This window comes from Pristis pectinata, chromosome 6 (assembly GCF_009764475.1).
Source record: "Pristis pectinata isolate sPriPec2 chromosome 6, sPriPec2.1.pri, whole genome shotgun sequence".
NCBI classification, from domain to species: domain Eukaryota; kingdom Metazoa; phylum Chordata; class Chondrichthyes; order Rhinopristiformes; family Pristidae; genus Pristis; species Pristis pectinata.
In genome coordinates, this window is record NC_067410.1 from 22558969 (window position 1) to 22631057 (window position 72089).

The 72089-nt window shown below is 40.1% G+C and overlaps 1 protein-coding gene across 1 annotated transcript; it reads right to left on the reverse strand.

The window, feature by feature from the left end:
* Positions 1-23953: 23953 nt before the first annotated feature.
* On the reverse strand, positions 23954-40869 carry LOC127571701 (uncharacterized). Its single transcript, XM_052018317.1, has 4 exons — positions 40476-40869; positions 30384-30531; positions 28100-28261; positions 23954-24988 (listed from the first exon to the last, which is right to left on the reverse strand). Exons 1-4 carry the CDS (start codon positions 40558-40560, stop codon positions 24772-24774), a joined length of 612 nt encoding a protein of 203 aa, XP_051874277.1. The 5' UTR covers positions 40561-40869; the 3' UTR covers positions 23954-24771.
* Between the last annotated feature and the right edge of the window lie 31220 nt (positions 40870-72089).

Here is a 72089-nt window from a genome sequence, read left to right on the forward strand (position 1 = left end):
AAGAAGGGTCTCGAGCTGAAATGTCGGCTATTCATTTCCCTTCATAGATACTGCCTGACCTGCTGAGTTTCTCCAGCATTTTGTGTGTTGCTTCATACAGTGAAACATTCAGCTTCAACAGTGTTGTTAAAATGATAGAATCAGACTGCTTGTGCATTTTACATCTCATTAATTGTCACTTTCATCAAAAATTGTGCAGGCATATAACAGTCTGTTTTACACCCATGTTAAAGCTAAATGACTCCCCAAGTATTTTATGTGTGAATATGACAAACAAAACCTGATAGCCTTTAGACCGATTGATTATTGGTATTGATCAATACTGCGGAGACAGAGATCTACAAAGAAAATAAGATACAAGGAATGCATGTAAATGGAAGTAGGAATCTTTTTTAAAGGCAAGAATGTTTCTGGCTCCATCCGTTTGCATTCATTCTTAAACAGATTAAAGCTTGTTCTATGTGAGAATCCTTTTGTGAAAACTGTACTGCATTAGTCCAGCTCATGCACTCTGAGCCAATGACTCTGGGAATCAGCTCTGAAAGCTTACGAAAGTTAATCCAATCTGTACTTAGATTTCCCTAAATCTTATTTCTTGTGTTGAGAATTTGTGATTTGCAGGCATGGAAGGAACTGTTCTTAGAGACATTGCTTCAACAAGGGATCAATCTTGATTCAAAATACCTTGGCTTAAAATTTATTTCAGTGAAATTTAGATATTTATTTATTAGTCACATTTACATCGAAACACACAGTGAAATGCGTCTTTTTGCATTTCTGAGAATGTGCTGGGGCAGCCCGCAAGTGTCACCAATCTTCCAACACCAACATAGCATGCCCACAACTTCCTAACCTGTACGTCTTTGGAATGTGGGAGCACACCAGAGCACCCGGAGGAAACCCATGCAGACATGGGGAGAACATACAAACTCCTTGCAGACAGCAGCAGAATTGAACCCAGGTCGCTGGCACTGTAATAGTGTTACACCAACCGCTATACTACCATGCCACGTTGCTGCTTGAGAAACCTACAGTTTGTCCTTGTGCCATTACATGGGTTATACTTGCCTGCACCTCATGTAAGGACTTGTGCACCAATCCATTAGTGCACATTAAGTGTGAGTAACTCCACCCAGATTCTGAAACTAATCAACCTCTTAGTGAGGAGTTGACCACGGAATCCAAGCACTAGTGGAAGCTTGGTGAGCAGTGGCAATAATGATGGTAGTACAAAGACAAAATCATGTACCGTTTCACTGACACCAAGCATGAGATAGGATTGAGCAGGTTGACACTGGAGGGAGGTTCTGAACATTGGAGAAGAAAGGAAACCATAAATGGACAACATAAAATGGCAGTGGGAGGTAATGACAAGAGGAATATATTCCTACAGTGAAGTTCCACAAACCTGGTCCCAGTGCTCATGAGTATGGTCAAGGTTAGTGAAATCAGCAAGAAATCCCATTGGCCAACAATTGCAATATGGTTTTAATGTTGCTATGTCTAATCCAATCCTCATGCACATGGTCCACACCTTGTACACACTGCTAGTTCCTAGGAGTGAACATCACCAATAGCCTGTCCTGGTCCAAACACATAGATGCCATAACCAAGAAAGCTCACTAGCACTTCTACTTCCTCAGGAGTTTAAAGGAATTTGGTATGTCCCCTTTGACACTCACCAACTTTTATCGATGCACCATAGAAAGCATCCAGTCTGGATGCATCACGGGTTGGTATGGACACTGCTCTGCCCAGGACCGCAAGAAACTGCAGAGAGTTGTGGACACAGCTCAGCACATCATGGAAACCAGCCTCTCCTCCATGGACTCTTGTCTATACTTCTTGCTGCCTCAGTAAAGCAGCCAGCATAATCAAAGACCCCACCCACCCAAGACATTCTCTCTTCTCCCTCTCCCATCAGGCAGAAGATACAAAAGCCTGCAGGCACGTACCACCAAGCTCAAGGACAGCTTCTATCCTGCTGTTATAAGACTTGTCACGAACCAGCAACAAAAGAAACACACTGAGCATGATTCAGTGTTAAAAACTATTTTATTAATCACTACTTATGATAATACGTAAAATAAAAGTAAAAATGTTAGTATGTTAGAATTCAAAAATGTTAAACCTCGAACGTTAACCCCAAAAACTAAACTCTTCGTGTGTGTGTGTGGCAAAGTCCAAAACTCCCAGTTCCGGAATGGTTCTTAAAGTTCAGTTCGGCAAGCCATAAGGTGAAACATGAGCAAGGGCTTCTTCAACAACCACCGTTGTCAGAAGATAAGACGTAGATGTAGAAAAACAGAGAGAGAGTACATACGAAATCCAAATGTTTCACGATGGAACCCAAACGACACTCCAGTGTTTACTCGGTAGTGACTTCCTCACCCCGAAAAGCATCCAAATCGTGGTCGTCCACACACACAAATACCTGTTTCCTTCTACAGGTCAGCAACAAAGTGAACTCCACCAGATTACTTCCAACTTCCATACATGGATTTCAGTGGCAGACACAGTTATTGTTTCTCATCCATCGATAGAGAAAACTAGCAGGCTGGTGTCTCTCTCCCTTCTTTCTCTCTCTCTCCTTCTTCTTCTAACTTCTTCAACAACGTCATTACGTCCTTTATCTTCTATTGACGTAAGCACGCCCCACACACACATACACACACACTCTCTATCTTAAAGGGACTTTCACTGAGTCCGTAACAGACTATTGAACGGTTCCCTAGTACAATAAAATGGACTCTTGATCTCACAATCTATCTCGTGATGACCTTGCACCTTATTGTCTACCTGCACTGCACTTTCTCTTTAGCTGTGACACTTTACTCTGCATTCTGTATTGCTTTACCTTGTACTACCTCAATGCACTGTGTAATGAATTAATCTATATGAACGGTATACAAGTATTTCGCTATACATCGATACAAGCAACAATAATAAACCAGTTCCAATTCCAATTCCAATGGCAGCCATATCATATACACTTAGTTTAACCACACTCACTAAAACTCTTTCCTTTCCTTTTACCATAAGGTTGATTGCAACCACAAACTGTAGGAGCAGACAGGAGGGTCTGGTATAAAGAGATGCAGGTGATCATTGTCTAAGCCACCAAATGCCATTTGAAAATGAAGGTTCAGGGATCATTGAGGATGATGCTATGCTCATATCTAATCCTCCTTTTCTTCACATCCCACTCTGCCCCCAGTGCACAATCTCTCTTCTGTTTCATAATTCATTTGCAGCCCTCTAAACTAACCCTTCCCTTAATGACCAAACTCCAGCCTTTTGGATTTATTCTCATAACTTTTGTTACCCTGATGAAAGGTCATACATTCAGCCTTTACTTAGATCCCAAGTTGCAACAGCCTTTAGAGAAACAAAGGACTGCAGATGCTGGAATCTAGATGAAAAACACAATGATGCTGGAGGAACTCAGCAGGCCGGGCAGCATCCGTGGAGAAAAGCAGGCGGTCAACGTTTCGGGTCAGGACCTTTCTTCAGGACTGAAGATAGGAAAAGGAGAAGCCCAATATATAGGAGGGAAAAGCAGAGCAGTGACAGGTGGACAAAAAAGGGGAGGCAGGGTGAGCACAGAATGGTGATAGGTAGAGATAGTGATAGGCAGGTGTGGGGGAGGAGGGGGGAGCAGATCCACCAGGGGGTGCGTAAAATGTAAGAAGGGAGGAAAAAAAAGCAGAATCTCTTGTGCTTCCAGAAATTTCTCTTGATTTGACCAATTGGATTGCAAGATGTCAGGGCCACTGCTAGTCACTTCAAAAGACAATGACTTTGGAAGCTTGGAATGCAGTGCTCCAAATGAAGTAGGGGCAGAAAACCTAGGCCCCATCACTCTGCCTCTCTGCTGTTTCTGGAGACATAAGAGACGGCAGATGCCGGAATCTCTATTGTTACTCTTTCCCTGGATTTAAATACTAATGTTAAGTATTTAATCACTTGTTGATGGGCCTACATTGTGACCATTAACACCTATTCTTGCCATAGTCTCACCTGTGAGCTCAGATTGAATGTCTGGCCCAGTTAGTTTTATGGATTTGGAGTTTATACGAGTCCAAGGTCAGTTTGACTAACCTTCCCCCTGATTCTCAGCTTCCTGTTGCGGGGAGCTGCTTGCCAACAGATAGTATTCAATCACACTGCTAACTTATAGATGTTTGAAAAGCTTTGTAAAGTCAGGGCTGAGTCACTAACTTCAGGGTAACCCCTTTTCCACTTGTTCTTATGGCTACCATATTTTAGTGGCTGGATTGGTTATTGTTTCTGGATAATGGTGACCCCCCCCCCCCCCCCCCCCTCTGCTCACCTTGCCAGAATGCTGATGATGGATAACATGGCTATGGTAATGCCATTGAATATTAACGGTAGATTCTCTATGGTTGGAGATGCCATTGATTGGCACTTGTGTGTCATAAATGTCACTTGCTATTTATTTAATCAAACCATTCCTGAACATTGTTTATTCCTTGCTGCATGGAAGATTTCATTTCCTGAGGATCTGGGAATGGAATTGATTAATGTGGGTGGGTGGGTGAATATCCCCACTTCTGGCCTAATGAGGGAAGGAAGGTAATTGATGAAGCAATTGAAAACATTGACAAAAGTTCTGAGGAATTCCTGCCACAATGTCCTGAAGCTAAGACATTGACCTTTAACAACCATTGTCACCTTCTGTTGTATATGGTATGACCCAACCTATGGAGTCTTTCCCTTTGATGCCCATTGACATCAGTCTTAACAGAGCTCCTTCAACGGCTGGATTGATATCAAGGGCAGTCATTCTTGGCTCACCTTTGAAATTAGTCTCTTTGGCCAGTTTGAACCAAGGCTGTAATAAATCTGAGGTCTGTAGCTGTTTGGTTTTGGTGAAACTCATAGCATCAGTAAGTTGATGCTCAACAGCGCTGTCAACAACACCTTACATCACACAATGGATCACCAATATAATAAAGGAGCAAAAAACAAACTGTCTTGATGCAGGGTCTTAACCTGAAATATCAGCAATTTCTTTCCCCCCCACAGATGCTGCATGACCCACTGAGCTCCTCCAGCAATTGTTTTTTGCTCCATCCAGATTCCAGCATCTGCAGTCTCTTGTGTCACCAGTGTTGTATAATAACTGTACAAATGTGCAATGCTGAATTTGCAAAGGAATAAATGTCTCATGAAAAGTAGATGATTCTTTCAGCACCTTGTTCGTTTGTTCATAAAATATATGTGTTGCAAAAACACTGTAGCTCTGATGAATACTGAAAAATATGTCTTGAATTATCTTGTGGTAAAAACCCAAGGTTTACAACAATTCCCTTAGAGGACTAATTTATTCTTTCAACCATTGAGTTCTGCTGATGTTATTTAGATAAGTTATCTTTATTAGTCACATGTACATTGAAACACGCAGTGAAATGAATCTTTTTGTAGATTGTTCAGGGGGCCAGCCCACAAGTGTCGCCACACTTCCGGTGCCAACATAGCATGCCCACAACTTCCTAACCTGTACGTCTTTGGAATGTGGGAGGAAACCGGGGCACCCGGAGGAAAACCATGCAGACACAGGGAGAACATACAAACTCCTTAAAGACAGCAGCCGGGATTGAACCTGGGTCACTGGCGCCGTAATAGCGTTATGCTCGCAGCAGATTTACCAAATCCTATTGTCTATGGTCTGAATTGAAGCATAAGATTAAAGCAGATGTATTCTGGATTGTTAATTTCTCTGAGTTAAGAAAAGTGCTCATTGTATTGCCTCAGGTATTGTATTGTATTGTATTGCCCCAAGTTATTCTCTCTATGTATATAATGGTCATTCACTATTTAAATTAAAATAGGAATAAAAAGAAACAATGCAAGTCATAGTTTTGCAAATGTAGATTAAAATTCTTATCAAAAAAATAGAATGGTGGAAGTGAAAAGCAATTTTAAGGTTTGGTGCTCATTGCTCAATCTTCTTCAGTGCTGGGCCTGTTTCTTTACTGGAACCCTTCCATCAATTTAAGTTCCAATCTGGAGAAAGCATCAGAATTGACATGTTATAATAAAAAAACACACATGCAAATTGAAATGCACAAGCCTCTGCTTCCTTGTCACCAGTTCAATTATATTTATCATTTTTGGTTTACAGTTATGGCATTTGCTGATTCTTTTTCCACTCTTGCACTTTGTCTCCCTTCCATTATATTTCTATTTCATGGCAATTTGAAATTATATATTGCCTTTTTCATTGTAAACTATCCTAAGATACTTTACAGGAGCAATGTAGCACAAAATTTGACAATAAAGCATACAGAGAGACATTAGTAGAGGCAACTACAATGTCGAAAGCAAGGATGAGGGTGTACAACGATTTGCAACCAAGGATGAGAAATTTAGGCTCAGGATGTCAGTGGATTGGGAGCCAATATAGATCAGAGAGTCCAGGGTGATGAGTGAATGGGATTTTCTGGAAGCTGAGATGCAGGCAGCAAAGTCTTGAATGAACTCAAGTTTATGAAGGGTACAAGAGTTGATGAAGACTAAGAAAGCACTGAAATAGCTACATCCAAGGGTACCAATGGCACTGATGAAGTTTTAAGCAATTGATAAGTTGAGGCAAGGCTGGAGGTAGAAGTAGGTATTGGTATTGGTATTGGTTTATTATTGTCACTTGTACCGAGGTACAGTGAAAAACTTGTCTTACAAACCGATCTGACAGGTCAATTCATTACACAGTGCAGTTACATTGAGTCAGTACAGAGTGCACTGATGGAGTACAGGTAAAAAAAACAATAACAGTACAGAGTAAAGTGCCACAGCTACAGAGAAAGTGCAGTGCAATAAGGTGCAAGGTCACAACAAGGTAGATCGTGAGGTCATGAGGTCATAGGTCATAGTCCATCTCATTGTATAAGGGAACTGTTCAATAGTCTTATCACTGTGGGGTAGAAGCTGTCCTTAAGTCTGGTGGTACGTGCCCTCAGGCTCCTGTATCTTCTACCCAATGGAAGAGGAGAGAAGAGAGAATGTCCCGGGTGGGTGGGGTCTTTGATTATGCTGGCTGCTACACCAAGACAGCGAGAGGTAAAGACAGAGTCCAAGGAGGGGAGGCTGATGTCCGTGATGTGCTGGGCTGTGTCCACAACCCTCTACAGCTTCTTGCGGTCTTGGGCAGAGCAGTTGCCATACCAAGCCGTGATACTTCCAGATAGGATGCTTTCTATGGTGCATCAGTAAAAGTTGGTGAGAGTCAAAGGGGACAAACCAAATTTCTTTAGCCTCCTGAGGAAGTAGAGGCGCTGGTGAGCTTTCTTCTTCATGGCATCCACGTGGTTTGTCCAGGACAGGTCGTTGGTGATGTTCACTCCCAGGAACTTGAAGCTGTCAACCCTCTCGACCTCAGCACCATTGATGTAGACAGATGCATGTACACCGCCCCCTTTCCTGAAGTCAATGACCAGCTCTTTAGTTTTGTTGACACTGAGGGAAAGGTTATTGTCATGACACCATTCCACTAAGCTCTCTATCTCCTTCCTGTACTCCGACTCATCACTGTTTGAGATACGGCCTACAACGGTGGTATCATCTGCAAACTTGTAGATGGAGTTAGAGCAGAATCTGGCCACACAGTCATGAGTGTATAGGGAGTAGGGTAGAAGGCTGAGGACGCAGCCTTGAGGTGCACCAGTGTTGAGAATAATCGTGCCGGAGGAATTACTGCCTGTCCTCACTGATTGCGGTGTGTTTGTTAGAAAGTCAAGGATCCAGTTACAGAGGGAGATGTTGAGTCTTAGGTCTCGGAGTTTGGTGACAAGCTTGCTTGGTATTATTAGCAGTTTGCGACTAAGTTGACAGAGGCCTGGAAGCTCATCCTGGGGCTAATTAGAAAACAAACCATCTGGTTTAGTCTCAGGGAGTAGGATGGCTGGGGAAGATTGTCCTTACACCCATGACTTGAGCAGACTGCAAGCATCTGAGGAAGCCATTGTGGTGGGAGAAGTGAGTGGAGGAGTTGGTGATGGAAAATTGAGTCTAAGGCATGACCGAGAGGTGGGGCAGAGTGATGCATTGGGGATTGGTTCAAAAGAGAAGTCCGAGACTGTGGAGATTGGGGGCTGTGATATCTCAGAAAATAATAACAGAGACATAGGCGTGGATGGCGGGTTGAAAACTACTGTAATTGCAGATTCTTTTCAATTCAGGCAGTTCAATTTTTCCATGCCTTATTGCTGACCTTGCATCTCCGCAAAAAAGTTACTATTGTATTGATAAAAGTTACATAAATTCATATTTTGTTTACAGCATTATTATTTAAGGCATGTAGTGAAGGGTCAAGATCGTTAGCACAAATTGTCCTCATTCTCCCATTAATCAATTTTCCAGCTTTTTGAAATAAACGTTGCTATTAGCAATTAATCAGAACATCCATATTTGGAAACTGTTACTGTCAGAAGAAAATTGCAATTTGTAGATGACATGATATGCTCTGAAGAAATTCATCTGCTTAAAGTAGGTTACGGATCCTTATCGTGCATCTTACCACTCATAACATTCCTTCTAAATTTTCTTATTGAGAAAGTAGTTAATTAAGTCAAGACTTCTCAAGTACTTCATAATATAAAATCAAGTTCTTATGTGAGGAACTAGTATGTCCCCTCTACAACAGTAACATCTCACAAGTAGGGTGATACATTTTCTGATCAAATGATTTTTTTACTGGTTCAGGTTGGTTGGCCTTCTTTGAACTTTAACATCACCAGAATAAAAGAATCAGACTCTTGGGATATTAGATTAATAAGACCTCCTTCTGTGCTGTAACTTTTCAGTGATTTTGTGAGCCTGCGATACTTGTAGCTCGAGCAATGCAGGGCTCCCTCAGTATGCCACTATTTATCAAGATTACCAACTCAATAATTTCATGAACACACCACTTTCAGACACTTTCCTTGTTAGGCAACCAATACTCAAGATTGGTAAGTATTGGCAGACCATTCAAATGTTGAAATGCCGTGGCTAAACGCAATCCAGATAATGTGCAAAAATTGATTCCAATGTCCTGGGAGTCCTGCATGCTCTCTTTCACTCCATCAGTTAAATCACCTGGTGATATCTAATCCAGTTCTCCCTCAATGCTGCAATTATAATTTTAAGATTGTGCTCTTTAATTCTATGAGGTGTCTACTGTGGCTCAGTATGTCTGAGTCAGAAGCTTGTGGATGAGTGTTAAACTTGTGTACAAAAACCAATGCAGCCAGTCTAATGTTATATTTAGGGAGTGCTGCACTGTTGCTGATATTACCTTTCAGATGAGATGTTAACGAAAGACTTCGCTGCTCCTTTATCTCAATGCAAAATATCCAATGACATTATTATGAAGAAAAATAGTAGAATTATCCCACTGTGCCTCAGTCAACATTACTGAAACCGATGGTCATAGTGTTGACTGCAAGAGTTTGATGCACATGGATTAGTTGCCTGATTACTACATAATATCATTCAAGCTGGCTGGAAAAGTAATAGGAGCTTGAAGCAGAAGCATTCTGAGTTAATAATTACACCATCCTAGTGAAGAATACTATTTATCCAGTTTTCTCAAATAGCCATTCAAAAACCCATCAAATTATTCTTGTATAAACAATGAACATTCACTATTTAAACCAAATTATTAAAATTTCAGAAATAAAAATGGAAATATCATTGATCACTTTTGTGAGAGTACATGATAATTCTCATTGGACTAGGGCTTTATACAAATAAATAGCAACTGTAAAATATGCTCCCGCAGTGCTGGGCCTTTTCCTTTCCCAGGACCCATCCATCAAAGTATGGGTTGTTTCTGGAGAAAGCAGTAGATTTTACACGTTATAAAAGAATCACTCTTGGGATTGGAGCTGTACTTTTTGTACCAAGCCAGTGTTTCCTTGTCACTCCTGCCTGTCACTAATTAATGTCTATTTTCTATTACACGTAGTATAGTATTAAATATTGGCAGCTTGTTCTTTTTACTCCAGGTCCTTGTTTCCTTTCTGTTATATTTCTAGATCAGAAATATAATCAGTAATGTCGAAGAGGTTGGGTGAATCCACCCCCTATAATTCCAACCAAACCTGCCTGAGAAGAAAGAAGTAAGTGGAAGGATTCAAACAATATGGAAGGGAATCAGACCAAATGTCAAAAATGGCAACTTGCTTTGCTTCAGTCTTTCATTGTGCACATGGAATATCTTAAACACTTCTTCCAAAATCAGAAATCATTTTTCTTCTTTGCTCCTGACAACCTATATATCATTGTGGTTAAACAAACAATAATCCATCCTGCAAGATTGTGGCCCAGAAGTCCTTGGATTTCACAGGGTGACTTTGCATTTGAGTAGGGCCCTTGGTGCTCATGGTCCGATATTGCTGACCACCTTTGTCAACCTTCAGTTGTGGACAAAGGTAGGAAAGCTCCAATTTTATTTTGTACTTTTGATCCTGCTATCTCTGCATGTCAGTTTTAAAAAGCAGCTGGATGGTATTATTCATTGCCTATGGTTTGATTTAGTATGGCTTTGTAATCTCTACTTAACCATCCTCTTTAGCCCACTGATTCTGGTCGGTTTTCACAAGCACACCACCTTGTTCCAGCCTATCCAGTTTCTTCTCAATGTTACTCTTCAGTCCAGTCTGAGCTTGCAATAGACCAGCTCTGCATCTGTTTTGATACAAATCTGGGCCTGATGCCCAGAACCTCCAATCACTTTCTCTGAATAAAGTTTTCCAGCATGTTTGGATGGCATTTCCATCAACAGCAAGTTGACATTTAAGTTTGAATGTCAGGTTTCGTATGCTCAACAGTTTTGAATCAAGTGGACTGATTCCAGTCCACTTGACTCTACATAAGGCACCAACACTGCAGGGTAAGTTCTTTAATGAAACAATGCGCTCACTAATTGTCTCACCTTTTTCTGCTTCCTTGTCCCAAACTAATTGCTTTCAGTTACTTCCAGTGGCATCAGGTGAAAGTAATCTTCCAATTTTGCACACCATTTTAAACAAGGGGACCCTTCCTCTTGCATGGTTCAAAAGTATTTGTCAGTGTGCTATGTGTTTTGGTTTAAACTTTGTCAGGAGCATTGCCTTTTTATGTTCATATAATCACATGTTCTGGAGTCTCACAATATCATCTTTTCCTTCAGCCTCTAGGTTATTGTTCATTCATAGAAGATATCCATTCATTCAATACATGAACTGAATGGTTCTCCAGCTTAATAATAAATATGTGGACTCCTTGTAGCCATTTAGGGCAGCTGTATTGTTCCAATCCTATTCAGCAATGTCACAGCTAAGTTGGTAGATCAAATAGTTCAGTGATAGGTCAACACAGCTGCCAATGTCACTGTTTCTTACTGTGTTGTGCAAGCTCATTGGTACATACAAAAAAATCATGAAAAATCAGTTCTTGTGCTACAAGTTCACCACATCATTTTCAACAAAAATGACAAGAAAGACTAACATCTCTGTTGTCATTGTAATGTCTTCATAAATGCACTCAGGCACAGCATATATAGAGTCATAGAGAGACACGGGGTATGGAAACAAGCCCTTTAGTTGACTGAGATTGTCCCAACCATCAAGCACCTATTTACACTAATCCTGCCTTAGCTCATTTTATCCTCTCCACATTCCCATCAACTCCCTCCAGATTTGACCACTGGGGACATTTTTTTTACAAGCTTTGTGGAGTTTGTACATTTTCCCTCTGACCATGGTAAATTGGTTTATTATTGTCACATGTACCGAGATACAGTGAAAAACTTTGTTTTGCATGCCATCCATATAGATCATTTTATCACATCAGTACATCGAGGAGATACAAGGGAAAAGCAATAACAATTAAGAATATAATGTTACAGTTACAAAGAAAGTGCAATGCAGGCAGACAATAAGGTGCAAGGCCATGACAAGGTAGATTGTCAGGTCAAGAGTCCATCTTATTGTACAAGAGGTCCATTCAATAGTCTTATAACAGCAGGACAGAAGCTGTCCTTGAGCCTGGTGAGTACATGCTTTCAGGTTTTTAATAAACCATGCAATTTATTACAGGACCAAAACCAGACCATTTATTTTCTGAGACTCTAAGCCGTGCAGGGGGACAGATTGAAGTAGGCAGCGTGGGCAATCAAGTGTTAAGCTTACCTAATACATTATATTAAGAAAAGTTTAGCTGCCTGCTAAGTCAGATATGACAGTAAGCTGGTGCCAAACTGGGCAGCTGCACTTGACAAGGGAGAATACCCCCACTGTAAAATCCTCTCAGCTTCACTAAACAACAGCAATAAATCAGAAAGCTGGCTTGCTTTGTTGAGGCTTAAGGTCTCTACAGCAATAAATTGGCAGCAATGGAGACAGGACCAGCTGGCTGTCATAAGACACAATGGGTCCACTCTAAGATATCTCCAACTGCACCTAAGGCCTCAGCAGAGGGCAGAAGTGTCAGCCGTTTCTGTAGTAAAAGTAATAATAGAAACTCAGACTAATACACAGAATAGCTGGGAGATGAGATCTGCCCATAGGACGACTGGACCCAGAGGGAGGGTCTGACATGGGTCAGCTGTGAGGGACGGAGCTACCAATCACATGCTATTGTGCACTTGGATTGACTTAAAGGTGATAAGTAAAATGTTAGAGAATAGTGAAATTGCCTCAAAAGAATGTATAAAAATGGATGCATTCTGTCCCACCATTGAAAGAGGGCTCTCAGCTGGGGCTGTGAGGAGACTCTACTCTCCAGTGTACATGGCAAGTAAACTTCTTGTTGGGACCTTGTCAGTCAGTGTTGAGCACGATCACTTAAATCTGTACAACAGCTGTTATCACAAAATGAATGTCTGTGAAACTGCCACATTGTTAAAAAGCAGATGATTCTGAACCACATATTTCTGCCATCTAATCAAAATAAAAATATTAACACACATTGATACACAGAGAACAGCACATTCCATGTTTAAAGATGCATCATTACAGTCAGGAAGCCAGGGCAACTCCCACATTCTTTCCCCCAAGCAGGATTTTTAACATCACCAGAACCAAAGAATCAGATGGTTTGGAGTGAGAGATTAATATCTCATTCAAAGGACAATACAGCAGTACCTCACTGTGTCACTGTTGATCAAGATTATAAAGTCACTCTATTGATTCCAGGAACTCACCATTCTCACGTATTTAATATTCCAAATTAAACCCTGACAATAAGTATAATTGACAGGATCTTCAACTCTGGCACAGCACAACTACACCCAATCTAACAGTTGCCCTGGGGCACATGGTATCAGGGAACTCACACATGATATGTTGCTTGAAGCTGTTTCAAAACAATATATAAAGTTTGAATTAACATTACTTTAAATGTTAACTCCCTTAATCTATTTGAGTTATACATCATTTTTAATCCACAAAAATCATTTAATAAATACAATGCTGCGGTAAGTTAATATAACTTTTGATTGCCCACACTGAGTGCTGCAATTAGGATACCCTGGGGACTCTTTATGACCCAAATTAGAAATTAACCAAAGGTTAGGGAATAAAAAACGTCCTCTCCGTGATTTTCAAGTGGGACCTTATATCAATCTGTGAAGGTCAATGCTACAAAGTTGCACACAATTCAGCATTAAATTTCCACTCATTAGCCAGAGAGAGTAAAACATTACATGGTGCGAAAAATGGAAAAAATAGTAGCAAATACCTTTCTAAAGTTGAGATGAATGCATATTGAGAGAGCAGAACATAATATTATGTGTAGGAATGCAAAGTTAACATGTCCCTGTTAATTTTACTTCCAAACAAACAATAGTCTGAATTTGCAAGGCCACAGACTCACCCTTTATCCTTTCCATATGAAAACTTTATCAAGTCTTTAATGCACTGCCAGTCTCTGACTGCATGACAAATCACAAGAGAATACTATATCACATAATATATTGCAGACATGTTTAAACAGTTGGCTTATTATTTACACATTAGTGAGGTTTATGCATATTCTTGACATTTTATATAATCATTTGATTTAATTCATGATTGCAATTGTCTGATTAGTTTAACAAAACTGCAAACAATAAGTCATCATTGAAAATGAGTAATTCTTGGTTATGTTGGTCCCTTATAAATATTCATGACCATTGAACTTTGGTGGAATATTATGCTCCAACATTCAATTAACCCAAGGTCACAGAACTGCAAGAGGCCATGATTAACAAGTGGGTTTAGAATTGAGGAGAATGTTCCATTGAAATTTTGGTGAACATACATAAGTGGATGTGTGTCAGTTCTGGTGTGTTTGATTCATCCAGTCTCTGATGTTCCTCAGTGTACTTCCACTTGTATTTTTTCACCAAAATTTCAATGGAACATTCTCCACAATTCTAAACCCAATTGTTAATCATGGCCTCTTGAAGTGGCAATGCCAAGTTGTATCAAATATTTACACTTGAAAGTCACAGGGTCTAAAGTTGATAGCTGATGAATATGGGCAGAGGGTTGCCATATAACACAAACTAATCTGGGAAACTGAAGATTGGTGGGAAATGGGGATAGTGGGTTCCATGGTTTTCAGATGAGCATTGGAGGCCTTGGTAGAGGTGGAAAGACGACAGTGGCCAGGAGGCACTCCATTCCACAAACACAGAGGCAGTGACAGCTGACAGCCTTGGATGTCAATAGCAAAAGCGTAGACCTGAGGGCCTGGAAGCAATGATGCCTGAAGTTCAATATCCTCTTACAAGGTCAATGAGTGCGTCTTCAACTGAAGTATCACACCATCTGCACAACCAGCCTCAGTGACTCCTGGTTCATTACAGCACCACTCACCTACCCATTATCAGGACTGATACCAAACATTCACCACATCCTGACACACTTAACGTTATTAAAACCCTATCTACATACCTTGCATTTGAAAGACAGAGTGTTTAATCATATCAATCTAAATTAGGTCTGAGCCTCAGTACTAAAACTTACAGCCCACGTTACCTTCAGTTTCTTGGAGAATGATTCATTCTGCATCAGTTTTTGACTTTTATGTTAAAATTTTCACATAAAATGCGTGGAATGGGCTGCCGGAAACGGTGGTGGAGGCTGAAACGATAGGGTCTTTCAAGAGACTGTTAGATAGGTATATGGAGCTCAGTAAAATAGAGGGCTATGGGTAAGCCTAGTAATTTCTAGGGTAGGGACATGTTCGGCACAGCTTTGTGGGTCGAAGGGCCTGAATTGTGCTGTAATTGTTCTACGTTCTATGTTCTATAAAAGTTAGCATGAATCAAGTGCTATATTACACTCATATTGCAACAGATCCAGTGTTGAAAGAGGCTGGTAAACAAGGAACAAGATTATTTATCCTGAGCATTTAACTGCCATACACAAACTGTCCTATTGTAGATTTCACGTCATTCTTTAAGTTCCTGAAGGTAAACTCTATAAACTTCCTCCTCATCTGCCAGAGATGACCCATTGTGAATTCTATTTCCCCCTTGTCACATCTCAGTCCTCAGAGGTGGCATTTCTTTGCCCCAGTACCATAGAATCATTGTGTTCTATGATGCCATATAACTGTTTGGCCTAAAATTTCTTAAAAAAGATGGTGTGCTAAGGTTAAAAATCAGCTTAACCTGAAACAGAGTTACCTGATGTATTTTTCTGTATGTCTTAATGCCTGCTGGTTGAGATGACTCCTGACTTCTTGGCGGGAATTTCATTTGCACCAACACATTTCTTTGTGCATAAAACTCCTCGTATGATGCCAACAGTAGCTCCCAACACAGATTTTGACTCCTGTGAACTTTTCCATCTCACTGGTCTGAATGTTCAGTCACAGAACAACCAGGTTTTATGAACACCATTTACCCTTATACAGTGTTTTTAAAGGGAAAATACTTAAGCACTGTACTTTTTCCTCACTCAGAGCTATAACCTCCTGCAATCTCAGATTCATAGAGGACAGAGCCACTGTCAGTCTCAGCTTCCTAGCCTCAGGATCATTTGAGGTTTCTGCTGATCTCACAGTTAGCAGCTCACTCCTACGTTATGGAGGTCACCCCAACTCCTAACTTACGTTTACTTTATGTGTTTCTTCTGCATGTTGTGCTTCTAATGTTATGTGCCTGTGATGCTGCTGCAAGTAAGTTTTTCATTGCACCTGTGCCTACATGTACTTGTACATATGGCAATAAACTCGACTTGACTCCATACTAAAAGAGAAAAGACTTCTTCCACTTTCCTTCAACCTACAGGAGCAGATAGAGGGGGGATAGGAATTTTTGTCTGCATGTCTTTACAGAAGCCTCCCTGTGGAATTGCTGCCAGGAGCACCAGGCTCTAGCCTAGGAGAGTCTCAACAGCTCCCATGCACAAGGTAAGCATTCTTCTTTATCAGTCTGTTCCTCTGACCCTGTGGGAGGACTCAGGCCAAAGAACTCACAACAGATCAATAGGGAATATCATGCTGAAGCCAATAATGTCAGTGTGAGCTGCCACTATTTCTCAGTGTCTGCATGGTTCCCCATGATGCAGGGTGCACTGACTGCCCATCAACCCTGCAACCCTTTCAGCTGTTGTGTGGCTGTGCACACCATATCAAGCAGCTATGATTTCTTCATTCTCCAATAATCCACATTATCTCCACTTGATGTATTCAAATAAAACTTCCATCGTTAGCTGTGGATTCAGTAATGGCCACTCCAGTGGGACTTCTGTGCAGTAGAAATTTGCACAGTGACATCAGTCGTGCATGGTTTGTACAGTGCATGCCCAGCAGCCTCTGGGCTCCAACGCATCATGGACATGGAAGTGCCAGATACAATTTTGGACTGATGTCTTTAAACCAGTAAATGGCCCTCCATATTCAATCACTTGGGCACCCCTCCTTTCTTTAACACAATTTCAACCAATCTTAGAGTAGAAACAAATCACCATGATAACATTTCCAGTGACTCACACATTATACTATCTGGAATGACACAAAAACTAAACATTTATTTTACATGAAAGAGATCTAGGGATGTGTGCAAAGTTTGTTGAATGTGTAAGATCAGGTCAAGAAAGTGTTTACAACCGTTTTTGGGATTCTGGATTTTTAAAACAGGGGCATAGAGCACAAGACCACTGAAGTCATAAAGAAACATTATAAAACTCTGGTCCAATTCTGGGTGTCAAACTTTAGAAAAGATGTGAAGGCTGTGGAAAGGATGCAGAAGAGATTTATCTAAATTAATCCAGGCACAGGTAATGGTTGGATAGACTGGAGAAACTCAGGTTCTTGTCTTCTAAAAAGAGGAGATTGTGAGACCAAAGTGACATGAAGAAAGCTATTACACAGCAGGTGGCTATGGAGCAAAAAAAAACTGCTGGAGGAACTCAGTAGATTAAGCAGCATTTAAGATAAGATCTTTATTAGTCACATGTACATCGAAACACACAGTGAAATACATCTTTTGCGTAGTGATTTTGGGGGGCAGCCCGCAAGTGTCGCCACGCTTCCGGCACCAACATAGCATGTCCACAACTTCCTAACCTGTACGTCTTTGGAATGTGGAAGGAAACCGGAGAACCCGGAGGAAACCCACACAGACACAGGGAGAACGTACAAACTCCTTACAGACAGTGGCCAGATTTGAACCCAGGTCGCTGGCACTGTAAAGCATTGTGCTAACCACTATGCTACTGTGCCGTCAAAGGCAAAGGGATAGTCAGTGTTTCAGGTTGTGATCCTGCGTCAGGACTGAGAATGCAGAGGGAAGATAGCCAGTATAAAGAGGTGAAGGGAGGGGTGAGACAGGGGCTGGTAGGTGATAGGTGGAACCAGATGAGGTGGGGGATGGGCAGATGGAGCCAGGGGGTGAAGGGGAGGGGAAGGGGGAGTTAAGAGACAGGGGCTGGAGGATGATGGGTGGAAACAAGTAAGGAAAAATAATAAAAAACACAATGGGCAGATGGGGGACAGGTGGGGGGAGGGGAGTGGAGGGGTAAGTCAGAGACAGAGGCTGCAAGGTGATAAGGAGAACCAGATAAAGGAGGGATGATGGGCAGATGAAACCAATGGGGGAAGGGGGATAGGGAGGGTAGGCCAAGGGAGAAGAAACATAGATGGATAGGTGTGTGGGTGATGGGTAAATGGAGTTGGGAAAGATGAATAAAGAGAGTAAACCTAAGTGGACCAGTAGGAGTGGGAAAGGAGCACTGGGGGTGGGGGTTACCTGAAACGGAAAGTTCAATGTCCACAGCATTGGGTTGTAGGTAACCCAGGTGGAAACTCCGTTCTCCCGTGTCTGCGTGGGTTTCCTCCAGGTGCTCCGGTTTCCTCCCACATTGCAAAGGCGTACAGGTAGGTTAATTTGGGTTTAAAATGGGCGGCGCGGACTCGTTGGGCTGGAAGGGCCTGTTATCATGCTGTAAATAAAATTTAAAAAAAAATGAGGTGCTGTTCTTCAAATTTGTGTTTGGCCTCACCATGACAGTGAAGAAAGCTGAGGACAGACAGGTAAGTGCAGGAATGAGAGGGGGAACTGAAGTGACATGCAACCAGAAGCTCAAGATAGTAATGGCCTGGAAGGTACTTCCAGAGATAGGTATGGAGGCAGATTCAATTGTATTACTTGACAGAGAGATGGATAAGTATCTGAAAGAAAGAATCTTCAGGTCCAGGGGAGAGACAGTGCACTGAGACTAGCTGGATTGCTCTCACCTGGAGTAATTAAGGGCTCCATCCATTCCATTATCATTCTGTGATTCTATATAATGACACGTTTCCTCTCAAACTATGCAAAGCACAAGTATCCAAAAAATACTTTCCCTTTGTGCAGGCTGATGTCCAGTATATCAACTGCTGCAGGACCACATAGGGATAATTTATTTCATCTTCAACTAAGTATTTGGAGATTTTCAGCGAGTCATAACTTTCCTGAATCACTTTAAACTGCACTTTTACATCATTTTAACCTTTGTCTAACATTCCAATCATAACTACCAATTACCAAAGATATTGTCAGAGTGCTTTAAAAAATAAAGTTTATTCTCAGAGATTGTTAGGTTGAATGATTCTACTGTACATATTTGGAAGTTATAACATGTTTATATGTCTTTAATTGCACCCTTTGGTAAGAGAATAGGTTTTCAAATTCTTGTGATGTGATTGCAAAAGCTTTAGAAGAACATAAGAAGTGGTCTGATTTAGTTATTTTAAGGGAAGAGATAACCAGTAGGAGGAAAGCTCTCCCATCGTCTGTCTAAAGAAATGCCAATGAGTTTTCAATAGAATCATCATGAGTAATTGACATGTCCAAAATGACTTTTGCGAGTTAGTTAATTTTAATAATTTTAACAGGCTGAAGTTAACTAATATAAGATCTTTTCCCTCATATTTAAGTAACATTGTGATAATCAAAGAAGTACTTAGCCTGGTCCAGTTAAGATTTTTGCAATCTGTCAGATTTTAAGGTCCACTTATATTCTTAAATCCATCTCAAACATATCTGGTATTAAACGCAGTTATTTTGCTGTTGTTTCAGTCAACCTTAATCTAGAATTATTTCAGTTCTAATGAAACAACCACCAGTTTTGCACCATGATTAGTGAGGGCACAGTAGGTACTATTGTTTCAAATTTCCACTTAGCATTGTAGCAACATTTAGATGTATTTGTCTGCTGAACTGGATAAAGCGAGCTTGGTCCCCAGGCTTGACTGGGACATGTTGGACCACAAGATTACAGATTGTGGTGGAATACCATTCTGCACTCCAGACCTAGTTGTGCCTCTGAACCAAACGTTTCCAATGGTATGACACTGGCATGTATCTGACAGTGTCCACAAAAAAAATCAGAACAAATCCAACCAATGGAAAATATTACCAATGTAACTATTAAGCAGCATTTACTAAATAACCTTCTCTTTGATGGTTAATTTGATACTTGCTTGGACCACTTGGTTCCAGACCTTATCACAGCATCAATTCAAGCATTGACACAGAGCTGAATTCCAGAAAGTGAGCAGCCTTGATATTAGGGAGCCTTGGTTAAACTTAGTCAATGGGCATCAAAAAGAAAACAGTCTGCTGGCTGAAATCATACGTCATACAAAGGAAGATTGAGGTTGTTGGAAGTCAATCATCCCAGTCCCAGACCATCATTGCAGGATTTCCTCAGGGCTGTATCCCAGGGCTAACCATATTTAGCTGCTTAATCAATGTCCTCCCTTCCACCATAAGGTCAGGAATGGGGATATTTACATCTCATTGTACAATGTTCAGTTCCATATGCAACTCCTCAGACAATGGAGCAGTCCATGCCTGCATCCAGCTGGATCTGGACCTTCACACCACAGAAGTGTCAGGCAGTGATAAGGGGAGGATATAATCACGTATCGTTGACATTCAATAGGGTTACCATCACCTACTTCCCCATCATCAACATTGTGCATGGTCATGATGTTGATGGTGGGGAAGCTGGTGAGGTTAAGGCAGCAGCAAAAAATCCTATGGTACAACCACAGGTAAGAGGCTGGATATCCACAGCAAATGACTCACCTCTTGACTGCACCATCCAGAAAGCAAGATTTGGAAGCAAGATGAAATATTCTCCACTTGCCTGGATGACCGCAGTTCCAACAACACCCAAGAAGTTTGATGTCATCCAGGACTCTTTATTGCCACTGCACTAACCACCCTTAACAACCATTATCACCCACCACCAGTGCACCACACATTGGCAAAGTACAACTCCAGAAGAAATGCATCAGTTCAAAGGACTGTAGTAGTTCAAAAAACAGACCACCACCATTTTCTTGGGGGCAAATTGGAATGGGCAATAAATGTTGGCAATCCCCTCATCCCAGAGACAAAACAAGGACAGAAATAAAATTTTCACATCTGAGCCTGATTGAAATTAAAAGCATTGCTGTTTTATATCACTTGAAAAGATCAATAGCAATTTCATAATTTAAAACTGGATGGCTTGTTTCTGTCCATCTTATTCCACAGAAGTACACTGGGACGAACTGAACATTACACTGGTGCAGTTTACTAAGGAATTATTGTTCTGTAACAAAAAAAAAAGACCTCATTATTCATTCTCATAAAATTTACAAAATTTTAATCTTGTGCATCTGTAAAATTAAAAATATTAATAGAAGGTTTAGGTGCAATTTCATTCTTCGCATTTTGTGTAATTTGCAATTGATATTCAGGAAGTGTTATGAAACAAGTCGGTGCAATGTAGCCAAACATCTTATTTATAACATGACAGCATTTTAAATCTTTTTGCCCTGCTGAATTGAGGTAACTTTGAGACTATAATAAGAAAATGCTTTCCCCCATTAAACACTCTTCTGTCACTTAAAAATAATGAATCCCTTGTGTGGGTTGGATGTTATTACAGCTTCTCACTGTTCACTCATTCACATCCAGTCCTGGCTGGTTTATTTGAACACATGAAAGATTAAAATTATTCATCATTTGCAAAATATCTGAACAGATTGAAAAATATAGCTATGCTTTAAAAGATATTACAGTGTTGCAATCTTGTTTGGAAGATACTGAAGTAATTTAAAGGATCCTGTGTCACATTAATTTCAAATAGGTGACCTTATGGATACTTTGTATTCTGTTCAGTAACAATGTGCTGGATAGCTGCAGTGTCATTTACTGGCATTAACCACTCTATCACCATTTACATTTAAGTGTGAAAATCAGTGGTGGAAACGTGTCCAATATGAAGTCAATACAGGCATTAAAGAAAATGTGCAATCTTCACTAAAATAGCCAAGGTACCAAAAGAAGCACTGTGCACTCACAGAAAAGTTCAGAATTGTGTTCATCAAGGTGGAGGCCTAAAAATATCATATTGCAGGTTCTTGTGTACTACCCTGCAGAATGCCATTGGAAAATCAATTGCTGCATGCAATCCATCAATCTTGATATCTGTAATTTTATTTATGTCCAATATGGTGTGAGGCACTAATAAATAAATGTACTTGGCCATGTACAGTGGCATCTAATGTTTGTATGCTACTATACTACATTTATTTGTGCATTCTGCCCTGTGGTTGGTCATTCATGTAGAGGTTATGGAGTTCAACACTGGGAACTGGCTGTGGGTAGGCAAGTAAAATATTTAAAGGTCACTGCAGCCCTCGCTGGGGATCCCCACCAGTTTGCCGTGACCCCCAAACCTTCTCTCCACTATCAGATTTCAAACTCACCCTCTCCAGTACCCTCAATTCCACACCCACCACCCGACTAATACTCCACCTTCCAATGCCCCTTTCTTCTATGACCACCCCATGACTTAGTTTTCATCTTCATGCACTACAATAATAGTGTGGAAGATAAACTTTAAAGTATATTAAATGCACAATAAGAGTACTTTTGCACAAAACACTTTGAATCTTGTACACAACTGGCCTTCCACACACACCATTAATACATTTTTCAGGGAACCAATGAATTTCTTTGGCTGTGAAACAACTTAAAATGTAAATCACTTTCCGCAGGGTGTAAACGATAAATTGTGTTTTGTTTTTCACCATTTTCCAACTTTCAGGCACAAAATTTGAAGATTCTGAAGAAAGTCTTAATAATCATCAAAAGTTTTGAAACAAGAACTTTTTGGTATCACATCACTTGTAGATAACACATCCAAAATGGAAATGGTTCAAGGACTAAACCAATTTCCAAAATTTAAAACAAGACAATGAGATGCAAAATTCCCCTGAATAGCTTTGATGTTCAGAAATTCACAAAAGGAGCAACTTTGTTCTTATTTTAGTCAGGCTAATAAGAAAACCCAAGGAAATTACAGTTAACAGTATCACATTAGCCTTCAGCACAGTTGTAGTGCCATTATTCCAGCCTGCACAGCTTCTACCTTCCCCAGAGTTTACAATGCTGGAGGAATCTAAAGCCCTCCCTCCTGCACCTTCATTACAGCCACCCGTTAATATATGCTTTACTTCTATTCCATAGGGAGTAACCCATATATTACCACCTTTCAATTCCTACTTAATTTTTTTCCCCACCAGCTCCTTAAGATCGGCATACTGGACTTCATCTCTTTTTCTATGTCTTTCATAAAGGTATGGACTATTTGCTCTGCCCGACCACTCTCCCTCTCCAGAATTTTCTGCAGTTGCTAAACAATATCCTTTATCCTAATACTATCCTAACTAAACAGAGTTTCAAATGCAAACAGAGGTTAAAAGTCAATAAAACTAAATTTAGAAGAGTTATACTAAATGGATGTTCCAGTAAGAGAGATGAAACTCAAAAGGAGAAATTTCAGTTCAGAGACTAATAACATTTTTATATGTAATCCAGAGAGTATTTAAAAGTGACCAAAGGAAGCTGACTAATGAACAGGCATTGATCGTGAAGATCAAGCCATAATCTAAATACTTTTACCTTTGAGAGATTCAACCAGATTATTTTTATGCACAAAATTAGGCTTTCCAGAGCTAGGAGCTTGCTTTTCTCCCCCCCACAGATATCATAAAGGTAGGATACTGGGCCGTAAAACGTAGGACTATTGCCCACAATTGACAACGGATTAGTTTTGGTGAAGGAAGGTCTTACGTGGAGGCAGAGATCGGAGATTGGGAAGTGAACTAGCTGTCTTTGAAATGCAAATGGTAACAGGTCAGAAACTCAACTGAAGGTCAAGTAAGACACCAGGGTGCCAAACCACAGGGCAAATGCCAGTGGGGGATGGGAGATGAATAGTAACAAGAGAACAGATGGGTGAAATTGGTCTCATTAATGCTAATCTGGGAAATTTGCAGCTCATCCAAGACCAAATAGATGGAAGATAAAGCTCACCTCAAGACTGTGGATGCTATCATAAAGGGGCAACATGCAGATGGCAGACAAAGAAGTGGAAGAGGCCAAAGACGCATCTTTTCAGGATTCCAAAAGAATACAACTAGTGCTGAATATTGTTATAATAAAGTTTAATCAGGCTTCAAGCGGGTTCAACAATCCAGGCTAGCAATAAATCTTTCAGAGTCTGTACAGATCATTCCAGATGTTAAGGAAATCCCACGGGCAAAATGAAAAGGTATTTAGATACCTTGACAGATGCTGAACATGTGTGAGCTTGATTATGTAGAGCTCCTTTCAAATCTTGATTTTTGGATAACCCTGTACACCAGCTTTTGTACACAGTTAATCCAGTGAGAATTGAACTATTTCACCAAACTGCATCCATCAATAGGATTAAATTACCTGCTTTCACTTCAGTATTTATCTTGACTATAGAGTGGCTGTAGAATAAATCTTGAGGTGAAAAGCAGTGATACGTGACCTTAGAAATCTGTACGTCTAGAAATTGCCGCTGTAGTAATGGCTTGAAATATTAGTTAGGGGTATCTGTTACAGCAGAAATCACAACGACAATGAAAATTATCATTGTTTCTTAAAAATATGACAGGCAGCCTTTAAGACAGGCTCACACATTTCTGGGGGCTGCAGTGGGGTAAACTGCAACTTACATGCTTCATATACTGTACTCTAACAACTTAATTAATGACAGGGCAATATTTTATTCTTTTCATTGATTAGATTTATGAAATGGTAGGTTGTCCATAGTGAACACTTCTTTTAATATAAACATTTTGTCAGTAAAACTTATAATAAAACCACAAGTCTGCAGTTCTGCTAATCATAAGGCACATGTCATCCCCAAGCAGGTTATTTCCTGCAGCATTTTTGCTCAGTCAAATACTATTCCAGCAGGTGCAATGGTGCCAGTGTCAAGTATGGTGTGTCAGAATATAGTGTCCAGATTGGTCTCGAGATTGATGATACTCAAGTGTTTGAACAATGTGCTCATCAGTCACTGAATCCAATAAAATCCGAGAATCAGTCGATCTGGAAACCTCTACATTCCATGGATGAAAAATTACTTGTGGTGCATTTTCTCTGCAAAGCAGTGTGGTTTCCAAGTCCTTTGTAATCTTCCTTTGGCACCTGCATTCAACAAACCAGACATTAACCATGTTCATAGCAATCACAATTATCAAAATATTCAAAAAGGTAGGGAAATAATTGCTTGTTGAAATCTGAAATGACTATTATTTATGGATGAACATAGTGTCAGCAAGCCATTCCACCTTGGGAGACGAAAATAGCCAAAAGTGACTTGCCTTCACTTGACAAAGACACAAATGAGCTTTTCTTCAGGTCCCAGTGGACAGTGATCAGGAATCCTGCTGCATATTTGTCATCTTTAGTCCAGTAGCACTTAAACTAATTGTAGTGCCACAAACATCCTCTCTGCCTGAAAGAATCTAACTCAGTAGGAGCACTGATCAAAGATGGGAACCATACTAGTTATACAGTCCAATACCTCATTGCTTTGTAACAGATGTTCTAGGCTCGCTCAAATGAAATGTTTATAATCCAATCCATTAACATTATTATTGTCCAAGTTGCATCACTACTTCTCCAGCATCAGCTGGGATTTGTTTAAATTTAATGACAGACTTTTCACTCTTGTTCTTTTTGTCATTTAATTTTGCCAGGGCATTGTGAGGCTGCCACAGTGAGAGAACAGATACTCCAATATACAGCTACCATTAGCACATATGGCTCATTCACAGAGCATACAGGCTTGACAGATTCAAACTTTTAATTCAATTCTTACAAACTTGTTAAAAAAAACCTATGATATTAATAGTAGGCAGGAAGTCAGCTGTCCAGTATCTGAGCCAAGTGATGATGCAGAAACAGGTGAAGAATATCGCAACAAGCTAAATCCAGGAAGGAGCTTTGGTGACAAATTGATTGAATATTAAACAGGTAAATAAATAATCCTCCGTACAAGTGGCATATTTACATCTACTAAATGCTTTAACAACCTCAAAAGTGCCAAGGACAAAAGGTTTCCTCTCCTCTGACCAAAAGCATTAATGTGACCATGGAAATAGGTTTCTTGTAGTTCCTACTTGGCTAAGTGCCATAATCTTTGCTGACACACCTGTTAGCATTACTGCATTTAAACTGAATTATAGACTTCATCAGCCAAATTGGAATTCCAGTTTTCACTAAAAATAACCCAGAATGAAAGGAATTAAAAATCTATTTTTCTAAAATATATGGTCTGTCATTCACTAGATTCAATTGACTTATTCCTGGGAAAATGCTCTGATTGTTCCCCATCTGAGGACAATGGCAGAGAAAAGCCCAAGCAGAAGGGGACCTTCAGCAGGCACATGCTCTACATCTGGCTGAAATAGCCTGCCGTGAGCAATTTTAAACATGCTTATGCTGCAACCATCAAGCAGAAATCCATTAAATAATGTGGCAAAGACAAAGTTGCTTGATTTCTCTCACAGTACTCCCTGTAAATATCACACTTTCACAGAATCTTCTGTCTAACAGCTAATAAGACTATCTGAGTCAAACAAGCTGCAGGGTGCGGGGCTTTACGTTCTGGTGCAGAGAGGACATTTCACACTTAACTTCAACATTGTTTAAACTTCTTTTAGTCCTGGTAAGCCAAGAAAGAAATCCAAGAAAGCATTGAACATTGAAAGCATACTTCGTTTTGAATGCGCCTATCAGTTTGAAGCATTATAAGTTACATTGAAATAGAAATTAGTTCTTGAAAATTACTGATTTTTACAGTGCCAATCGTTTAGTATCAATTTCAATAGGAATGATTCAAAATTTTTCAAAATAAGGGAGGAATAAACTCATGGAGGAACTGGTGTGACTGAGAATGCATTATATATTTTTGAGGAATTTAGGAATTCCTCAATTTTTGAGGAATTATATATGCTGAGGAATTTAGCAGCATATCATCAAAAGGATATTGGGGAGATACAACTTTCATTTTGGAGAACAAAGATCCAGACTTCAATGACACAGGATGCTAAATTACACAAGGGTAAGATGCTGTGATAGCCGTCTCTAGATACAGATTACATCACTCAGTATACACAACTAACCTGAATGAGGAGACTCTGTCTTCAGTGCTCCCCTTAAATTCACAACCCTAATTTGCTGATGTTGGGCTGAAGGTTCTCCCAAGGTTTCCTGGGAGAGGGCTGGAGATTCTGGGCTAGGCCACAGGCTTCAGGTGGTGTGGCTGCTAAGACTGGCAGCTGGGTGGGGGGGGGGGGGGGGGGGGGGGTGGGGAAGTAGGGGAGAAGGAAGGAAGGAAGGGCAGCAGTCAGTGGATCCTGAAAAGAGTAATCAGAAGGCAGCGGGAGAGTGAGAGGAGGCCGGGGTGGAGGTAGAGGCCAACAGAATTGAGAGGAGGTGGTGAGTGTCAGGGGAGGATGTTGAGAAGGAGGCAGTTAGAGCAAGGGGGATAGAGAGATTCAAGGATGGGGTACTGAAAGAAGATCGCCTTGGCGAGGTTGCTAGGAACCAGATTAAGGACGTGGATGTGAATAAGGTCATGCATCCATGTGTCTGTATTCCCATGTGTCCAAAGTGAGCGCAGCAAAGCCTCATCTCCCACTGTTTTGGACCTCTTTGTCATTGGACCAAAACCTTGCTCTGTTGTCCATGTGATCGCTGGTGTGCAATGTTCATTCTACACGAAAAGAATTCATGCAGAGGCATCTTCCGCTCCTTAGAACTAGGGTGCAGCAAGTCACCCTCCACCCTGAGGAATTTTGCAATACCTTCTTCCCCAACAACTAAAAATAAAGACTCATAATGCTCTGCGATCCTATGAGTGTTGATCACCCTCCAGTTCTTCACCAGAGCAGCCTTTATTGAGATGAGAGCACTAACACAGATTGTCAACAGTGTGCTTTGCTGTCAGACATCACAACCTCCACACTTGCTTCTTTCTAGAAAGGTCAGTGAAAAGGAGCAAAAATTGATCTACTTTCCCTTCCCACTTGATCAATTATCTCAGCACAAACATAGCATCATACATCCTGCTTTCACACCAGACAATGCTTTTACACTTAAACTGGGAAATGGACCAGTTCCTTTTTTTAAAAAAAAATTATATAGGAAAAGGCCTATATAACCCTTAATACATTAATGTAATAGCATTACGCTGACTGCTATGCTACCGTGTCGCCAAGTTTTAATAATCATAAATTCAAAATATCTTACTTGCAGAATCCTTTGTTCTCCAGTCCACTCTCTCCTATTTCTTCAATTAGTATGTTATCCCTGAGTTTATTGTTGTTATTGTTTCTGCCTTTATACCCATGGTAAAAGTTTCTCGATTCCTCCATTACATTACATTCAATCTGATACCATGTTTGTAATTCTCTGGGGAAAAAAAATATAGTAACTATAAAATATATAGCAGGACATATAGTAGGTCATAAGACAATCAAGCAGAGTCAACATGGTTTTATGTAAAGTAAATCTGACAAATTTGCTAGAGTTGAGGATGTAACAAAACAGGATGGATAAAGGGGAACAAGTAGAGGTAGTGTATTTGTATTTCCAGAAGGCGTTCGATAAGGTGCCACATAAACGATTGCTGTCCAAGATAAGAGAGTATGACGGGGGAAGGAGTGATATATTAGCATTGATATGGCTAACTAACAGGAAAAGGAGATTGGATACAAATGGGTCATTTTATACTGGCAATCTTATACTGCTGTTTCACTGGATCAGTTCTGGGTCCTCAATTATAATCCATATTAATGACTTGGATGAAGGGACTGAATGTTCTGTAACCAAGTTTTTTGATAATACAAAGATAGGTGGATTATCAAGTTTGTGGAGACACGAAGAGCCTGCAAATGTATGGGTATATAGGTTACATGAATGGACAAGAAATTGGCAGATAAAGCACAATGTGGGAAAATCTGAGGTAATACACCTTGAAAGAAAGAATGGAAAAGAAAATGAATTATTTAATCAGAGTGCAAGTATAAAAGTTTGTGGTACAAAGGAATCTTGAGGTCCTAGCACATAACACACAAAAAAGAATGAGCATGCAGGTACAGCAGATAATTAGGAAGTCTCATGGATGTTGGACTTTAACGCAAAGGAGTAGAAAATAGGAAAGTTTTGATGCAACTCAACAGGGCACTGGTGAGTTTTTTTTATTGTAATTTAAAGGAAAGACTGTTAAACTGTTAATGCATTGCACCCACTTATAAACAAGAGGGCATAGAAAGATGATCCCAGATTGATTCCTGAGATGAAAGGATTGACATATTAAAGGTGGTTATGCTGGTCACAAGGTGAATGCTGAAAGGATGCATTTCACCACTGGGGGTATCTAGAACCGAGGGGAATAGTATCAGAAGAAGTGGTTGCCTATTTAAGGCAGAGATAAAGAAATTCTTTTCTCAGAGAGTCAAGATTCTTTGAGAACCTCTGCTCAGTGAACAATGGAGACAGGGCCATTAAGTTCAGTCAAAGCAGTGACTGACAGACATTTAAACTGCAAGGGAGTTAAGGCATATGGGGAGGGAGTGGAAAACCGGTGCTGAGGCCAAGACTAGATCAGCCATAAGCCCCTGAATGATGGAACAGACTTGAGCAGGTGTCTTAGTAAATCATACTAAATTGTACAAGATGATTTTTATTTTAAAAGCAAAATCATACTTTTCTCCTATTTAACATAAAAGTTTTTGACCTTTCCCATATGGCTACCAGTAGATAGGGATCACAACTATACAGGACAGGGCAAATGGAGCCATTGGTACTTTCCTGTTTGTCATTTTTATAGATTATAAATATTTTCCCCCCAAACTTCTGAAAGCTTTTCTCCTCCACCAACACACAATTTCCTGTCATAAAGAACTCAGGAAGTCACAGTCTACCCTGATGTGCAACCACACACTGGAAAGTATGCAAGCAGATTCCGGCCTGATGCAATTTTCACTCCCTCCTGCAAGAGACCATCTGAAGTTTTATGGACACAAGAGACTGCAAAAGTTGTAGTCTGGAGCAAAAAAAAACTGCTGGAGGATGTGAAGTTTTACCTCTTCCTAAAAGGCTTCAGGGGCATCCACTCTGCAGAAGTTGTTGATATGAGCACAAGTCAGTGAACTGCCCCATTTGATTCTTACTATCAAGGATAGGCTTAAATTTCCATCCAAACCAAGGTTCTGAATAAACAGTCCAATGTGCACTGCATTAGATGCAGCGTTGTGAGAAGTAAACATGGGGGGTGGGGTGGGGGGGGAGCAATGTGATGGCAACACTCCTTAGAGGGGGAAATTAGGGGGAAAGATCCTACTGTTTGTAGCTATACATTGAACCCTGTTAAATATTCTGATATGTGAACAGAATCGTGCTTGGCTGCAAGGCCCCCGACTTTTGGCAGACTCATTCATGATAAGTGTCCACTAATTCACAGCTTAGGAGAAAGGAAAATGGTAAAAAAGAACATCCTTGTAACACCGCTCCTCATCAAGGTCTGCCTTACCTCTGTTGCTTCCTCCTTTCCTTCTTCCTCACACATTTGATAAGGCAATTGGTTAAAAAGGCCACGCTCATCAATAAAATTACAGCTGTGCTGATAATGGAAGCAATCACTGCCACTCTAAAACCAAAGTCTCCAAATCTTGAAACAGCTGAAAAAAAGAGCAATATTTCTGCAATTAAAATTCAATAATTTGTATTTTAAAAAGGTAGAAAATGCTATACTGTGTAATATATAAAAAGGACAAAGGACACATAATAAATTTTACGTTGAATATTCCGGAGGAAACTCTAGAATACGAACATTCCAGTACAATAGGAACAGTATACAGGGGAGGAGTAGCAGGCAATTAGGTAGGAATTCAATGAAGCAATAACAGTAATGTGGAGGTTTGAACTGTAGAGATGCTGACGAACTTAATAAAACATTCACAAAGCGGTCTTGCGGTTGAAAGGGCAGTTCAAAGCACACAAATACTTCAGAAGTGAAACTCAACCCAATTTAGCATAAACCTTATAAAAAAAACAAATCATGTGGCGATGCAATAAAGAAACAAAAATCAGGCTCAGTATGATCAATGAACAAACTGGTTTTCTGGTCTCTTCAGAAAATGAACAGGATGTTACAAGGTTGCATTTTATTCTCCAGTGTTTAAATATCAGCCAATTTCGATAGTGTTTAACAAGGCAAGTATCCTGTGTTTATCACAAGTAAAATACTGCATTATATACAAAAGCATCTTAAGCCTGGTATTCTGACATTCCTTCAGCTAATTCATATCATGTCCAAATGATTTGCATAACTTTTCCAGCCAATATGCTGTCCATTAGCACAGTTAGTTATAATAAAACATAATTAAGCAAATCAAGTCCACCATGTTGCCAGGGAAGGATTTAATAAAATAAAAAAATAAAATAAAGACTGATTGCTCTTGATAAGTAATTTTGATGAGAAATACACAGTCAAGCCTTCTCAAAATAATACTTGAAAATATACTCATCTGTCTCCCCTATAATAAAGCTGTCGCTGCATCAACACGAACAAGAGACAATGTAGCATGCATAATCCATTACTTTCAACAGCACGGAAAACAGAGGGCTATTGAACTAACTTCATGCTGCGAGCTCTTCTAAAGCAAGTGCCTGGTGATTTTTTTTAAGTAAAGCAGAGGTAGAAAGAGAACTCAGGACAGTCTAACTGCACAGATGGAGAAAGGAGAGACCAGGACAGATGGAAGGTGCTGTTAGCCTTTATGTGGATGAAATTGAGAATTATACTGGTGTTAGATGAAATACCAGGATGAAGTAGTTGAGCTGAATGGCATTTTTCTGTGCTGTAAATTCTATGTAAAATGGATAAAATGCCTTTGGCTGATATTGCCAAGGTACATCGTACGAAGTTACAGCATAGTATTAAACAGAAACAGAACCTATGCTACCGTCCCATGAGCACAAAACATTCTGATAATGATAAGCAGCTGCATTCGAATTCTGCTAGTCAGTGAAAAGGGAAACATGAGACATGGGGGTAACATGAAAGTGGAACTGAGCTGGAAGATTAGACATGATGTTATTGAATGTTATTGATCTTATTGATCTTTTTGAATGGTAGGCTCAAAGGACAGTACAACCAATTCCTGCTCCTTTTTCTTATGTCATGTGATTTGGATTTTTACTAGTTAGTACTGTGGAGACAATGCTGATTGCTGCTACAAACACAAGTTTCCCAGTGCTGCCAATGGTTTACCAGCAGAATCACACCAAATATACTTTAACAGTACCCGAGGCTGTCTCAAAACATGAATACAGAAGAACTGGCTTTAGACAGCAGGTTTATCATTATCAAACTGGTATTTGACTAGTATTTATGCTTATGGAATGTTTGGGATCACCCAATTTTGATTAAGATAGAACTAAAATATTTTCAGTTGGAACTTCTATTGAGTTCCTTCTGCCATTTTGTCCCCCATGCAAGATTCCAAACATTTTCCCTTGTTGCTTTGTGGAGGAAACTCTCTGTACCACACACCACTCTCAATATACAGGTGTTGTAGAAATGCTTGCAAATCAAAAATATTTAAGTATTCAGAACAGAAAATGCGATTAAATCTCCAAAGCCCAGTTATCATACAACTATGTTTAATCACCTGCATCATTTCATTTAATGATGAAATGATGTATTCATATAGAGTCAGAGTTGTATAGCACAGAAATGGGCCTCCATCTGACCATTTTACCCTTCCACACTAATCCCATCTGCCCACATTTGCTCTGTCTCCTTCTATGCCTTGCCTATTCAAGTGCTTGTCTAAATGCAGTGACTGTTTCTGATTCCACCACTCCTGACAATGAGTTTCCGAAGTCAACCACTGTGTAGAAAAAAAAACTCCCCTCAAATTCCCTTTAAAACTGCTTCTTCTCACCTCAAACCTATGCCCTCTTGTTTTTGATAATCCTACCATGGGAAAAAAGATTCTGACTATCTACCCTATGGTTCTTATAATTTTATTAGGTCACCGCCCTGCCCTACCACCCCACAGCTTCCCTTACTCCAGGGAAGACAAGCCCAGAATATCCAACCTCTCCCCAGAGCTACAATCATCCAATCCAGGCAACATCCTGGTGAACTTCCTCTGCACTCTCTCCAACTCAACCACATCCTTCTTATAGTGTGCTGGCCAGAACTGCACACAATTCTCCAAGTGTGCTCTAACCAGTGTTTGGTAAAGTTGCAACATAACATCCCAGCTTTTATATTCTGTGCCCCAACCTATGAAGTCAAGCATGCGTATATCTTCACCACCCTGTCTACCTTTGTTGCCACCTTCAGTGTGGAATGGACTTGAAACACAAGGTCTCTCTGTTCAACATTCCTTAACTCCCTACCACTTACCCCTATTTGACTTCCCAAAATGCATCATCTTGCACTTGTCAAGAATAAGTTCCACCTGTCAATGCTCTGCCTAACTTTCCATTTGACCTATATAATATGTAGCCTTCGACAACCTTCTTCACTATCCACACCACCACCTATTTCTGGGTCACCCACAAACTTACTAATCATTCCTCCTACATTCACATCCAAGTTGTTAATATAGATCACAAACAACAAGGATCCCAGTACTGGCCACAGACTTCCAATCAGCAAAGCAACCTTCCACCACCACCACCAAGACAATTTTGGATCTAATTAGCCAGCTCACCATAGATCCCATGTGCCTTGGCCTTCTGGACCAGACTACCAGATGGGACCTTGTCAAATGCCTTGCAAAAGTCCACAAAAATGACGTCCACCACCCTGCTTTCATCAATCTTCTTAGTTATCGCCTCAAAAAACTCAATCAAATTAGTGAGGCATTTTTCAAACTTGGCTACTGACCACATATTCTAATTCTATGGGTATTGACACCCAAATATTACAGCGATGTTAACAGCCCTGGCTGTTCACCAGAAGCAGTGATGCTCCATCCCTGAGAGAATAAGATAGGGCCACTTTAACTAATATTAAATAGAATTGCAATTCTTACATTTGCAAGCCTGGCTCTATCCATTCTGGTTCATACTTCCTTTCAGAATTGCATACAAATGTCGCTATGTCCAACCAGCTGGTTTTTGGAGGAACCTTGAAATCTGATCACCGTCTCTACCACTGGCTTAAGCACAAAGAATGTCAAAGTGAGGCAACAGCAAAGCATCAAGTTTGTGATCCAAAGACAGTGGCATAAGCAAAGTAAAAGTATATGTCCAAAAATAACTGAAAATAAATACTTCTTCGAAACTAATAACAAAAATATTCTGAGAAATCAAGAGTTGTTCCAAGAATTATTGTCCATGGACTAAGGACCGGCAGCATTCCATGGAGAGAGAGCTCCACTGATATTCCCGTGGTTCTCTGCAGGCAGTACAATAGACATTTTCTTTGTCATCCTATCATATTGAAGCATTTTTGAACAATACTAACAGATGTTTACAAAGCATTTTCACTGCCTTTCAGGATCTTTTAAATTAAAACCTAAAAATTGATCTTGCAAGCTTTGTAAACTGAATCAATTCAATAATTTGTCTCCTGCTTTGCTCTTGTGTTAAATGTGCAGGGCCTTTATACTACATTATTTTTCCCTGTTATTTAATTATCTGTTGTTTTTCTCTATAACTCTGCAAGGGATCTCAATTATTTTTCATTTTTAGTTCTGTTATGCAGAGATACAACAAAGACATTAACCTTTGTACTTTGTAGAGGCAGCTTGAATGAATGTGTACTACCAAATTTGGTTTTAATTTCAGATTTTCTGCAGTTGAACTTCATAGCTTTTTTATTTCCTTTAATATGATCTACTTGTAGAGGAATAATTAATATACTCTTTGTAAATTTGTTAAAATGTAATGATATATTAATGCATCTTGTAACTGCAACTGGAATTTGAAAGTTCTTCCAACATTTATCCCTCAAGAGAGCTTAAAAAGTAGATGATACTTTGTCATTTGTCAGGTCTTGCTTGCATAATACAGCCTTCTTCCGAATTGGGAAGTGATCTATGGTCAACACTTATTCATACCCATTATGGGGAAGTGTATCAGTGAAGGCTTTTAAATCCTTTTTCATCACTAAGAGAAATTGTGCCCTCTGCTCCATCTCCTATCTCTCCTTTACCACCCCAGCACAAAAACAAGTTCACCGCAAAGTCCCAGAGATGCCACATACCCTTCTATTACTAAACTGATCCTTTTACCTGCATTTTCAAATTTTTCTGTCGTGACTATTCTCTGCTTTTACACAATAAACATCTCCAAGGCTTCTTCCGACACTACTCCACATTAGTCAGGAAGGATGAATAACAAGAATGAGGCTGGCAATTGATTGTCATTTTGCCTTGATTGATCGTTGATTGATCAGTTTGCCTTTCCCTGGTGAAAGTATAATTCATGCATAGCAACCCCATTTCATGGTCTAGCTGAGAGTAGACAAAAGTCAACCCTCACATTATTAAACAACAGAGTGGAGCTCAACCCTGGGCCTTTTAGTTGGAGCTAATTACTGTATTCTTAAATTTTCCCAGTTTCTCTCTCTCTTGGGAACCATTAGCTCACTAGCACCCTAAGAAAAAAGACACAAACCCTCCTCTCTCCCTCCAGAAGGACTTCTCCCACCCACAGTATCAACCTCTGTACTCTTAAGTCTGACATGCCACTTGATTCACAGCACAGCAATGGTTTGCAAATGTTCTCGTGTCACAAACACCCTGTAGGTACTGACACATCTGGGATCTCTTCCTAACCTCAGAATGATAGTGCCTGTCACCAAAGTCAAGCCAGTGTCAACACAAGGAACAATGCTGGAAAGCAAAAGATACAGGAAATAAAAATACACCAGAATTCTCAAGCTCCCACTCCTTATAACAAATGAATCAAAATCCTCAAAAGATGGGAATTTTACAGACTATCCCAAAGACAACATGCAGTTGATGAATCTGATTGTAAACTGTGCAAATTAAAGTATTTGATTCATGGACATGCAAACAAAGGTGGCCTGGCAGGGATCATGAGACCCGTTCTACACGTCCAACATAATTGTGTTTGACAGTACATATACTCTACACCACAAAAACCATGTGATTTGGGAGAGCCAAGTGATCAAAATATTCTAGAAAACCATTCTAACCTAGGATTCCCTTCTGTATTTAACTTCTCCATGAGGCAATCTCTATCCAAACAGAAATAGCCTTTACATGAAGGAATTCTGTGAACTTGTATGTACTGTACAAGATGGCAATAGTGACAGATCCATTGTTTTCAGGGGAAAAGACACCTTCTGACCCCTAAGCTAGATGTGGCGATGTGTACTACTTAAAATTGCATCTCCTTGTCCTTCCTAGCTTATTAATTGCAACACAAACAACTCCCTTTACATTAGTTTGTCCTAAATCTATGCTTCTCCAACGTGTAGACCCCCAACCATCTTAGTCAGAGGACCCAGCATCTATACTTGGCACAAATAAATCTTTGGAAACTGACAATGATTTAAAGTCAAATCAAGACATCCTTGCAGATATCCATGTTGAATTAAATGGATTGTATTTCATTAAAAATGAAGACTTCAACTTTATCAAATGAAATATACACATATAATCACTGAAACATGTTTGGTTTCACTTTTGCCTTGATTACACATTCAGCTTTCTGTACACTCTACGCGCTTCCTGATAAATTATTCTGATCAGTACATTCTCAGATTTTGGTTGGATTATTTGAGAGATTATAGTGAAGCAAAGTAACAAAGCTAATAATATTTGAATATAATGATTTCCATCTTATTCCCTCCAAATGAGTTCACTGGTACGACACAACATGCAAGTGTTTTTCAAGCTGTGCTTTAAGTGGCCTTGATGGTACTCATCCCAGATGGTTCTCCAGGGACCAGATGATCTGAATCATGTACCAGGAAAAAAATCCATTCTGTTGAAAATTTGTAAGGTAATCACAGAGTGTACAGATAAGCAGAAGATATCCATGTTCATTTTTTTGTCTAATTAATGTTCCTACATTGTGCAAGAGACTGCATCCTTAATGAGACTGTCGTAGCACAAAACACTAATCAATTACTACTCCTCCAACCAATTTAAATGTTTTTTGCCTGAATGTTCAAGATTTTGCAGCTGGAATTCTAATGAGTAGCTTTGATTTTCTTTTTGTTAATTTGACCATGAATTACACAGAATTTACAACACAGAAAGAAAAGCCATTCAGTCCAACTATTTTATCCTCCCACCCCACTTCATCTGAGTTTATTGGAGTAAATCTCAATTCCTTCCTTCCTCATGGACTTAGCTGGTTTCTCTTTAAAGATATTTTTTTTATCAGCCTTCAGCTCTGACCAGCAGAATTACGTGCATTTTCTCCCATCTCTTCATAATGTGCCAATTCATCCTGTGGCAAGGTCCCTTTAACACTTCAGTCAACAAGTGAGATTATGTTGAAAAGCTGGCTGGCCACTCATGCACTGGTGATTTATTTTACTGTTAGACAAGCCTCAGACCTTCTGACTTATTTTCCACCCATTTCCTGGCCTATAGCTGATAAAATTGAACTATTCCCAACTAAGTATACTGACTCAACAGGGACCTGGGAGAGAGCCCTGGGAGATTCAAGATTTAATAAGAAATGGCACACCACAAAATATATACCACCAGTTTACAGACTGCCACAACTTCCATAACGTTTCAAGAAATCTACTATTGCATTTCTGAGAAATCTGATCTCTGTGGTGTCCTGATTAAGCAATCAAATAAACACAAGGTTAGGATAAATTCAACATTTCAACACTTTTATTGGGAAGCTGGAGTAATTTTGCTAACCACGATAAGGCTGTGGATTCAATTCTCAGATCCATTATTCCCTCAAAAGCTGCCCTTCTTTTCAACAGCTTAATTGACTGCACCTATAATTTTCTGGGGATATGCATTTAATATTCACCTCAAAGTCCCATTACATGACCTTTGCCCTGCCTCAAAGGCATCCACAATGGAGTCAGCAACCAGATAGGACCTAGGGCCACTAAACATCCAGAGCTGGGAACGTTTATTACAGAAATATGTGTCATCAAGGCTACAGACAAGAAATAGCTCAGAAGAGATACATTTGTAACTCCCTAACTGACAACAAAATGGTAGTTCTTTGAAGTGAGAGATGTCACAGTTAGAGGGGTGAATTGTCACTCGGCACGCCTGGATTTTGCAGTTAACTGTAGTCTTGCATTAATCGTACGTCCACATCAATCTACTGACAATTCAATTTACCAGCACTAAAAATGTCACTTAAGTCAGTTCACCTGAATACTGGCACCAGTATGCAAGGTGAATTTACCCAGTGTAGAGTGTACAAAAGGAAGAATTACTCACTGCAGAGACCACCAGAAACTCATACCAGTGACCAAAAGAAAGTGAGCACCTACTCAACTATACAGTTTATAAACATGTGTTGTCTCAATTCAGGAACATTGCCAACACCAATAAGCATAAAACAATATATTGGGTTCTGATGCTGTTAATAGCTCAACTATATAGGGACCTTCAAAATAATTAATCTCTCCATTTTCTATAAATCCCAGACATTAATTTGATATCCAGCCAATCAACTGCCAGTCTTCAACAGAGAGTGCTGTGACAACACCAATATCATCAATATTTTTGTTATACTACCCAAGAATCCCTGAACACCATGTTCATTAGTTCTCCTTTTCAAACTAATAAACACCAAATGGAATTGTCACAGGAACACCATGCTTTCTTATGGGGTCAACAACTAAATTAATCAAAAGCCATTTGATTACCATCACACAGAACAAGGGTGTCAAGTAATCCTTAATCTAATGTCTGCAATAACAGTACACTCTATGTGGTTGGCAGTGCTTTCTGTGGATAAATAACTGCATAAGTAATTCTCACTGACTAAATAAAGAAAGGGAAAATACCCAATATTTTACGGTATTTTCTACCTTTCTTAAATGGTATAAAATAGACTTTGAAAGTCAAATTCTGACAACCTATCTTGGGTTTAAAGCAAGTTTTATAGCTATAAGGATAGGCAATTGGACTTTTGAAATATGAAGAATCACCTTAGACAGTTCCAAAAGAGTCATGCACAACTTAACCCAACAATGTTTTCCTTCATTATTAATGATTCCATTAAAGAATACCAAAATGGAAAATACCAGTTCTGCCGGCACATACCTATCTGAAACATCTATATTAAACATGAACTTTTTTTCATAGCAAACGCCAAGTGGCAGGAAATTGTGTGAAGACTTAAAGAACAATGTAATTTTTTTCCTGCTCAGTGCCCAAAATTGATAAGAATATGAACATATACAATATTAAATTCTAGCATTCTCTTTGTTAATTATGGAGTTATTTAGCACTGTCATAGCCCCTTAAAAGCAAGATTGTTTTTACAGAAGAAACTACTTGTTTGGCAAAAAAAAATGCAAAAGTACTGCAGGAAAAGGAGGTGAAGGTACTGGTTTTTTGCAACTGCGTTAAATACAGTATCGATTTTTTTTCTACATACCGGAATAAAGTTGGCTGTCTATATTAATGTCAAAAACGAGGCATTTTGCAATCTTAATTATGAGATTTACAGTTACATTAATTTAAAAAAACTTGTCATGAAGAATCTAAATATCTGTAATCCATGACTAAACTCAAGATGTAATCGCTCAAGAAAACCAAAAAACTATGTGCAGTGACCATGAAGCTCAAACGATTCTCTATTTGCTTCATTTCAGCTTGTAGCGTACTTCTCTAAAAATAAAATTTGGAAAATTGTTGCATAAAACTAGCAAAGCCTGAGTCATAAAACGAATACAATATAACCTTCATGAAATAACGGGAAAAAGTTATAATGAGAAAATAGGTAAACCGCAACAATTAATTCTTGGAATTAAGGAGATAGAGCAACGGCTGCATGTGGAGAACTGGCAGAACATCCGCAGGCTTCTGTGCTGACGGGAGGGGGCGCTCCCTCCGGCTCCCCGCGGATGTGCCTGAGAGGCTGCACTGGGCGAGAAACTGATCGCTGAATCAATCTACTGAATCATCCATTAGCTGGAGTACTTAGCGAGGGCACTACCAGGGGTCACACGATTTTTTAAAAAATAATTTAATCTACACCAAACCACAATAGATCTATTGTCATTTAATTCATACGCAACACTTTTAAAATAAGTTCTCTCTACAAATTCACCTTGTTACAAACTTAAACTCAATGCACTGATTGTTCTTCTACGGTCAAACATCACCTTAAAAATCCTTCTAAATGGTAACTATTTGAGTGGAGAGATTTGCTCCGGCGCCCTTGAACCAGAGCTGCGTGCTTGTATCGTTGCACCTGGTGACAGCGGGGAATATCTCTCTGCTGGAAGTGCACTGGAATGTTAAAGTGGACGGGCTTTGGTCTCAGATCACACTGTGCTGATGCACCGGCTTTAAGTATTTGCAATGGCGTCCAGGAAGAGGACATGCCTTGAAATTGCAGCACCATCAGCAAGTGTTACCGTGCGTCTGCATTCAAACAATCCAGAAATGCAAGCCCCCACTCTCACCTTTATGATTCTGCACGATGTTCTCATCTTCAGAGAATACACTAATCCCTGAATTATTAACGAGCGATTCAGTCGTCGTTTGCATTTCCAGGATTTGAAAAGGTAATTGCTTCAGGTAGCCCTGGCTTCAGTTTCAGCACCACTTTTCTCCCGTTCTCGGCGGAGAGCCGGGCGGGATGTCTTCCAGCTTTCAAAGTCTTGCGATCTGCCGGAGCCTTGTCTGCACGGTGTTGAGGAGAAATAAGAAGTCCCGCCGCGCTCACTCTGCCCGGTATCACAGGGAGATGTTTGGCTCCAAGCGATCCATTTGTGCCTCCCCCCACCCTCAAATCCGAGGCGACCCAAGTGTTACATCTGTGTATGAGCAATCCAGAAAGTTGCGTGCCTGCCGTTACACCAGACACATCTGTGTCAAGTATCACTTCCTTCCTCGTTCGTCTCTTCCCCAGTTCTCGGCCTATGACAGCTACGGTTTCAGTATGAAGCAATACTTCCACGGATATATCAGAGTCTCGGTTGGGATTTTGCAAAAGACCTTTCAACAAGGGGGATGAAGGATGCTACCCGTGCAGTCCCTTAATTATACCAACGCTGCCCGGTCATTTCAAGCGTGCCCAACACTTGACGGTGACGAGTTGTTTGCCTTTACAAATATTAACACCCCCAGGAGGTGTCGGGGGCGGGGTTAAGATTTTCATGCTTTCCGACTTTTGAAGGGAATCTGGGAGAGTTTTCAGTCCAAGTGAATACTTGCCCGAAAAACGGCGGTGTGAAACACCTTGCACTCAGGTGAGATCCTGTCTGCGAGAGCCGACGATCAAGTCACGATCGTCTTTTACATGTGGGACTCTATTACCTTGTGGAGATACTGAGTAAAACAGAAGTCCTGCCAAGTTTACTGCAGTAGAACTCATGTTAAACCTGAAATTGCATTTAATTAAGCTCCCTGTTCTAGTACATGGGTTATATGATCAGGGCAGAATTGTGGATCTGACCAATTTTTGTTTCGGACACTGATTATATTTGGACAGAAAACTGCCCTTTTCAGCAACTTGCTCTCAATTCTGAGGCAGTGATGTTCCTTTACCAGATAAGTGTTGATTCGGTTATAATGGTTATTCTTTATGCGGTCTCATGATACAGATAACACATAAGCAACTTTTACTTGAAAATGAGTATGTGAGTGTGGTGGTAATGTGGGTGTTTTAACACTGGTCAACCAAATAATACATGGAACAGTACAGCACGGGACAGGCCATTCGGCCACAATGTGATGCTGATCTTAATGCCAATTTATACTAAATATCCTCCTAGTGTGTATCATCCATATCCCTCCATTCCTTTCATATTCATGTCTGAAAGCCTCTTATGCTCCACCAAAGTGCCTTCTTCCACTGCTACCTTTTACAGACACCTACCATGTTACTCCAAAGACAGTGTAAAAATCTCTATCTTTGCATTTTCATAACTGCATATTTCATGACGTGACAATCATGTGGATTTTGAACTGACATTGCATCGCACATGTGACAGTTGCCTCTACAGCTCGACACCATTCAATGAAACCAGTCAAAAACAAGAAATAGGAAGGATATACAGTGTGTGGTGGTGTTGACAGCACACAGCGTTAGCAAGGGGCAATGGAGAGCTTTCATTAACTGCAAGAGGTATCATTAAATCAACACCCAGCCTAGAAGAATTATGCAGGCCTGCGGCAGGTCCCCAGGCAGCTGTCATTATCATGAGGAAGATGGACATTCCCCTACCATTCTACATTGGCAGCAGATGACAAGGGCTTCCCTCTGCTAATTTCCATTCAAAACCCAATGACTGCTGAGCAGCTGAACTATAACCTACCCATCTCCCCAGGAGGAAAATGATCAGCCTTATAAATAAAGCAAAAATGTTGACATGTCCAGGGTTGCCCTGCAATGTACATCAGAGGCTCTCATATAATTGCTCCATTCTCCACACAGAGGATGGCCACTCTCTGGCTCTCTCAAGCATTTTACTCCCCCGAACTCACTATTGCTGGCTGTGAGTTCTTCCAGTGCCTGTTATTTCCAGTACCTCCTGCTCCATCAGAGTGAGTGCTGCAATGACACAGGTAACTCTTAAAAGTAATAACACCTCCAGGGCAGAACCCTTAAATCTGGGGAAATTCCAACTGTGTTCAAAATTAGGACTTAGCAAATTTTTGAAAGTTGGTGAATGCAACTTCCCTTTAAAAGCTGCACACAACCTTATCACAGAAATTTGTGTGACGGGAGTAGGGGTGGGGTGCATCTGATGTGATTTGCTGGCCAGTCTGTTAATTAGATAAGGACTGACATTGATAGTCTGGTCCTCCTGCTGATTATGGCATTTGAATCTACTGCTCATCTCAGACCTCTCATGGTTCCACCTCCCTAAAAGAATTGCCCTCCTTTATAGACTGTTCCCTTTTCTAATCAGGTTCCCTTGTCTTTGTGTTAACCACCACCACCCATTCCATTTACGCCTCGTCATGTTACTACTTTCAAAGTATTCACACACAATTAACTCATTTACACAATCTATATCAATACTCATAGTTTTATGTAGCAATGCCATTCACATAGCTAGTAAATGAACACAGGAAGGAATCCTGAACATTTCTCGGTAATTCCATTCCTTTCTGTCATTTAATTCCTACTTTCCCAATCCAACAGTGGATCATTGTATTCCCCTACAAGGATTTTGTTTTTCCTCTTCATTTCCCTGATTCTCTCTGGTTCTGGGTTCAAATAATCTTATAAAATAAATAAACTCTTTGCACAGAACAATTTGTTTGTCAATATCTGCTACATGAACATCATGGTTGTTTAAGAGATAAGGGAAACAAGTGGTGATGTTTTGGAGGACATTCATGTTACTTGGGAGGAGGTATTTGCAGCTTTACAGCACATTAAGGTAGATAAATCCCTAGGGCTTGACCTCAGACTTTGTGGGAGGTTAGAGAAGAAATTGCTGAGGCCCTTGCGGAGATATTTGCTTCATCATTAGCCACTGGTGAAATTCCCAAAGACTGGAAGGTGGCTAATGTTGTTCTGTTGTTTAAAAAGGGTAGCAAGGACAAGCCAGGGAACTACAGGCCAGTCAGCCTGATATCAGTTATGGAGAAGTTACTGGAGGGAATTCTGAGGGACAGGATCTACCAGCATTTGCATAAACAGAGTCTGATCAGGAGGAGTCAGCATGGCTTTGTGCATGGAAAGTCGTGCTTGATGAAGAGGTAACCACAAAGGTAGATGAGGGTAGGGTAGTGGATGTTGACTATTTGGACTTTAGCAAGGCCTCCGACAAGGTCCTGCATAATGGTAGGCTGGTCTGGAAGGTTAGGTCCCATGGAATCCAGGGAGAGCTAGTTAGGTGGATTCAAAATTGGCTCAGAGGTAGGAAGCAGAGGGTGGTGGTTGAAGGTTGTTTCTTGGAATAAAGACTGGTGACTAGTGGTGTGCCACAGGGGTTGGTGTTGGCACCCTTGTTATTCATTATATAAATGATTTGGATGCAAAAGCACAAGACTTGATTAGTCAGTTTGCAGATGACACAAAATTAGGAGGTGTTGATAGTGAAGAAGGTTATCGTAGATTACAGGGGGATCTTGATCAGTTAAGGAAGTGGGCAAAGGAGTGGAAAATGGATTTCAATACAGATAAATGCGAGGTGATGCATTTTGGAAAGTCAAACCAGCATAGCACTTATACTATGAATGGTAGGACACTAGGGAGTGTAATGGAACAGAGGGACTTAGGAGTACAAGTGCATAGTTCTTTGAAAGCAATGTCACAGGCAGACAGGGTGACGAAAAAGGCATTTAGCATGCTGGGCTTCATCAGTCAGGGCATTGAGTATAGGGGTCGGGACATTATTTTGCAGTTGTATAAGTCATTGGTGAGGCTGCACTTGGAGTACTGTGTACAGTTTTGATTACCCTGTTATAGGAAAGACGTGGTTAAACTGAAAAGAGCACAGAAAAGATTTACGAGGATGTTGCCAGGACTAGAGGGCCTGAGTTATAGGGAGAGGTTGGCTAGGCTGGGTCTTTATTCCATGGAACGTAGAGAAATGATGGGCGACCTTACAGAAATGTTTAAAATTATGAGAGGCGTAGATAAGGTGAACGGTAACAGTCTTTTCCCCAGGGCAGGGGAGTCCAAAACTATGGGGTATAGATTTAGAGTGAGAGGAGAAAGATTTAAAAGGGACCTGAGGGGCAACTTTTTCACACAGAGGGTGGTGAGTATATGGAACGAGCTGCCAGAGGAAGTGGTTGAGGCAGGTACAATAGTATCATTTAAGAAGCACTTGGATGGGTTCACGGACTGGCGAGGCTTAGAGGGATATGGGCCGAACGCAAGAAATTGGGACTAGCTGGGTGGGCATCGTGGTCAGCATGGATTCGTTGGGCCGAAGGGCCTGTATCCATGCTGTATTGCTCTATGACTCTATGAAATGACCACTTCCCACAGGAATCGTGTCTCACTGCCCCATCCTGCAATGCCCTTCCTACACAAAGATCATTGTATTCAGTGGTGCAGGATAGTAGATTGCAGCTGAGAAGATACACACACAGGACTGCTGATTGGATAAAGTGTTCTGACAAGCAGGGGGCAAGTGAAGGAACTTTTATTTGGTAGTTTTGATGGGGCATGTTAAACTCATGCAGGTTATACACAGGCACATATATCCTTTACAGAGAGCCATATAGGATGGAAATGGGCTCTGCAGTCTACCCTGTCCATTACATACCCTTCTATATCAATTCCATTTACCAACATTCGGCCTATAGCCCTCTATGTCATGCTATTTCCAGGTCCCACCTAAACACTTAAGTGTTGTGAGTGTACCTGTCTCCACCATCCACTCAGCTAGTGTGTTTCAGTTTTTAACCCTGTCTGGGTGAAAATAATCCTTCCTCAAATCCCCTCTAAATCTCATATCCCTTACCTTCAATCTGTACCCTCTGCTTATAAACTCCTCTGCCAAGGGGAAAAGTTTCTGACTTTCTACCATATCTATGCTCCTCATAATTTTCTATACCTCATTAAGTTCTGCTCTCATCCTTCTCCACTCCAAGGAAAACAAACCCAGCCTATCTTGTTTCAACTCTTAACTGAAATGCTCCACACCTGTATGTATCTTAATTAGATAAGATAAGATAAGAGATCTTTATTAATCACATGTACATCGAAACACACAGTGAAATGCATCTTTTTGCGTAGAGTGTTCTGGGGGCAGCCCACAAGTGTCGCCACGCTTCCGGCGCCAACATAGCATGCCCACAACATCCTAACCCGTACGTCTTTGAAATGTGGGAGGAAACTGGAGCACCTGGAGGAAACCCATGCAGGCACTGGGAGAACGTACAAACTCCTTACAGACAGTGGCCGGAATTGAACCCGGGTCGCTGGCACTGTAAAGCATTACGCTAACTGCTACACTACCATGCCTACCCCTAACACTACCATGCTAACCCTACACCACCGTGCCTGCTCCTTATCAATCTGTGCTGCTGCCTTCAGGAACCTTTGGACTTGTACACCAAGGTCCCTCTGTTTTTCAGTACTTCCCTGTGTCCAACCATATTGTACATCCTAGCCTTATTAGTCCTTCCAAAATGCATATTTTCAGGATTAAATTCTATCTGCCATTGCTCTGCCGATTGTACACATAACACACAAGTATCGCTTTGTCCCCTCCTCACTTCCACCAACACCACCAATTTTCATGTCACGTCCAAACTTAATCATTATACCTCCTACATTCACATTATGTCTTGCACTGTACTGCTGACACAAAACAACAAATTTCATGACATATGTCAGTGATAGTAAACCTGATTCTGATTCAGATTGTAAATGTATACGGGAAACAGCAAGGGTCCTCGCTCTGATCTCTGCAGTACATTACCAGTCACAGGCTTCCAATCGCAAAAACAACACTCAACCATTACCTTCTGCCTCCAATCACAAAGCCAATTTCAGAATTAATTTGGCAATTTGCCCTGGATTCCAAGGGCTCTCACCTTTCAGACCATGTGGGACCTCGTCAAAGGTCTTACTGATATCCATGTGGACTACATCAACCACACAACCCTCATTAAGACACTTAGTTCCCTTTTGAAAAAATTCAATCACATCACTTAGGATCTCACATTAACAAAGCTTAATCAAGTCTATGTATGGTCTTTCTACTGGACTGAGTTATTTTGTATCAGCTGTTCCTCACTTCCTGTTGTACTCCTGGTCTGTGCCCTATCCCTCTTCCAAATTAGTTTAACCTTTCCCCAACATGACTGGCAACCCCATACCCTCCCCCTGCAAGGATGTTGGACCTATACCGGTTCAGGTGTAACCCATACCATTTGTACAGCTCCCACCTCTTTCAAAAATGGTCCCAGTAATCCAGATATTTAAAGCCCTCCCTCCTCCACCATCCCTTTATTTATCTGACCTATTCCTCGTATTCCCATGCTCACTCGTACACGGCACAGATTACGACCTGCTTTTTAATCTGTGATTTAGCTCCCTCAATTCAAGTTGCTGGACCTCATCCCTTTTTAACTAAGTCATTAGTACCAATATCAACCATTCTTGATGCTAACACCCCATCCTGGATTCACATCTATGGCTAAAGAAGCACCTGTCTATTCCCTTCAATATCCTACCAATAATGCCCTTGGACTATTGCTCCTCCCCCTTTCATGATTATAGGGGATCCTGCTTGCCCCCCTTTTGCATACAATTCTCCTCCCAGGTGAGAAAGCTGCAGCAACTGTTAATGTCCGTGCCATCCTAATATGTAAAAGTCACATTGCCAGGGTAGTAAAGTAAGTTCAAGATCAGTTCCAAGTTACATCACTCACAGAGAGCCTGCACAGATAGGTGGAACATCATGAAATTTGCACTAACACCTTTGATCCCCTTGTCCTTCTCCTTGAGGAAAGTGAAAGAAATATATCCCATGTTGTGTGTGTATTGAACGCATATATATGCATTTATATTGAACAAATATATATACTTGTTGGAATTTGATGTAAAATCCAAGAGCAAATACCAAAGATCCTGGCAACCTAAAACAATCCAACTAATTGAATTAAAATTATACACCAAGTTAAATTCTTGAAAGGCATTGTTCCAAATATTCTACCTTGGGCTCAAAGCTAAAAAATTATGTTATTTGTTCGCTTATTTTAGTTGATCACGACTGTCAAAAGGAGTCCATATGGGAGTCCCGTATACAGTATGTGCATCAGCAAAGCATTGCACATTCCATTACTGTTTATGGACCTTGTTTTCCCAATAATTATTATTGCCTGGAATTCTGTTCCTTAGACATTAATTCCAAACAATGAATGACTGTTCAAGCATTCATTAACCATTAAGAAAGCTCTTAGCTGCTAGTAGCTAACACAATAATCACAGGGACAAAATAAAAAGGTTGAATGATTTACTGAACTAACATTGCCATGAAAATGGAGAAAATAATTTTCAACCATTGTCATCCATATTAATTGCCCATAGTATCATTTCAGGGTCCAAGCTATTAAGCCATCTGTTTTGGGTAAGTAATATATGTCACAAAATTGAACAATTTCTGTTCTTACTGTTTTAAGAGAGTCCCTATTACTCCTGTTTTACTTTTGATGACTGAGTTAATATTTACAAGAAATGTGCACACATTGCAAAAGAGATAAAAGAAGTGACATAAGGCAATTTGGAGACAGCATGTTCAATATGACATCAACCGACCTACATAATCTCCTGTGGGAACCTCATTCCTAAGTGTGTATTTTAGCACCTGCTAATTTTATTCTGAACTGTCAGTCCTAGTTATGCAACCCACTTTAATATAAATGATCATTTTTTCAGAAATTATCTTCTTAAAATGTGGTGTTTCCAAAATATTTGTTTCGATTTTCTTTGCATGCTCTCCAAACCATTATGGTCCACTTGCCAATCAGGTGCTCAAAATGGCATACAGCATTCTTTATATAGACTGACCAATAACCTTACCCTGTTAGATAATGTTGTTTTAACTTCCAGTTAATTTCCCTCAAGATCTGTTCTAATATACTAATTCACTAATTGATTAACCTCATAGGTAACAGCTTCAGACAAATTGAATTCTTGATCCAAACAAGGACATATTTTAGTCATTTTCTACTTGCACATTTTAAGCCACAATGCTGTTATGTGTATTTTTTTTAACCAATCTTTCTTTCTCTTCCATTTTATTCTTAAAAACTTAGATGCAGCAAGAAACCACATTACATTAAACCATGCTGCCTTAAATTTACTTTAACTTTAAGAAAATTGAACTGTAACTAGAAATAACTATTACTTTGCTCAATATGAATTTAAGTTCATAATTAATGGTTCATAGCAATTATTATTGCTAAAATTCATATTGTAAACAGTGTTTGGTGCAATGCCTGAAGAGTGGACAGCCAGCCCCTCTTTCCCAGGGCACCAATGCTCAATACAAGAGGGTATGGCTTTAAACTAATGGGTGGGAAGTTCAAGGGAGATGTCAGAGGAAGGTTTTTTACCCAGAGAGTGGTGGGGGCATGGAATGTGCTGCCTGGGGCAGTGGTGGAGGCAGGTACATTGGTCAAATTCAAGAGATTACTAGATAAGCATATGGAGGAATTTAAAATAGAGGGATATGTGGGAGGAAGGGGTTAGATAGCCTTAGGCGAGGTTTTAGGGTCAGCACAACATTGTGGGCTGAAGGGCCTGTATTGTGCTATACTGTTCTATGTTCTAAATGCAAGCCTGTTTACATCTGCAAAGTATTGATAATCTTTGTACTACAACTATATTGAACTGTCACAGTGTTATCACTAGGTAAAAAGAACACAGCAAACCAATGGACAGATGATAATTAAAAGAAGGAAAAGTAGTCACAAGTCAGCAATCTCTCTGTCATCAGCGCAAGTTGTGCTTTTTCAAGTCAACGTATTGCTGAACCATTTCCTGAGGGTTCAAACAACACCAATCCTTGTCACTTTCTGCTAAAGGAAACATTCATCAGAGGGTATGACCCAACTAGGAAACTTATAACTAAATTTTAAGTCACATATCACTTGGGAACTTCTTTATGTCCTCTGACACAAATTGAAAATACTCTATTTTGTGTAGTAGCGGTATAAACAGAGGCCAATAAAGAGGCCTTTCAGTAAAAAGCCAACTAAAGCAATACCAATGGAAATGATCAATCTTACAAAGATGTTGTTCAATATTTTTTGTAGTTATTCCGCTTGTTTCTATTCTCTTCACAGCAGCTGCTTCTGTTGAGTTGCAACATGACGCTTCAAATTAATTTTGCTGCCAGAAGCTGCCAACCTCAAACAGGATGGCTTCTGATGTCTCTGTCACCTTGACTGGTGCAGTTATTCCCACTCTACTGGTTCTGAAAAGGAACAAGTATTTCCTGATGATGCATTCAAAGTACGTTATTGCCATAAAATGAAACTTGTTAAATGACCTTGATCTAATTCAATACAATTGTTTTGCCAAAATAATGGAATTTCTTATAACCTGTTATGATAATTGAAGTAATTCAAATTTCATTTGACTTTGTAATATGCTATGTTCTTTTGTTTTTTCTGAGTTTTTTACTCCGTGAGGGACTAACATAATAAATGGGTAAAGCTTGAAAGCCCTTGCAAAGGCTGTCAAAGCAATATCTTGTTGGTATTTGTCACTGTAAGCAAATGCTGCCTTCTGGGATATGGGCAGCACAGAATGAAATCTTGGAAAGTGAAGCTGCTGAGAGACTGGGCCGGGACGTGTTGGTGAAAAAACACAGAGCTTAAAGGTCTTAATTTATATGTCAACAAAACAGGCCCAGTCCGATGCTCATATCTAATATCCAAAAGCTATCACCTAAGATGTGACACTTCAAACATAAAACATACTTTCTACTTTAAAAAGAAAACTTTAAAGAAGTTGTTTGTATATCCAAATTAGAAAGATGAAAGTTAAAAGTAATTTATTATTTCAAATTAGTCAGATGAGAGTGAGAAAAAAATGAAACGTAGAACATAGAACAGCACAGCACAGGAACAGGCCCTTCAGCCCACAATGTCTGTACCGACCATGATGCCAGTCTAAGCTAATCCGATCTGCCTGCACAAGGTCCATATCCCTCTATTCCCTGCCTGTTCATGTATAAATGCTTCTTAAGCATTGCTTTTTTATCTGCTTCTATCGCCTCTCCTGGCAGCGTGTTCCAGGAACCTGCCATTCTCTGTGTAAAAAAACTTGTGTTGTAAATCTCCTTTAAACTTTCCCCCTCTTATTTCCTTACAAGATGTACAAAAATATTAATGTTTGTTTCTGACACACCATTGGCATATCACGAAGTTCCTATATTTTCACAGTAGATACTGACTAAACCCATTGTGGATATTTCGGGCTATCCATGGTGCACGATCTTAATACCAGTTAATTACTGTCAATCAATCTTCTGGGACTGAAAATTGACTATTACAATTCTTAATGTTCTAAAGATGTTTAAGAAGATATTAAAAACGTCAATTAATCAAAGCCTTTTCTTTTCTTTCCCTCTTTTAGTACCAGATTTGAAATTTAATTCACTACTCAATTTGCCTTCTTTATCATTTCTTCCTGTTTTTGTAGCCCAATTCTTGTCTCAGGAAATGACTTGTGCACCCAGCTCCCCAATCCCCTGTTCTTGTCACTACACCTTTATCAGCTCAGATTTCCAAACAGATCTGTGTGAGAACATTCTTTTGAACTAACTAATGACAAACACCATTTCAAACACCTTGCTGTAACAAAATCTGGCCCATTAATTTTGTTTTAAAATCAAGAAAAATTAATAAAGTTTAACAATTCTGTTATTGGCTAAGGTGCAAACGTATAAAAATGCAAGTGTATAAAAAAAACTGAGGATTATGGAATTGGCATTCTGCAGTTGAAAGTCCCATATTTAAAACATCAGTTGGCTGTTCCCTCTGCAGATGTTGCCTGAATGATTCTAGCATTTAGAGCTTCTGCTTCCAATTTCCTGTATTTGTTGTACTTTGTTTTTTTTTCCTGCAGATATCTGTTCTGGATTTCCTGTTGTTCACATTTTGAAGTGATATGGAGAACACTTTCAATGATGTTATAAAGTCTGTCAATGGAAGCAGAGCATGTTATTAAGTAATAATTTGATTTTGACACATGTTGATGGATATTCAAGCACACAAATACAACAACAATATACATTTAAAACTATTTAAATTTATAGAAAAAAAGTGTCCAAAGAGATTCAACAAGAGTGCAATCAAACAAAAAGTGTTAGTGCAAAATAATTAGCTTCCCAAAGGAGGAAAGAGAGGTTTCCACACCTTAAGGCCTTGGCAACTGAAAGAACAGCTGCAGATAGAGGAGTGATTACATTCAAGGATGAGCAACAAAATGAGAGGAATACAGATAATTCAGGCAATTACAGAGCTGGAGGAGATCCCTGAATTAGGGAGAGTTGAAACCATGAGGGAATTGAAAGAAGGTTGAGAAGTTTAATGTCAAAGCATTACTTAATCAGGAGTCAAGGTAAGGCAGTAAGTAGGATGATAAAGAAACCTAGTAATTTAGTATATAAAACATTAACAAGGTCACTTTTGGTGTTTCACCTGATGTTTTGGGCATCCATCTCTCAGAAGTGTATTGATTCATTCTCTAAGAAAATTAGCAAGGAATTTCACTTTTCAGAACAGGGAACTATTTACCTGAGGAGAAAATTAAGTTAGATAGATTTCTTGATTGAATAGATCATATATAGCCTGTGAAATCAGTAGGCTTGATGGGCCACATGGTCATTTAACATTCCATGTTGTAATTGTTACCAGATTTCAGTGACCCATATGATTTACAAGGTACTGTAAGTAAAATGTAGTCCTCTGTAAATTATGAAAAGTAATGTTAATAGTTCATTAATAATGTTAATGTTAATAATCCTGTGTCAATCATGAATAGAGAGACAATAGAATAATGTAGTGACACAGTGATATTTACAATATCACTCCTTTGAACAGGGCACCATTTTAAATAAAAATTCTCAGGAATAGAATGGACAAAGGGACAAAAAACACCAAAGTAAGATTATCTCCTGATGAAAAACACAATGATCATGGGCTATCTTTGGAGATAAGGAGATATGTCAGTCCTTAGCCTCCTCCACTGCCAGGAGAATTCCAAGCGCAAACTGGAGGAACAACACCTTATTTTCAATCTTGGAACCTTGCAGCCTAACAGCATGAAGATTGAATTCTCCCACACCGCTCCTTCCCCCACCCCCAACCATGCCTCTTCCTTTCCTAGCCTCTCTCTCCTTTTTCCACCCCCTTTTTTCATCCTTACCTTTGACCCATCTCCTGGTGGATCTGTTCTCCCCTCCTCCCCCACACCTGCCTATCACTGTCTCTTACCTGCATCTACCTATCACCACCTTGTGCCCACCCCACCTCCCCTCTTTTGTCCACCTATTACTGCTCTGCTTTTCCCTCCTATATATTGGGCTTCCCCTTTTCCTATCTTCAGTCCTGAAGAAAGGTCCTGACCCAAAACGTTGATCGCCTGCTTTTCTCCACGGATGCTGCCTGGTCTGCTGAGTTCCTTCAGCGTCACAGTGTTTTTCATCTAGATTCCAGCATCTGCAGTCCTTTGTTTCTCTCTCATTGCTTGTACTTTTCTGCTTTTAGGAGTGTAAGAGTGATGTATTGGGAAGAAGGGCATCACTGCAGCTCACTAAACCATGAGCTTGTTGCTGAGGTTCCATTCAGCTAAAGGCAGTGCTGGTGCACTGGAGATGATGGTGAATTTTTCAGCAATGACTGCCTTTTCTGAGAAGTGGCTCCTGAGATAAGGAGACTTTGATTCTGTGGTTAAAAAAAATCAAAGGAGTGTTGAAGCGAACAGATTCTGTTGAGGGTCCTTCCTGTTTTTTGGGTCAGGGATTGAGTTTTGAACGTATTGCTCCAGCAAACATTTCTTCACCTCTCTAGCTGCAATGTAATGTGCTGCCTCTCCTTTATCAAACAACTGTATCAATGATGTACCAACAATATAGACAAAGAAACTGTAATAGAAAGAAACCATATACAAAGTTCCAGATATGATTCCTTACACAGTATCAGTTTCTTCCGCCACCACTCTGTCAGCAAAATCAACCATCTTTAAAATATAAAAATGTTTTTTTTACCTTGTGCTTGCTTTTCACAAAAGGAAAATAAGATTTTCCTATATTATAGTGGAGACAATACTTCAAAGGATCTTCATTGTTTGCGGTGTCTTGAAGTAATGAACAATGCTAATAAATATGAGGCATTAAGACCTTTAAATCTATAAGTGAAAGGGTAAAGTGAGATTATTTTTTTAAAAAATCCTGCTGCTACCTTATAAATAGATAGTAAGACAGACTGCTTACCATTTATAGCCAAATTGTAAATGCATTGTGGAGGAGTATGCATATCAGCACAAAAATTAATGAGGATTAGTTAATGAGGATTTTTATATGTTAAATGAATTTCCTCGTATAAATATAATTATATAAATATGTAATTATATTATAAAAATCAACATGGCTGGTTGCTTTACTCCTCCCATTCAAGGAAAAGGACTGCAATTTAAGCACACACACATTACATTACCTCAAGATGTCAAATATCTTTTCATAATAAAAAACAATTTAAGTTTCAAATAGTTAAATTCTGACTTGTAAACTGAGACTGAGTAACTGGAAGCACTCAAGTGAACACAATCGATTTTGAAAATCCACCTCCAACCTTAGATTAAGTAGATGGTTCATACATTTCCTTCTTTATTGATTTTCCTGCAGAGGGCTGCTGGTGTTTGCTTATGGTTTATATCGTCCTGTGGTTTGAAAGTTTCCTTCTAATGAAATCCAAATTAGGTTGGTGATTCACCTACTAGCACAGTGTTTTCATATGCTACCCGTGGTGAGCAATATGATAAGGGAAAGTTCTATCTGCTGATCTTGGTTATGGCAGTGATGGAACTCTATGTTTGGACACTGTATCCTTGGTAGGAGGAATTGGGTTTATGATTAAAAAAAACAAATATTCCACAATCAGCTGATGCCTGCTGGAAACGGTAATGGCTTCAGTTCAGTGAAAGATTAACTTCCCTTTGGCATCTAACAGACGGTGTGCAATCTGTTGATAGAAAATTCAAACTACATTGGGCACCAGAAATCGACAATAATGACAGGAATCAGGAAGCACCTGTGGAGAAAGAAACAAGAGGCAATGTTTCAGGTCAATGACCTTTCTTCAGAACTGAAAAAAGTTAGGGATATTGCAGGGTTTCAGCAAGTATAGAAACAGAGAAAATGGGGAGGAAAGAATGAAAGGTAAGGCTTCTTATAAGGTAGATGCAAGACAAAAATGGACAATACTGGGATAAATAAAGGAATCAGGAACAACACTGGGGAGCTGTAAATGGTGAGATCAGAATAGGGAGTGGAACCCGCTGTCTGAACAAATAGGGTCGATAGTGATGAGCTGAAACTCTTGGCTGTGATCAGGTTTGAAAGGTTGTAAAATGCATAGCCAGTAAGTTTAGTGCTGTTGTCCCTACTTCCATTGAGGTTTGTTCGTGTAGTGTCTGCTAATATTCATCCTATAACTGGATAAGAATGGAACACAAGACCTGCTGGATTTTTAAAATCTTATTCATTCATGAGATATAGATGTTGCCAGCAATGCCAGCATTTTTTGTTCCTCCTTAATTGGCCCTGAGGTGGCAATTAAGAGCCAACCACAGTAATGAGTCTGGAATCACACATGGGCCAGACTAGGAAGCATGGCAGATATCTTTCCTCAAGACATTAGTGAACCAGGGGTGGGTTTTTACAATGATCTGGTTAGTTCTTGATTATCATTACTGAGGCAATTTTTAAAAAAATCTACATTTATTTAATTACATGCATTTTAATTCCCCAATTCCTGTGGTGGGATTGGAACGTGTCTCTGGATCAGTGATCCAAAACTCTCACTGCTTATCCAGTAACTTAACAACTATGCAGTCATATTCTAATGAATCCCACAAAACTTTCTTCAAGGCCACCAGTTCAGACTGTCGCTTTGCTGCTGATTGTAAATTCAAGGCAACTTTGCTGACAAACTGTGACAAAATACACTACGTAAATCACATTACCATGATGGCAGAAAATGATACAAGTGTCAGACCCAGTCCAAAAGTGGAAGAATGTTGCACCAGATTTTCAAATTCAGAACACACTTTACAAGTTTTAAACTCCAAGTTTGGCTGATAAATGTTTGTTCACTGTGCTGTCAAACATTTGCAGGAAGCAGGCAGAATAATGCAGGTTAAATTATACTTAAAGCACCAACAATATTGGACAATGCTCGAATCCTACTTTCTTTCAAAGCACATTAGTCATGGAGTCAAAGTGTTGTACAGTACAGAAATGGGCCCTTTGGTCCACCATGTCCATCCCGACCTTTTCAACATTAATCCCATTTGCCTGCACAAAATCCATGTCCATCCATGTCTTGCCTCTTTTAGTGCCCGTCTAAATGCCTCTTAAATGCAATAATCGTATCTGATTCCACCACCTCCTCTAACAGTATGATCCAGATATCAGCTTCTCTGTGAAAAATAAAAACACCCCTTTGATCCCCTATAAAACTCCTCCCTCTCACCCTAAGCCCGTCCCTTCTTACGGTTAGCGTAACACTATTACAGCGCCAGTGACCCGCGTTCAATTCCGGCCACTGTCTGTAAGGAGTTTGTACATTCTCCCCATGTCTGCATGGGTTTCCTCCGGGTGCTCCAGTTTCCTCCCACATTCCAAAGACGTACGGGTTAGGAAGATGTGGGCATGCTTTGTCGGTGCCGGAAGTGTGGCGATACTTGCGGGCTGCCCCAGAACACTCTACGCAAAAGATGCATTTCACTGTGTGTTTTGATGTACATGTGACCAATAAAGATATCTTGATATCCCTACCATGGAAAAAATATTCTGGCCATCTACCCTGTCAATGCCTCTTACAATTTTATATACATCTGTCAGGTCACTCCTCAGTCTTCTTCACTCCAGGAAAAACAAGCCCAACCTGTCCAATCTCTCCCCATAACAAAAGCCCTCCAATCCAGGCAACATCCTGGTGAATCTGCTCTGCACTCCCTCCAGTGCAACCACATTTTTCCTATAGTGTGGCGACCAGAACTGCACACAGTACTCCAAGTACAGCTAACCACTGTTTTGTACAGTTGCAACATAATGTCCCAACTTTTATTTCCTATGCCGTGATTTCGGAAGGCAAGCATGCCATGTGCCTTCTTCACCACCCTGCCTACCTGCGCTGTATCATTTTTCATCATTGCCATCAATCTTGCACTCGTGTCATCATTGTCTATTTTGTTGTTTACTTTGCACATGTGTAGGTTATGTATAATTTATATTAATTTAAGTTTATGTTAACTTATGTTTTTCCTTGTGTTCTAATGTATTGTGCTGCTGCAAAAGCTAATTTTCTTAGCGTTTATATCCTATGTATGTTTGCCTGTAAACTTGGGATCTTCCACTTTCAGGGAACAATGGTCTTGAACCCCAAGGTTTCTCTGTTCATTAACATTTCTTAGCGCCCTACTGTTTATTGTGTATGACCCATCCAATTTGACGTCCTAAAATGCTTCATGTTGTATTTGTTGGGATTAAGCTCTATCTGCCAATGCTCTGCCCAACTTTCCACCTGATCTATATCCTGCTGAAGCCTCAGAGGACCTTCCTCACTATCCACATCACCGACAACCTTCATGTCATCTGCAAACGTATTAATCATACCTCCCACACTTACAGCCAAGTTGCTTGTATATACCACAAACCACAAGGATCCCAGCACCGATACCAGTGGGACCATTATTGGCAAGACTCTTGACTATGTCCATTTCCCTTAATTCTGCTCTCACCCTTCCTCCTACCGGCTAGAACAATGATATGGCTCCATATTATAATGTCTTTTTGCTTGTTAGTGTTACTATGTGCAAAGACAAATCAAGGAGGGAACTCTAGCAACAGGCACTGAAGACAGTCAGCTCCCAGCTAAAAGCAGTGACTGATGTAACAACGTAGAAAAGGTCTCACCACACAAAGTTGTCAGTGATATGCTTACACACATGTACACAACACTGCTACCTCTTTAAGGAAAAAGTAATAAAACCATGCAACCATCAAACATGATGTTTCACAATTAACTATTTACATTTTTGGGGCTTCTTCAACTAGGATCACATGAGATGAATTCACAGGTGAAGTATCTAACCACTGAACCAATTCATGTCACCTAAATTGAAATTAGAGCATAGGCATAAATAACAGAGCATGTACCTTGGCCTCAGTCATTGGCAAAACTTTTTCTGTTGAGGGTTATATACAAAGATGTCTTCATCATTCATCTGCACTTAATTCCTCTGCCAGGCAGCTTATGACAATCAACACTATTATAGTCTATTCACATTTAACGTCATCATTTGTCATGACACAGGGATAAGAGCTGTCAAAACTTGAAGACCTCCGGCAAAACTTCAGCAGCAACTTCATTGTAACAATAGTTATTTTTAATAATAACAGAAGTTTTCTGAAACATACTCATATTGTCAACGCATGACTTCATTCAATCCATAACTATATTAGCTGTGGACTTGAACTTCTCTGGTCTGATGAGAATTGATTTCAGTCATGGAATCTTTGTTCACCAAGAACAAGCCAGTTATTCATTGATCTATTCCCCTTTCATGGATATGACTGGCTTTTGGGAAACAAAACGGACGTAATTAAAAAAGAATGGGTTACTAAACATCACTGTTAATAATAAAAGGCTGGATAAATGGAGCCCTATGTCTAACCATGATAGTGTCTGCGTATTACTTGGAATGTTGCCTTCAGTTAAACTTTAACCAATGGAGAAAATTAAAGAAGAACAAAACTGTATTAACAGAAAGGGAAGCAAAGAGGCATTTGTCTCACTGTAATCTGTGCATGAAAAAATTGGGTTTATAATGGATCCATGGGCCCCTTCTGTGTGCCATGTGTTGCCTTTATGAGATATTTTAAAGTTCTGTCTGCAACTTGGAATCAAGACAGCATTTTGATTAAGGTTCAGAATTCAATACTCAGCATTTTCCTATTGGGATGAACAGCTTTTGACTGTATGACCAAAGTTTTTATAATCCACTGTAAAAGTATAAGCAATAACCAGTATAAATGTTAACACTGAATTTTATAAATAATTTTGCAATTTATCTTAAATGTTAAATATTAATAATTTCTGATAGCATTGTTTAATTAAGTGGCAGTAGGAGCGATTAATTTCCCATTGCCTAAAGCCTGTGCAACTAATCTTCTGTGGTGTTGCTTGAGGATAGTTCAATAGTGTATTTCCATGCTCTCCATCACAATAATTGAATGTCTCACTTCAATTTTACCCATCACAGTTTTAGTCCAATCTGCATCTAAAATTATGTAAATTTTGATGATAATCAAACACGGATCAAATTGCTTTGAAGAAATGCATAAAGTGACAAGTATATGTAATATATTCTGCAGTTTAATCTGTTGAGTAATAACTGTTAAGTGAATTTTTAAAACCAAGGAATTATTTAATTTAAATTAAAAACATCATTCACATCTGTCTCCTCTACAAACGTAATATCAGAAACATCAGTTGAGTAACTGATACATATTTTAATGTTATTTGTATTCACATATTATAATTTACACATATTGAAAAATATGCAACTATAAATAAGATTTTGTCAGATAATAAAAATACTAACGGCAGCAAGGTGTCTGAATGACTTCCTTTTTGTTTGCTCTCTCTACTGTCCATTGTTTTTTTTAGCTTTACTCTGTCTAAGTGAATTACTGTCCACAGAAGGTGTCCTTCAAACATGACTTTTCTCATCAGCCCAGCAAGTTGAACAAGTGGTAGGAGGAAGTACACAAAATGGTTAGAGAGACAGCAAAGATGCCAAATTTGCTATTTTTAAAAAATAATTGACTTTGTTTTAGACACTGCTTTGTTATGGGTAGGGTTCACACATGAATTGTCTTCTATAGTCCACTGCCCAACATGCTTCACACTCTGTTGGATGGAGAGTATATTGCTCTTTCTGGAAAATAATGCTGCGGTTGAGAGCAGCGGGTGACAGTCCCTTAAAATAATTGTATTAATGTGAGCAGATGCATTGCTCAAAATGGGACCAATGTCACCTATTCAGAAAAGTGCCCAGTTTAGTCCTTGGTCCATGCTGCAACAGGTAATGTCAGTCAGTCAGAAAGTATTGTGAATGTACAAACCAAATCAATGACTGTGGGTTAGGAAGTGGATCCCTAATTGCATTCAATCTACAAAGATCATGTCATTAACATTTTTGATACCAGACTCACAAAACAGCACTCTTTTCCAACCTCCATCAAGTTGACAGAGGAAAAGGTTCAAAGGTGTGCTTGAATATATACAACGTCCCTGCTGATTCCTGGGAATCTCTGAAAGTACAGAAGGAGCACTCAGGACGGCATCGAGGACTTCAAGTCCATGCATCACAAGAACTTAGAGGATCTATGTAAATAGGGAAGGAATGGACCTCCTCACAAGCTACCCGCCAGCCTTCCCTATCAGCCACCTCCTGCCCCCCATCTGTGGATGAGTCTATGCTTCCCCCCATTGGCTTCATCAGTCATCTCAGAACCAACAAAGCCAGAGTGGAAGTAAGTCAACTCAAGGGCCTGAATTATGGAGAGAGGTTAGACAGGCTAGGACTTTATTCCTTGGAGCATAGGAGATTGAGGGGGTGACCTTACAGAGGTGCATAACATCATGAGGGGTATAGATGGGGTGAACGCACATAGTCTATTTCCCAGGGAAGGGGAACTAAAAACTAGAGGGCATATGTTTAAGGTGGGAGGTGAAAGATTAGTAAGGGGCCTGAGGGGCAACTTCTTCATGCATAGGCTGGTGTGTATATGGAATGAGAGAAAGTGGTTGAGGCTAGTACAATAACAACATTTAAAAGTCATTTGGAATAGTACATGGATAGGAGGGATTTAGAGGGATATGGTGCAAAAGCAGGCAAACGGGAATAGCTTGGTGGGCACTATGACCATGGCATGGACAGGCTGGGCCAAAAGGCCTGTTTCCATGTTGTATTACTCTGTAACTCTTATCCTCAATCCTGAGGGACAGTCCAAGAAGAAGAGGTGACAAGAAAGATCTAAGGATCCAGCTTCTAACTACAGCTAGTGAGTTGCCTTCCAGAGCATTTGGGTGTACATATGACCCACTGAATAAGGAGGTCATGGATTCAACAACTACTCCATGGATTTTGGCACATAATCTTGGCTAACACTCTAAAGGAGTGCTATGCTGTCACAGATACTATTGTTTTAAATGACATATGAAGTCTCAAAATAACTCATGGAATTATTCTGAAAAAGAGCAATAGAGTTCTTTGGCATCGTGTCCAATACATATTACGTAAACAATGTCATTAAAAGTGGCTCCGTGGTGATTATTTCATCACTGTTCAAGGGATTGGACTTTATGCTAACTTTCTGCCGTAACATCTTCCATGTAACAGTGACTACACTTCAAAACAAAGCTTAAGTGGGTGCACACTTCAAGACATTGAGATCCTGGACACTCTACACTCTAGATCCATTATGTTCCCTTTTCTTTGCTTTCCAGGAGTTTAAAAAATTTTAGCTTCAGTACTTTGATATTTATGTTCATGGGTCTGAAAAATACCACAGGAAACATTAAATATTCTTTTATGTGCACACAGCTAGATAATAGTGTTATTAAGCAAAATATAGAGTATAATCAAATCAATTTACACCTTTCAAAAAAGAATATATTTAGCTACAACAATTTATCATCTGTGACTGATTATTGGTGTACTCAGAGCTTAGTTTAATACATCTCAATATTCATTTCAACTACATGACAAGGTGAGCTATTTTCCCATGGGCAATAATGACAATGATCAGAAGGTGACCTCAGTTATTTCTGACGATGGTAATGTAAATGTGAGCCTACATCCTATCACTAAATTGCAAGTACCTGGAGATGCAGCATACTATAACAAGCAAACCACTCTGAAAGTGCCTCAGAGCTGTCAACTCATGATTATTATATCCACTGAGAGTAGTCACAATCAGTAGGTCCTTTCTAGAGGTCATTTTGTAAAGGAAGCTTATTTATAAACTCATCGGCTGAGTGAGTATAGAGACCATCACCATTGACGTAATGATGAAGAACTAGAGCAACTCCAAAGTGAAAAGTCATTTTCACTGATAAAATTTCTCAAAATTAAAAATAGTCTAAATCTAGAATTGTCAAGTAAAAATGCAAAGGGAGATTTGAAATATTTGGACAATGGAAAGTACTTCCGTACTAATTCAAATCAATCATTGCATTTACAAGGGAATTTGACAAGTGCACAAGGCAGAAGAAAAAATATGCAAAGATGCAGGGAGAAAGCAGGAAAGGTAATTGAGTGGATAGCTCAAAGAAAGGGTGGGTTAGTAAGTTTGCTGATGATACAAAGGTTGGTGGTGTTGGTGATAGTGTAGAAGGTTGCTGTAGATTACAACAGGACATTGATAGAATGCAGACCTGGGCTGAGAAGTGGCAGATGGAGTTCAACCCGGATAAGTGTGAAATGATACACTTTGGGAGGTCAAATTTGAAGGCAGAATACAAGGTTAATGGCAGCTCTTACTCTTAGCAGTGTGGAGGAACAGAGGGATCTTGGGGTCCACGTCCATAGATCCCTCAAGGTTGCTGCGCAGGTCGATGGGGTTGTTAAGAAGGCACATGGTGTGTTGGCCTTCATTAGTCAGGGTATTGACTTCAAGAGCCGCGAAGTAATGTTGCAGCTCTGTGGAACTCTGGTCAGACCACCCTTGGAGTATTGTGTTCAGTTCTGATCGCCTCATTATAGGAAGGATGTGGAAGCTTTAGAGAGGGTGCAGAGGAGATTTACCAGGATACTGCCTGGATTGGAGAGCATGTCTTATGAGGATAGGTTGAGTGAGCTAGGGTTTTTCTCTTTGGAGAGAAGGAGGATGAGAAGTGACTTGATAGAGGTGTACAAGATGATAAGAGGCATAAATCGAGTGGACAGTCAGAGACATTTTCCCAGGGCGACAATGGCTAACATGAGGGGGCATAATTTTAAGGTGATTGGAGGAAGATATAAGAAGGAGGTCAGGGGTAAGTGTTTTTACACAGAGTGTGGTGGGTGTGTGAAATGCACTGCTGGCAGAGGTTGTGGGGGCAGATACATTAGGGATATTTAAGAGACTCTTAGATAGACACATGAATGATAGAGAAATGGAGGGCTATGTGGGAGGGAAGGGTTAGATAGATTTTAGAGCAGGATAAAATGTTGGCACAACATTGTGGGCTGAAGGGCCAGTATAGTGCAGCAATGTTCTATGTTCTATAAACATCTGGCACAGGCACAGACAGAGGCATTAGAGGATAAACGGTCTCCTTCTGTGCTGACTTATCTATGATTTGCAATCTGTCATATCATAATATGATGGATAAACTTCCAGACTCTGAGACCTGGGACTCAACATCTCCCTCTGCAACTGGATCCTTGACTTCCTGACCAACAGACTGCAATCAGTGAGGATAGGCAGCAATACCTCCACCACAATTATTCTCAACACTGATGCCCCACAAGGCTGTGTCCTCAGCCCGCTACTCTACTCGCAATACACTCATGACTGTGTGGCCAGATTCTGCTCTAACTCCATATACAAGTTTGCAGATGATACCACTGTTAGTGGGCTTTATCTCAAATAATGATGAGTCGGAGTACAGGAAGGAGATAGAGAGCTTAGTGAAATGGTGTCAATGACAACAATCTTTCCCTCAGTGCCAGCAAAACAAAGGAGCTGGTCATTGACTTCAGGAGGGGGCGGGGGGGCGTGGTGCACATGCACCTGTCTACATCAACGGTGCTGAGGTCGAGAGGGCTGAGAGCCTCAAGTTCCTAGGAGTGAACATCACCAATAGCCTGTCCTGGTCCAACCATTTAGATGCCACAGCCAAGAAAGCTCACCAGCGCCTCTACTTCCTCAGGAGGCTAAAGAAATTTGGCATGTCCTTTTTGACACTCAGCAATTTTTATCGATTCACCATAGAAAGCATCCTATCTGGATGCATCATGGCTTGGTATGGCAACTGCTCTGCCCAGGACCACAAGAAACTTCATAGAGTTGTAGACACAGCTCAGCACATCACAGAAACCAGCCTCCCCTCCATGGACTCTATCTATACTTTTCACACTGCTTTGGTAAAGCAGCCAACATAATCAAAGACCTCACCCGCCTGAGACATTCTCTCTTATCCTCTCTCCCATCAGGTAGAAGGTACAAAAGCCTGAAAGTACGTACCAAGAGGCTGAAGGACAGCTTCTATCCTGCTGTTATAACACTATTGAACAGTTCCCTAGTACGATAAGATGGACTCTTGACCTCACAATTTACCTCGTTATGACCTTGCACCTTATTGTCTACCTGCATTGCACTTTCTCTGTAGCTGTGACACTTTACTCTGCACTCTGCGTTCTGTATAGTTTTATCTTGTACAACCTCAATGCGCTGTGCAATGAATTGATCGGTATGAACAGTATGCAAGACAAGTTTTTCACTGTACCTCGGTACAAGTGAAAATAATAAACCAATACCAATTCCCATTCCCATTCCAACTTTATTGTTCCAGAAGCAGCAAATGACCAGCAATGTTGCCTGATTATCCTGCAACTTGTTTAAGGTCAGGTTAGGCACATCTTCTCTGGGTAAGTGCCTGAATAGACCAAGAGATATATTTTGTGACGATCCACTCCAGTGTTGCCAAAGACGAATAAAAATAACCACAGAGGAATCATATTTATAAATTTCAGCAAATTAAGAATATTTCCAATGAGAGGTAGGAATTATAATCAAAATGATAGATTGATTTGGCACAGAAGGTGGTCATTTGGACCATTGTGCTTTTGAAAAGAGCAATTCAATTAGTCTCACTCCTCTGTTCTCTCTGTAGAGCTGTGCAAATTTTCCCTCTTCAATTATTTATCTAATTCCCACTTGAAAGTTATATCGAATCTGCTTCCAATTCCCTTTCAGGCAGTTTGTTCGAGGTAGTAAAACTTCTGTGTGAAACTTTTCTTTCCTCATGTCTCCATTGGCTCCTCTGCCATTTACCTCAGTAATTCATGTATTTCTGTCAAGGGAAGCAGTTTCTGCTTTATAACTTCATCAAAGTACTTCATGATTTTGAACACTTCAGTTACAGAAGGAGAATAATCACAGTTTCTGTAGCCTTTCTATGTAAGTGAAAATATTCATTCCTTGTCCAACTCCATTAATCTCCTCCCTGTTTTCTCCAAGGCCTTACAATATCAAGAATAGACTGCAATACTCAAGTTGGGGCCTGATTTATGTTTTACAGGGATGTGGCATAGCTACCTTGCTTGGAAACTTTTTCTCTTTATTTACATCAAGGATCCCATATCCGCCTGTTTATCATCATCTTCAATCTGTCCCACCATATTCAGATCTATACATTTCCAAGTTTCTATACCCCATTTAATTTTGTACCAGTTAGTTTACATTGCCTCTCCTCATTCTTTACAATTCTCTGCATTAGATGTCAGTTGCTATGAACCTGCCCAATTTACTAATCTACATCCTGATGACCCAAAACGTCAACTGTTTATTTCCCTCCATAGATGCTGCCTGACCTGCTGAGTTCCTCCAGCATTTTATGTGTTACTCCAGATTCAAGCATCTGCAGAATCTCTTGTGTTTACGAATCTACATCTTCTTGTTACTACCTTTCTTATCCTTCAGTACATTTTCCAGTTCCATATATATACGCAGACTTTGAAATTATGTCCAATACCCAAGTCCAGAACATTAATATCCAAAGTTACTCACAATTCAAACATGGTCAAGCCACTGTTGTATAATACCAAATTTATTCCTCTATTGCATCAGGAAGGATGTCAATGACATGATGATTCTCAAGCTGCATACTGATAACCTGCATATTGCTGGATCTAAACTTTTCTGACGAATTTTCCTATTTGCAATTAGTGTTGAAAAACTTGAGAACACGAGCTGCAGGGTTTCTCTATAAATAAACTACAGATGCACTGAGGTATAAAGACAATGTTCATGTCCTAGTTTTACTCTAGCTCATATACTCTTTTACAAGTCTCTGGTGATTCCTTGTTTTTAGTTTGAAAATGACAGAACATTAATGCACCATTAAAGTAGACTAAGTTTCTCTGATTAAATTGTAAATAATCATCTGGTTAAAATCTTTTCAATTCAGTTCTTTATAAAATGCAGCATAGAAGAGGCCATTTGTCCATCATTCAAGTAATTTAAGACTATTCCTGCATTAAGTAAAATTGTGCCTAATCCTGATTTCAACTTTCCTGCCTGATCCCCATACCCCTTGATTCCTTACTTACCTCAGCCTTGAATATATTTAATGAATTAACATCCAACCCCAAAGAACTTCATAAATTCCAACCCTTTAATTGAATTAATTTCCATTCCAATCTATCCTAATTGGCCAATGTATAAACCTCTGCTCTCAGTGCTGATGCAGGGTTTAGACCCGAAACGTTGACACAGATGCTGCTCAATCCGCTGAGTTCCTCCAGCACATTGTCTGTTGCTCCAGATTCCAGCATCTGCAGTCTCTTGTGTCCCTATTTGATTCACAAGGCTAGAGGGTCTAAAACAAGGGGTTACAGTCTCAGGATCATGCATTGGCCAGTTGAACTGGAAGGAGAAACAGTTAGCATCAGAGATCCTTTGTTACATTTCTGATGAATCATCTCTGAACTGAAACGTTAATTCTGTTTCTCTTTCCACAGACGCTGCCTGACCTGCCCAATGTTTCCAACAATTTTTGTTTTATCTCAGATCTCCAGCATTCTTCATATCTTTTTTTATTTTGATTCCCATGAGCCCTACTTCTAATCAAACATCTTTTGAAAATGAGAATATTCTACATTAGCTGTTTCCCTTTATATACCCTGCTAGCTGCAACCTCAAAACTCACTACAAGTCGTCAAATAAGGTTCCAGGTGAAATGGATTCCAGGATTTTTCCACCTAACTGGGGTGTAACTCTTCATCGGATCTCTCTCTCCTTCTCAGATCAATTTGCTGCTTTCCAATTCACAGAGATTCCAGAATGTATGGAATTTTGGAGGATCCTGGCTAGTATGTCCATTATCTTAGTAGCCACCTCCCTCATAATCCATGAAGTCCATGGAACTTGTATGCTTTCAGCTCCATTAATTTCTCCAGTTGCATTGACATAAATGAATTAATTCACAGACACAACACTAGATTTTCCAGAACAGAATTTGCACAAGTCTCAATTTCTTGGAAGGAGGTGGCCAATCAAAGAAGAAGTCTTTCAGGTACTTACCTTCTACCATTGACACTAATAGGTGGAGGTAGGTGAGATTCCTTGATGGAGAGATGAAGTGGTTGGCTGGTCTCTACATTAACATAAATGTCTCAGACAGACAGGGAAGGAAGGAGACACAAAAGACTGCAGATGCTGGAATCTGAAGCAACAAGCACTCTGCTGGAGGAAGTCAGCGGGTTGAGCAGCGTCTCTGTGGGGAAAGGAATTGTCAACACTTTGGGTTGAAACCATGCATTTGGATTAAAAATGGAGAGGGGAGATGGCCAGAATAAAGAAGAGGGGAGGAGTGGAGCCAGGGGTCAGAGGTGATTAGTGGACTGAGGAGGGGTGAAGGACGACAGGCAGATCGAGCCAGTTAGGGGAGGGGAGGGGAAGGGGTGGAGTTGGGAGGCAGAGGCAGCTAGGTGATGGATGGAGGCAGGCAAAACAAAAGAGGCAGGAGGAGCCAGGTGGGGGAGGGGATGCTGAAGGTTGGGACAGCTGATGGAGGGTGACAAGTGGGGGCACAAAGAGTCCCAGTGCTGGAATCTGATGTGAGGAAGGTGGTAATGGGAACAATTAGGGGACAGGTAAAGGACAGATGGAACCAGAACTAGATGGGGGGGAGGTGAAATATGTGAGTAATAGGTGGATGGAACCAGGAAGGACAGGGAGATGGAAATGGGTGACCTTTCCCTTACTCCCCTCTCCCATCATCCACTTTCATCCCCCTGCCTAGGGGAAGGAGTTGGAGAGAAATTCAAGCTTCCCACCCCATTTTCCTACCTGTTCAAGCATAGTTCAGCAGATTGCAGTAGGTAATCCAGACTACACTACATAAGAGCCAGAGGTAAGGTTACAAGATTGGAATGGAGTGGGGGTTTATGGTGTGCTCCAAGTACCTGCTTTTCCTAGGCCACAAACCGGGTTCAAATGCAAAAAAATACTTGCTCCTTCCTTTGGTGTTTGGGCCCTTCTGCGTTTAGCTTTTCTCATTTCTTCAGATGTTTCACCGAGGCACCCGTGTAAATTCCCCTGGGGGAAACAATGATCAGCTCCCACTCATAAGCAATGTGACCCCATGTGACCCCATGCAGAGTTAGGTCCAGGTAAGAGTGGCATGGTTGGGGTGAAAGAGGTTGTTGGTTGCTGGGTAGAGTCATATCCAAACTGCGATTGAAAGAAGAGGTAATTAATTCAGTGACTTTTCCCCTCTCTGCACTTTCTGCCAGCGAATAGAAACCAAATTATTTATCAGCTTCTTTATCAGAGGAAGTTAAAGCAACAGCAGCTTTTGTGCTTATTTGAAACCATTTACGTGAAGAGGAAAACAAATTATCTTGAATCTCAATTGACATTTCACTATCTTGTAATCATGGGCTCTAGCCTTGAAATGAGGTGCCCTCAACATGAATGCATAACTCCTTGTAAACTAAAACTGACTGAAATTCCTGTTTCAAGATGCTGTGGGGAACAATGTGTCAGTGTTGAAATTTTCAAACAGGCTGTAAGTTGAAAGGAAATCATAGAGAATATGTTTGTACAAGGAGAAGCTTTTCTTCTGGACCTACTGCTGTGATAACATCAGCAAAAGTTACGCGTCAGGGGATAAATAATAAGAAGGCTAATGTGCGGCTGTGCCTGTCCTCAGGCATTTGAAATTGAAAACACCAGGGGAAAACACCTCATTAACAACTTCTTACAATGCTGACAAGTAACTAAGTTTTCCCATCAAAGCCTCTTTGTTGTGCTAATGGTTGGACATCAAACAATGCCACTATTGGGTAGCTCATGGGCTTGTAGGAAGCAAACAAATTGAAGATGGCACTATCACAGGTGTGATATTTGGATTATAAAGTAAGGAAGCTTCAGGGAAGACCTAGGCAAAACCTAGACTTGAACTTTACTACATTCTGGGTGCTTACCAGGGTGAGTTCTGTCAAAGATCATCTAGAGTTAAACATTGAGTAATATTTGAAATAAAAGAATTGCTTGCAAGGGAATTGTGGACAGATTTATCATCTATGAAGAAAGCGAAAAGTGTAAGTAAATGCCATGAGTTGTAGTTAAGGGTTAATCTTGTGTAAGATAAAGAATACAGAATCAGAATCAGGTTTATTATTATCACTGACATATGTTGTGAAATTTATTGTTTTATGGCAGCAGTACAGTGCAAGACATAAAAATTACTATAAGTTACAAAAATAAATAGTGCAAAAGAGGAATAACAAAGTAGCGTTTATGGGTTCATGGACCATTCAGAAATCTGATGACGGAGGGGAAGAAGCTGTTCCTAAAACATTGTGTCTTCAGGCTCCTGTACCTCCTCCCCGAGGGTAGTAATGTGAAGCAGGCATCTCCTGGATGGTGAGGGTCCTTAGTGACGGATGCCGCCTTCTTGAGGCACCACCTCTTGAAGACATCCTCAATGGCAGGGAGGATTGTGCCCATGATGGAGTTGGCTGAGTCTACAACCCTCTGCAGCCTCTTTCGATCCTGCACATTGGAGCCTCCATACCAGGCAGTGATGCAACCAATCAGAATGCTCTCCACCATACACCTGTAGAAATTTGCAAGAGACTTTGGTGACACAAACTCCTAATGAAATAGAGCCGCTGGCTTGCCTTCTTTGTGATTGCATCAATGCGTTGAGCCTTAGATAGATCCTAGGAGTTGTTGACGTTCAGGAACTTGAAGCTGCTCACCCTTTCCAACGCTGACCCCTCAGTGAGGACTGGTGTGTGTTCTCCCGACTTCCCCTTCCTGAAGTCCACAATCAATTCCTCGGTCTTGCTGATGTTGAGTGTGCGGTTGTTCTTGCGACACAACAGACATAGGTCATTATAGTGTGCAGTTGTTAACTGGAATTGGAATTGGTTTATTATCGTAACTTGTACTGAGGAACAGTGAAAAACTTGTCTTGCATACTGTTCATATGAAATTCATTACACAGTGCATTGAGCTAGTGCAAGGTAAAACAATACAGAATGCAGAATAAAGTGTCACAGCTACAGAGAAAGTGCAGTGCAGGTAGACAATAAGGTGCAAGGTCATAATGAGGTAGATTGTGAGGTCAAGAGTCCATTTTATCGTACTAGGGAACCATTCAATAGTCTTATAACAGCAGGATAGAAGCTGTCCTTGAGCCCGGTGGTACTTGCTTTCAGGCTTTTGTATCTTCTGCCTGATGGGAGGGGGGAGAAGAGAGAATGTCCTGGGTGGGTGAAGTCTTTGATTATGCTGGCTGCTTTACTGAGAAGTATAGACAGAGTCCATGGAGGGGAGGCTGATCTCCGTGATGTACTGAGCTGTGTCCACAACCCTCTGCAGCTTCTTGTGGTCCTGGGCAGAGTAGTTGCCACACCAAGCTGTGATGCATTCAGATAGGATGCTTTCTATGGTGCATCAATTAAAATTGGTGAGTGTCAAAGGGGACATGGTAAATTTCTTTAGCCTCCCGAGGAACTAGAGGCGTCATATCTTTTGTCATTTAATATAATACTTTATGTCACATTATTTATAGTGTTTGTAATTATATTGTTTATGGTGTTTGATCAGTTTAATTTTTGTTAGAAAGTTTGGGATTGTGCTGTTCTAATCATCTTGATTAATTTTTACTCCATCCAGATGAGCTCAGGTTGGATTCAGGGGATAGGCTGAAGAAAATACTCCCAAGAGTTTTGTGATGCAAACCAAAAACGTTGATAGTTTCTTTTCAGCTCCATCTTTACTAAATTACTTTGAGCATTTTAACATTGAAATTAAATGTTTCCAAGTGGTATGATTGAGATTTTTAAAAATATTAGAGCAATGGGATTACTCACTATGTGAATCAGGTTACAGAGAATCAGAATAGTGTTTTGAAACTGTTCCCATTGGCAGAGGGATCAAGAAACAAGGGATGTAGAATGAAGGTTTTTGGGAAAAGTATCAAAAGTGACTTAAGTAAAATGGTTTTTTTCTTTAAATGCATCATGAGGTTAGGGTCTGGAGTGCACTGTTGGGGTAGGAGTGGAGGCACATTCAATTGTAGTGGTCAAAAGAGGAGCTGGATAAGTATCAGAAATGTAAGAACCTGCAGGAATATGGGGAGAGGCAGCGGGTGGGACGAGGTTGACTGTTCTCACACAGAGCACATGTGGACTCAACTTACCAAGTGGCTTCCTTCCCAAATGTAACCTTCCTGCCATCCTTTGAAATTATGTAAGCATAAAATTAAGCTAAATAACAATGAGGTTTTTCTCTTTTGCATGTTAAAAATATGACAAGACTGAGCTGTTGCCACTTATTCTGACTAGTTGATTATAGTAATTTTAGATTTGACTTGTAGTATACAATGCCATTGTTCAGTGGTGCAGCTAACACACTGACATATTCTGATGTCTATTAAGTTTTCCTTTTCACAGTGAGTGCTAATAGTTTAAATTATTGTTGGAAGTAGCAAGAGGATTCTGGGCATTTTTATTATTTATTAATTTTTGGGGTGTGGACTTCACTGGAAATGCTGGTATTTATTGGCCTTCTTGAATTGCCCTCGAGAAGGCAGAGATGAGCCACCTTCTTGAAGCATTGCCGTCCTTCTGTTGGGGAGGGATTTCTGGGATTTAGATCCGATGAGGATGAAGGAATGATAATCCAAGTCAGGATGGTGGGTGACTTGCATCATCTGACAGGTCCTATGTTGTGGTGGGCTGAGGTCAATATGTAAAAATATTCATTTCAACCATTATTTAAAAGTTCTCTAAAAGTTTCAGCTTCTCTGAAAGTCACATATAGAATCCTGGAACCCTGCAGCGTAGATGGAGACCTTTTGGTCCTTACAGCTACACTAGCTCTTTGAAAGACCCATCAAATTGTTGCACAAGTTGCTCTTTTGTCAAGCAACTGCAATTTTATCCCAATAATCATTTGTCACAGATAGAATTCTCCAAGCAGAATGCTTTTGAAAGCCTAACTTACATTTATAGACTGATTTAATGTAAGTAAAAGGCATCTTAAAAAATGAATGCCTAAAATTTTATACAATTGACTTCTTTCATCTACCATGGACATAATTAACAAAAATTCTTATATGTCAGT

Bases quoted from the DNA above. Each gene is read 5' to 3' on its own strand.
- LOC127571701 (XM_052018317.1), bottom strand. From the start codon at position 40,560: ATGCAAACGACGACTGAATCGCTCGTTAATAATTCAGGGATTAGTGTA. The intron at 30,532-40,475 runs GTGAGAGTGGGG...TCTTTTTTTCAG, and splicing joins CATCGTGCAGAATCATAAAG to CTGTTTCAAGATTTGGAGAC. The intron at 28,262-30,383 runs GTAAGGCAGACC...TTTTTTCCCCAG, and splicing joins GAAAGGAGGAAGCAACAGAG to AGAATTACAAACATGGTATC.